This window comes from Saimiri boliviensis, chromosome 1 (assembly GCF_048565385.1).
Source record: "Saimiri boliviensis isolate mSaiBol1 chromosome 1, mSaiBol1.pri, whole genome shotgun sequence".
Classification (NCBI taxonomy): Eukaryota; Metazoa; Chordata; class Mammalia; order Primates; family Cebidae; genus Saimiri; species Saimiri boliviensis.
In genome coordinates this window covers 273740704-273801651 of record NC_133449.1, presented here as the reverse complement: position 1 = coordinate 273801651, position 60948 = coordinate 273740704, and the positions used below count along the sequence as shown (strand labels likewise).

Genomic DNA, 60948 nt, shown 5'->3' with positions numbered 1-60948 from the left:
GTTCAGGCAATTCTCCTGCCTCAGCCTCCTGCGTAGCTGGGATTGCAGGCACGCACTACCATGCCTAGCTAATTTTTTGCACTTTTAGTAGAGACGGGGTTTCACCATGTTGACCAGGATGGTCTTGATCTCTCTACCTCATGATCCACCCACCTCAGCCTCCCAAAGTGCTGGGATTACAGGCTTGAGCCACCGCACCCGGCCCTCAGATTGGGTTTCTGAGTGAGCTTCAAGTTTGTGGATGCTGATGTTACTTCTTTTTTTTTTTTTTTTTTTTTTTTTTTTTTTTTTTTTTTTTTTTTTTTTTAAGCTGTCCTTCTAACAGTCTGGCCCCTCTGCTGTAGGACTGCTGAGGTCCACTCCAGGCCCTGCTTGCCTGGGGATCACCTGCAGCAGCTGCAGAACAGTAAGGGTTACTACCAGTTTCCTCTTCCACTAACTTTGTCCCAGAAGGATGGTCGCCAACTGTCAGTCCGTTCTCTCCTTTATGAGGTGATTCTTTGGATCTATGGGTGTCAGGGAGCTGCTTGAGGAGACAGTCTGTCTTTTATTGGGGCTCAAGTCCTGAGCTGTGAGCTCTGTTGTTCATTCGGAGCTGCTGGGCTGGTACGTTTAGGTGTTCTGCAGCTGAACTCATAAACCGCTTTTTGTTCTCAGGTGCTTTGTCCCGGGGAGTTAGGGCTTTATGAGTTTCCATTGTGCTGCTGCCCTTTTTGTTTTTTCTTTCGGGGCTGCCCTGCCCAGCCAACAGTCAACCTAGTCACTGTCTGCCTGCAGAGGCTTTGCTGAGCTGCTGTGGGCTCTGCCCAGCTGCTGTGTGATCTTCCCTGCAGTCCTGTTTATATGGATGTAGTTAGAACTGCCTCGACAATGGTGGCACTGCCTCTGTTATGGCGGACTCTCTCTGTAGTGGCAGGTTGCCTTGGCAATGGTGGGCTGCCTCAGCAAGAGCAGGGTGCCTCTGTAGTGGTGGAGAGCCTCAGTAATGGTGGACACCCCTCCCCACAGAGCTGGACCATCCCGGGTTCAGCTGTGCTTGCTGTGAAACACTTAACCCAGAGCGTTTTCAACTACTGTTTTGTTGTTGTTGTTGTTGTTGTTTTTGGGGGGGCGGTGGGACCAACCGAGCCTGATCAGCTGGCTCCCTAACTCAGAGTCTTTTTTTTTTTTTTTTTAATTGAGCAACCCAGCATTCCAGCCACCTGTTGAAAAGGCACCGGGATCTCCCGCAACATGACTCACTGAGCCGGCTGAAACAGCAGTGCTGAGGTTCCTGGCAGTTTTTTTTGTCTAGGAATCTCCCGGCCTGGCTCACTATTTCAGATGAATGTGAGACTCTGCTGTCTCAAGGCTCCAATCGCCAACTAAGAGGGCTCCCAGACCAGTAGACCCTGGTCTACTGGTACAGAGAACCGCCGTGGCAGGCCGCAGTCAAAGCAGCCGTGCTGGCCAAATCAGCCGCGTGGGCAGAAACAGCCATGTGGGTCGAAACAGCAGTGCTGGCAACCCTCCACCTGGGAATCTCCTGGTCTGTGGGCAATAAAAATTCGTCTGGAAATGCAGCGTCCACTCATCCTCTGCACTTTCACTGTGAGCTGAAATCCTGAGCTGTTCTTAGTCGGCCATCTTCCCAGCAGTCCTCCTTACCTGACAATTTCATGAAACAATTGTGTATTAACTTCATCTGTATTGTCTCATATTTTACTATCTTCCCAATTAACCTGTTCATCTGATGAGAAGGCCCATTATTTATCTATTTCATTATGGCATTTTTGTATTTTTTGCATTCTACCTTACTTCTTTTTATGTCCCTGAATTTACAAAGCATCTAGTCACTTTTAAGTAACATTTTAATAAAATCAATTGCATTCAGAAAGACACTCATGAAATTTGTGGGAATTATTATGGATCAAATAGTACAAATTGTCATTATTACAACAATCAATGCCAACCCAAGCTTTACTTGGAAGTAACATCTATACCCTTTTTCTCCTTATTTTAAAACATTAACTTTCAAACAGTTAATACAATAGACCTTTTTAGTAACTACAATATTTATATTGACTTTAATCTAAGCAAAAACCTCCGTTTATGCAATTATTTTGATATAGTAGATCCCTTTTTACTATGTGCTATGGTTTCAATGTGTACCCTAAAAAGCATGTGTTGAAAACTTAACTGCCAATACAACAAGGTAGGGAAGTTGCTTAATGAAAGGTGATTAGGTCTTGAGCACAGAGTGAATGAATTAATACAGTCATTGCTGGAGTGATTTTGTTGTAAAAGGCTAAGTTCAGTCCTTTTTCTCTCTCTCACCCTTTCTTGCCTTTCCATCTTCTATCATGAGATGATACAACAAGGAAGCCTTTTCTCAGGCCAGTACATTTACCTTGGACTTTCCAGCCTCTAGAATAATGAGTCAATAAATTTCTGTTCACTGTAAATTATCCAGTCTGTGATATTCTGTAACAGCAGCACAAAATGAACAAAGACACTATTGAATCACCTGAATTTCTTCTCCTGTTTACCAGCTAAAGTAATGGTGGAGGAAGAGTATCAGTAGGCTGGCTCTAGCACCCATATCTATGCTAGATAACAGGGCCTGTGCTAGACACATCTGCAGCCACAGTGCATAAGCATTCACTAGAATGAAACTTTGTATCATTTAGGTAATCAAGGCTCTCACGGTAACATCCAGCATAATGACTGTTGTATTAAGTCCAGCACATATTATAACAAAATTTGCCATTTTTTTTCTTGAAGCTATATCTAGATTGTCTATTGCCATCAAGTCCTCCATCTTCTACATACAGAGAAGGAGACTTTAGCCATAAATTTGTAATGATTCATCAGATATTGGTACTTAACATTGTATGTAAGATTATTCCATTATTTCAAAGATTTTCATGAGTAGATAAACATGATAGGACTAAAAATACGTAGTATAAGAAACAAATCTCAGCTTAGGAATCAAAAAATCCTATTTTGGGGAATAGCTTGCAATTATAAATAAATGGATTAAAAATAACACATCATATTACCGTAGTCTTTAAATGTTTAAGAATATAAAATATTTCAATAAATATTTATAGGACACTAAAGATGTACTAAACTTTTCTCAGACATCAAGTACCACATGATCACTGTTTTTATCACATATATGTTTCACTGGCTATGTAAATGAGGAGAGCATTGTAGCTGGATAGTGAAATAGAAATATTATTTTTTGAGATAAATATGAAAACATTATTTTGCACCTTTGTTTTCAATTCAGCAGGTATTTAAACCGTGTTTAAATTGAAAATTTCAAGACACTTCTAATTTTTTGTTTAGCAAGTTTAACAGACCAGGTTAATATTCATCATATTTTATATTTTTCTGGTTGGTAAGGTATTTAAGGTTAAAGAATGCACTTATCTGAACAACAGCAAAGTAGAGTTGTTCTCAATATTAATGTCTGATATTAAGCTTTTCAGAAGTCTACTAACTCAAGTGGTATATAGTTGAATACACTCTAATGCCAGATGGAGTATCAGAAAATGTGTACGAGGCTTTAATTATCTGAAAACCCAAAATGAACTGCTACTCATGATACCTGGGGATTTTAATGAAGAGCATACATATGTTCTTCTTGCTAATTGAAAATGAGCTTCATTTTAACGAATTTAATCCCCTGAGAAATTAGACATTAAAAAAGAGAATGATTGAGAAGAATTTTAAAAACCTAAAATAAACTTTGCTAAAACTCTGCCTTTTGAATTGAAAACTACTGGAGGTTTCATATGCCAAAAGATTGGGTTGAATATGTAAAATATCTATGATACAGATGTTTACCAATGTATATGTGTTATTTTCTCACAGTTAACAATAAAGCAAAATTCAAACAAAACGTTAAAAATATATATGAATCAAGTATTAGATCTCCAAATTGAAAGCAGATTACTAGATGAATTTAAAAAATGACCTGTCAATAGAACATTAATAATCATTATTGTTTAGAGGTGGAAAATTCTTGGATGCAGAGTTTAGAATAATTGAAGTTTTGCTTTGTAAGTTGCCCACATACAAATCATAACGATTTTAATAGAAGAAAACAAAAGTGCCATTTAAAAATAAAAATAATGCCGGGCAGCCCTCTGGCACCAAGCAGCCTGAAAGTGCCCCAGGCCAGAAGCTAAAAATGAAAACAATGCGCCGGGCGTGGTGGCTCACGCCTGTAATCCCAGCACTTTGGGAGGCCAAGGCGGGTGGATCACAAGGTCAAGAGACCGAGACCATCCTGGTCAACATGGTGAAACTCCGTCTCTGCTAAAAATAGAAAAAAATAGCTGGGCATGGTGGTGTGTGCCTGTAATCCCAGCTACTCAGGAGGCTGAGGCAGGAGAATTGGCCGAACCCAGGAGGCGGAGGTTGCCGTGAGCGGAGATCGCACCATTGCACTCCAACCTGGTTAACAAGAGTGAAACTCCATCTCAAATAAAATAAAATAAAATAAAATAAAATAAAATAAAATAAAATAAAATAAAATAAAAATAAAAATAAAAACAATGCATTGAAATTGAGAGAGTGAGATCAATGTAAATGCACTTAAAATATAATAAATACTAGCCATTGCTTCCAAAAGTTGTCATATTTTGGAACGTGGGAAATATTAAAAGTTAGCTTCAAGTCACGTGATTGATTCAGTGATGCATTTATGCGCAAGTTGTCACAGGAGCAGATCAGTGGTTATTTCAAACATTGCTTTAATAAAACCAATGGAGCTAATTCCCTGGGAGTAACCAGAAGTGTGAATATGAAAAATACTGAAAAAGAAGGTAATGCAGGACAGAAAAAGCTTTTGTCACAGGAAAAATCAACTATAACAACTAAAAAGATGGGGACGGTGGTGAGTAGCCAGAAGAGAGGGTTGACACCAGACTATGCATATGAAGAAAAGTCATGGAGTGTGGGCAAGACCTGCTCCAGAACCACCTGCAGTAGACAGCACAGTGCTGTTCCACCTGGAAGAATTGTGTTCTTTATCTTGTGCTAATAACATATGCCATAACCAGTTGATGCCACTACACATGTGATTGAAGGAACTTTCAATATTCTGATTTCACATTCACCAATGCTGCCACTATGAGAAGATGACAAACCTTAGATGTATAATGCAGCATCCAATAACTGCAACATGTAACATAGACCCCCAATTATTGCTCAAGAGAAATCTATCATTCTTTAACAGTCTACTCTGAATTCTAGAATAATATTAAAATGAGTTAATCATTGTTTTCGGTCTAGAAAACCATTAATTTATTTCTAAGATGCATATAGTTCTCGAGTCATAATATATCTCAACAATGAGTGCTTATATTTATTTTTATTTATTTATTTAAACATTTTTAAGATATAAGAGATAAAATTGAGATTGAGAGTAGGGGAAACACGCTTAGAACCTGACATCTACTACTAATCAGGGAGGAGAAGACAGTTCTTTCACCTGGCAAGCGAGCCATTACCACTTACTTGGCATGATATGCAATGCATGCTAGGCCCCAAAACAGTAGAGGATTATCTTAGCAGATATGTAGAATAGGAAAGCAGGTTGTGAAAGACTGTATAGTTTGAGGGTCCAGTAAGTGGGAAAGCAAATTGTAGAAATGCCCAAAGTTTTGTTGGTCTCTGGCCTCCAAATGGAGACTAAAGTGAATCATCTCGTTCTTTGGACTGGAGTATCAAGTACAATCTATAAAAAGTAATGATGGAACTCCATTCTTACATTAAGAAGCACTACAAGTCAAGATTTAACTATTAGGATGATGTATTTCACAAGTATTTGGTTTGAAAAATAGGTTGAGGCAATCCTGACAGAGTACTACTCAGAACTTTTAAAAATACTGCTTAACTTGGGTTTGGATTAGTTAGTTAAGTTTCAGGGGGCCCAAGTAAATGATGCTGAAAAATGAGAAGACAAGACAATGAAGTCAGGTTGTTACAATATTGAAAATAAGGTTACCATAATTTTCAGCTCTTTCAGAAGGACATATTCTAGTTTAGTATCTAGTAATCTGAAGGAACAAATGGGTTTATCCTTCTAACATTATTATATGGTTAGAGAAAATAACAGAAAACTAAATACTTTAAAACTCTTCTGCTTAGATATTTTGAATTCATGTCCAATTGTTTTATAATTTTGGTTAATGCATATTTGTTCTCTGGTAATTGCTTATTTTTCCATCTTATTGGGAAAATATAATTTATATATATATAACTTGTCTATCATAAGCTCCTGCAAAATCCTTTCCTTAAACCAACTATATGACTACATGTTTACATAAAAAATAAATCATTTTAACTTCCCATAAAGAATATAGTATAGATTAGCTAAACTTTACCTAATTTCTTTAAGCATATGTATGGAATTATCTATTCCTGAAAGTATTTTTGTTTCATTGGAATTTTTCTACAACTCTGTATTTGTCATAAAATTATAATCACCACTGAATCAACATGAAGACTTTTCAAGGGCAGGTAATATGACAATGAAGGAGAAAGAGTGAAAATTGTTACCAGGATAAATATTCTCCTTTGTCATGGCAATAAAACTTCTTTCATTGACTTAAGTTTCTACTGAATCAACACAATTTTAATGTTGGAGCCTCTGCTATAAGCTTCCCTGAAAGATTCCTTTGAAGGTGAAAAAGGTTCTAGAATGACAGCTCAGCTTCCTTCTGGGAGGTCAGGAATTATATCTGATATTGTGGTTTTTCACTCCTTCCATTGTCTTAAATGAAGCAATTAAGTACAAATTATGAAAATATTTGACATAAGGACACAGTTATACTCAGGAGTTAACTCCTGTTTAAACACAAGAGAAATCCCAGAAAGTATCAATTAAAACCTTTACATATATTTTTTTTTTTATTTTGCTCTGGGATACTGGGACTGGGAGTTTGCGAACTTCATTTCCCAAATGCCTTTGCTAACTTCCTGTCAGTTAGATTCTACCAATTAGTATCTCTGATGGAAATGAAAAGTAGGAGAAGGTGGGGCTAGGCAGGGGGCCAAGTCCTTGCCAGTTCCTCACACTGAGACTGAGCCCCAGGCAGCCTCCACTTACACAATGAGCATCCCCCATTGCTCCAAGCAGCAAGCTTTAGAGAACTCCACTGCAGTGAATTCTGAAAACGTCATTTTTCTTTTGTTTCATACCAGCCTTAGGGAAACCGGTTTATATATTTATTACACTCCGGATTACATTCAAGTTTCCTTTTTTGCCATTTAGCCATTTAGTGTCAGTGTCAACTTTGTTTGAAAACCTCTCACTATTTCTATTTCTTAAAAGGCTCTCTTTCTGATAAAATACCCAACTCCTTTGTATCTCTCTTCCGTTTCTCCTCTTCCTTGGGAAAACTAGAGAGCCTCATTCAGCATACATAGCCATCTATTTACAGTAGCTAAATCTTACTGAAGAAGCATGTAATTGTGCAGTCTTGGTTAACTTTAAATTTATAATGAAAGATCTCAAATGGGATGCTGACAACTACCCTCGAAATGCGTTCTCATTTTCCTGGTATCCAGCATATAATATGATACTTTTCATACACTTCAATTTGTCACGGTATTTGCTCTCCCCTTATTCTTGTCTCGTAGGCCTTAAATTATTTTAAAAATTAAAAAAATGAATGAACAAATAAATAAGTATAAATACAAGCACTCAGACAGGGATTGTTGCCAGGAACAAATATATCCATTTACCTGTATATCAATCCATCTTCATTTTTCCGTTGTGTTTTGTTGTAACTAAGGCCAGTTTCCCTACTCGTAGTCAGAATCTCATACTTCAGTGTTGCTCAAAGTCTCTGCTGAAAGTATCTCTTTTTCCTCGATCATCAACTTCTGTGTGTCTAATCAATAATCATTAGGATAGTTATGTGGTGTTTTTTTCTTACAAAATATCCTGCTTGAAACTACAGTTCTTCACAGCCAATGCCTTTTTCTTTGTCCTTTCCACAGTAAAACTCCCTAATGGTTGTTTAGATTTGCTCTCGTGCCCTCATTTCTTTTTTCAAAACACTTACAGTCTGACTGACGCCACCTCTTTATTCAAACTGACACTAACAAAATCCCCCAAACTTTTGTAATGTTAATTTCAAAAACAAATGACCTGTCTTGGTCTTTCTCTACTTCTCAGAAGCAGGAACTCAGTGATCACTCCTTTGAGAACTCTAATAGTTTTCTTTACCTCACAGACCATGCCTCAGGTCTCCTTTCCTGGTTCCTGCTCTCCTACATTCGAAAAGTTGATATGATGACTGCTTTGCTCGGCCTCTTCTCTTTCCACGATCTTATCTAGTCCAGTGGTTTTATCTATCATTTATGCGTTGGTGATATTCTTGTTAGTATCTGGGGAACACATACTTCTCCTGTCCTCCAAACTCCTACATGCTGCTTTTCCACCATCTGGAGAAATTTTTCAGAGACAACTCATAAATCACTTCTTCTCCTCTAGTTGCTCCCTTCTTTTCTGTATTTAATGGTATATGTAACTGTGAAAATGTTTCATTTATCCATTTCTGTCTTATTTACTTAATTCTCGGCACTAGAACATAAGTTCCATAAAAGCAAGGGCATTTCTGCTTTGTTTGCTGCTGCGTTATAGTTTCTGAAAGTATGACTCTCTCATATCAGTAACTCTATAAATTTGTGTTGAAACATTAAAGGCATGAATAACCCCTGACAAATCTTTTGTTGCCTGGAAAAGTACCTACTTGTAGAACGTATGCACTTTAGAATATTTACGTAACTATTTAAGTGAAGATTTAGTATAGATCAGAATTGTTGCTTAATTGGTATAATGTCTCAGTCAGGCAAGATGCAAAAGTTCTAGAGATGTACTGTACCATACAGTGTCTCTAGGCAATAGCATTGTATTGTGCACTTACAAGTGTGCTGAGGATAGATCATCTCTTGTTAAATGTCCTCATCACATAAACAAAACAAAATAAAACCAAACAAAAACACAGAGTGATACAAAGAAATTCTGAGAGGTGATAGATACAATTATTACCTTGATTGTGATAGTGATGTTATAGATGTATGCATATATCAAAACTCATCAAATAGTATACATGAATGTTCAGCTTTTGTGTGTGTACAACTGTACCTCAATAAAACTATTTTAAAAAATATAAATGGGCATATCATTTGTCATGTTTTCCTCTTTTTAGAATGTCTTATTTCTCTATGCTTGGATAATATCAAAGAATATCAGTTATTACAATTGCTAAATTATCACAAATTATATTAAAAATATACATTTGAAAATTTTGTCACTTAGTCTTATCCTTTCTTACCTAAAAGAGTGTGCCCATAAAATTGATAATAATAGCAAATATTTATCAATGATTTATTGTTGAGAAAATAATACTAACTTAATTTAATAAATTATTTCACTGAATACAAATAAAGATATTTTGGGAGGAGCATATAATATATAAAATATATATTTAATAGTAAATTTTGAGTTTTACACACATAAACACACACACACACACACACACACACACAGGCTTAAAGAGATAAACTCCTTGAGCTACATCATCCAGCTGGTAAGCAAAGGGAATTACAGCCTAGGAAAAAATATATACAGAACCTTCCTAAAGGTTAGTAATTGTTGAAGAATTCCTTTGTTACATTGAATTATTTGTTTAATCTGCTATGGAGTCGCTCCTATATAAGAAATTTTCCAAAAGCCCATGGATTCTTCTTACTTTTCACTAAATTTATATTGTTTTTCTTTCTTTATATCAAATACCAAATGCAGCTTGCATAACTGCTTAACATTTCCATTTATTTTACTTTTCCTAAAGAAGGTTAGTGTCCTTTAGCATAAGTAATTCTGTTTCTAAGCTGGCTATTTAAATACTTCATATATTTAGGTTTCCTTCATGAATCTTTATCATATATTTTAAGGCAAAAATTACAACTCAGTTACACAGTGCATTTTATGTTTGGATATAGATGGAATTTTTATTAAAATTTGGAGTTTGTGCTAAACGTTATTTTATTGTAGCAATAAAACTTCACTGACTTCGATCAGATGACTACACAAATAACCTATTTTAAAGTCCCATAGTATGCAAAAGAAACAAACTTGTAAAGCCAAGACAATAAAACACTTTAAACACAAACAAATTCAAGGTTCACAGAGAAGAAACTCATATGTAAAACACTTTAGATAATACCAAATTTTTTTAGTATACAATCACAGAGTTGACAAATTTAAAGGAACAAAATAAATATAAGCTTAATATATAAGTAAAGGCTGGGTCAGAAAAGGACTCTGGAAGCTTATGGTATGACCTGCTCATTTTACAGCATTGGAGCTTCTGCTCCAGATTCAATATCTTCTTCTAAGGAATAGAAAATGTATATTTACAATGACCACTACACTAGAAAAAAACCTAATGCACACACAGTTCAGTTCCCTAGTTAGTTTTCATACTTTCGCAAAATTAACAAAAAATACAAATTACACGCTTATGGACCACGTGGTCCTGTGGCCACCACTTAACTCAACTCTGCCTGCTGTAACACGAGAGCAGTTGTCTTAATCAGTTTGGGCTGCAATAACAAAATATCCTAAAGTAAAGATTGAGTATAGATCCGAATTGTTGCTTAATTGGTAAAATGTCTCAGTTTTGCAAGATGCAAGATGCAATAACAAAATATCCTAAACTGGTGGCTCATAAACAAAGATTTATGTCTCATAGTTTTGGAGGCCAAGAAGTCAAAATTCAAGGTGGTGGCAGATTTGGTATCTCATGAGGGTCCTTTTGCAGGGTCATAGATAGCACCTTCTGGCAGTTTCTTCACATATTGGAAGGAGAAAACAAACTTCCCTGGGCCTCTTCCATAAGGGCCCTAATGCCTTTCATAAAGATTCTACCCTCATCGCCTAATCACTCACCAAATGTCCTACCTCTTAAAACCATCACATTGTGGATTTGTTTTTAATATATTAGGTTTTGGAGAAAACAAACATTCAGATTGTAACAAACTCCATATACTGTACATAAATGAATAGGCATTGTTATGTGACAACAGTTTTTAAACACTGAATTTTAAATTTTATATCATTTAAAATTTTTAAGAAATACTATTTTGTAAATTATTTTTCGACTGTTAGAAAATGTAAAAACAAAATTCCTAGCTTGTGGCCTAGGCAAAAGCAGGTAGTAATATGGCCCTGACCTACAGGTCATACATTGCATTTTATTTAAACAGATACAGAAAAATTACTTATGCAGATATTTTAAAATTTTTTAAAAAGCATTGCATGTTCTTGAGCTGTAAAATAAATACTTAATAATTTCAGGAGACTTTGTATTATATTCTTCATCGAGATCATTTTGTATTTAATATGTTGGTAACCATTTCATTGTAGAGGAATTAGCATGACTAATATTTCTCATTTCCTTCTAGCTTATGAACTTTCTGAAATTAGAAAACAGTTTTTATCAAATCCAGTGGCATACAGTGTTTAATATGATGTTCTACATCTTGCCACTTAAAGTGTGGTCCTCAGGGTAGCCACCTTATCACCTGGTATCTTATCAGAAACGCAGACAAGCTTAATTAGAATCTGCACTTTAATGAGGGATTCTTATACACATTATAGATTGAGAAGGTCTGTTTTAACATAGAATGAACACTTTAATGTTAATAATAAATCATTAAAAATACGTACTACTATAGTAATGTCCTTAAGTTCTGAGCAGATATTTTTACTTAAAAAAATACTGTAGCTTGATGCATTATAAAGACACTCAATTATCACATATATCAGGCAATCACACGTACCTGGAGCTGATGTTCATTCCTTGAAACCATTTTTGCGAATGAAGGAAAATGTTTAGTCTATATTTATATATGTTTAGTCTATATTTATATAGACAAAATATTTTCCTTAAATGGGAATTCAAGGAAATAATGTTACCATGGATTTTAAATAGTTTAGATCATTAAAAATTTTAGAGAAACTTCTCTGCATTACTACGCAGTTGATTTCTTGTAATGTCATCTGGATACATTTTGCAAGAAGTAATATTAAGAATCACGAGAGCTACAGTTCTCTAGACCTTGAAAGTTAAATATTTTTTTTAGAAAATATCTTTCTAATAATCAAAATTAGCAAATTTCATACAAATCAAAAGGGTTTTAATGTCTGTACTTAGACTATCTTTGAATAAATATAAGACATATTTTACTTCTATATTCATTAAGTACTCAACCAAAATTGAATGCTTTACTACTCAATAGCACGTATTTAGTGACATAGAGGGATTAATGGCCTTTTGATGGGATCCTGTTGTCCTGTAGTCCCCTCTGCACTGCTTCAATTAAATTATTTATCCTTCCTAGGCAGTCTCTCTCCAGCACCTCTGAAAAAGTTTCCACAGCTATAAATATCCTCCAGTTATTTGTAATTATTGTAAAATAATGATATTATATAATAGATAGGATGCAGTGTATTAATCTAATGAGACTATTAGGTAGATGATTAAAGAATTTTGTTTGCATTAGGCAATTTAATGTTTCCATTCAATTCAATGTTTCCGTCCAAGTATAAGATGATGCCCATAGACCTCATGTGGATATTGAGCTCATGGACTAAAATAAACGGTGCTAAATGGTGGCGACAAATATTTTCAAATATATTTTTCTTATATCTGTTTCTTGTATTTTTTTTCCAAGAGTGCCTGCTTGTGAAATTGCATGTACATTAACATTTTTAGGTCTTAGAAACAAATTCATAAAATAAACATTTCAGAAAAAATATATTATTTAGTTTAAATGAAATTTTACTTTTTCTATAGTTTATTTGCATAAACATATAATTATTGAGTATATATTTAGTATCTATTATAGTAGCACCCTGTTATTCATAAGGGGTATGTTCCAAGACCTCAAGTAGATGCCTGAAACTTCAGATAGTGTTGAACCCTATTTTACAGTACTGTACTATGTGTTTTGACCAGATAAGCTAGATGCTACTAAGTCACTAATGGTTGAATCATGTGTACAGAGTGGATACCTGAGACAAAGGGATGATTTGCATCCCCCTGTGACAGAGCAGGAGGGCTTGTCTGGAGATTTTATCACACTACTCAGAATGGTGTGCAATTTAAAACTAATAAATTATTTTCTGAATTTTTCATTTAATATTTTTGGAGCACAGTTGACCACAGGAAACTGTGGAAAGCAAAACTGCAAATAGGTGGAGACTACTGTATATGCTAATCATATTCTAGGCTTTGGGGACATAGTGAAGGAAAACGACAAAATTCCAGCTATTGTTGAGCTCATATTTTCATGTCTAAACTTATATGTCTACATGTCTATACTTCACATCTACAATATGCCAGGCTGTGTTTCTTACAACCTCACTTTCTTCTAAGATACACTTGTAACCCCCAGATTATACAGAAGATAAACAAGACAGATGGCTTTAGTAACTATTCAAGATGGAACAGTCAGGCATGGGAAAATTCAGATTCTCAACTGATCCAATCAAGGTTATAGAATTTTTGGTAACTATGCTTTTATTCCCAAATATGTTACCTATGCTGGCTTGATTAATTCCTTCTTTCTTAAACTTCAAATTTTGCTGGTATTTTTAATATATGTATGTCACAGATTTGTTATTTTTTAAAAAACCTAGAGTACTCTCTTAATTGACTCTGATTGATGATGACAGTTTTCACTAAAGATAAGCCAATATATATATAAAACACTATTTTTAGTAATTATGGTTCTGAATGTAGCCAGAGAAAAGAGAGAGTGTTATTGAATATTATCTTTAGAAGACACAACCTAGAAGAGATAGATGAACAGACAGACTCAATGGCCATAAACAACACATGATAGAATTGATGTATTATTTTCTAAAAATGTTCGCATTTAAAAAAATAACAAATTTTAATATCTTTGTATTTATAAATTATGTTCTCAAGATAAATATTAGTTAATATTCAATGACAAAAAATTAATGAAGAATCCTCAACAAAGGCAAGGGTTCAAATGTTTGAGACTTGTCTAATGCACATATATGGTTATACTTCATGTTAGTTACATATCACATGATCATTAACACCTAAGAGCAATGAGTGGATTTTTTTAAATATAATTATCCTATCTAAATATACTCAGATATTGCTTACAGAAGGCAAATTTATCATAATGCACATTATTAATCAGTAAAATTAGCTTACAAATTGCATCCATTTGCCAATTTTAGACAAAAATTACCTTAGAAAAAAGTTTACAATGCTTAATAAAATTATTCTTTATTCAGTACATCAGAGAATTCTCTATTCAGAATATTACAAATGTAATTTGAAGATCAGTCTAATAAATGACACTTTAATGGTTTATTTTCCACTCATTATAGATTTTAGATTTATGAATATGAGCTCAGCTATTACTATGTTTATTTACCAACCATTTTTCAAAGGTCTAAAATTCTTACTTTACCTATTCGATTTTTTGGATTTTTTTTTATAATCTTATTATATTTAGTTCTGTCTATTTAGAATGATACTAGGAATTCAGCACAGCTATAAAGTATTGCTGCACTCATTAATAAAAGGAAATACATTCCACCCTTTCAATAAATATGTTTTTCAGATTAGTGAAGATTTATATTTTCACATGAGGAAAATTATATTTATGCTGTATAGTAGTGAGTTTGTTCACATCACAACTTAGATTTATAAGGAAAATATAGATAATTTATTTCTTTATAGCTGACTTAATCTCATTTCATTCAAGGCCCCAATTCTGCTGACAGCAGAGAAAGTAAGGAACACTCACATGGACAGCTAAAACAATTTTTCAGTTTTATTGGGGTATAATTAATAAGTGAAAATTACATGTGCTCAAGTTATACGAAGTGATGTTTATATATACCTATAGAATGTGAAGATTTTCACAGTTAAGCTAATGTTTGTGCCCATCATGCCATGTATCAATAGCTACTTTTTCTTGGGTGCATGAGAATACTTGAAATCTAATCTTTTATCAATTTTCAAGGATGCAGTACATTATTATTCACTGTAGTTATCATTCTGTATGTTATGTCTCCAGAATTTATTCATCTTATAACTGAAAGTTTGAAGACTTTGCCCAGTATCTCCCCATCTCCCCCACATCCCAGTCCCTAGTAACTGTCCTCTACCCTCCATTTCTATGAATTCACCTTTTTAAACAACTTTCAATAATACCTCGGTCATCTCAGGTTTAAACTCCTTTAAGTTGTAAGCATCCATGACATAAGAAGTCATCAATGCAACATCACTGGAAAGTACAGTTATCTGTTTTTGTCTGGTTTCATTTTGTTCTTTCATGTCACAGGTCACTTTGGCAGAAGAGTGACTCCAGTTGATAGACTCTCAGAATAGTGCTTTTTGTATGAATACAACACCAGTAGAAAGTATTACAAAGTAAAATTATCATTCTGAAATATAGTTCTCAAAACCTTAAAAAGTGATATAGTAATACATGTGATTCTTCATCAATGAAGAGCAGAAGCTAGCAGAACCGTAATAATTACTCTAACTTTGAAGTAGTGATGATTTTAAAAAATAATTTATGGCCTGGCAAGGTGGCTCACGCCTGTAATCCCAGCACTTTGGGAGGCTGAGGCGGGTGGATCATGAAGTCAGAAGATCAAGACCATCCTGGTCAATATGGTGAAACCTCATCTCTACTAAAAATCCAAAAAATTAGCTGGGCATGGTGGCGCATGCCTGTAATCACAGCTACTCAGGAGGCTGAGGCAGGAGAATTGCCTGAACCCGGGAGGCAGAGGTTGCGGTGAGCCGAGATCGCACCATTGCATTCCAGCCTGGGTAACGAGCAAAACTCAGCTTCAAAAAAAAAAAAAAATTATATCTGCAACAATGTAATACAATATAAAAATTTCTATGGTTTCCATTGGTGGCAAAATTACAAATATAACTACACTACTGTGTTTTATTTCTTGCATTACAAATCAATAGAAATGTTAAATTTCATTTAGAGATTATTGAAAACACTTGTTTTTTCACATTCAAATTTAGAAATCTTAACATCTTCAGATGAAGGTCTCCTACATAAGGGGACCTTGTTTGCCATGTTTTAGTTCTCATTCCAACAATTGTTTTTAGTAGGCAACATTTAATACTTACTATCTTAAGAACATGGCAAGTGAAGATGTTAGGCTACTTTCACTGGCCATCTTTGATGGAGAGCAGCAGGTCTGGGGCTGGAAACTGGTGTTATTTATTGCCATGTGAGTTTGGCCCTCTCGTCATCTACTGATGAATGCAATGACAAGGGAAGTCATGATCTACACTTTTGACAATTTCAGACTCTTTGTATTGCCCTTTGTGACTTGACCCCACTTTAGCTTTCTCTAGAGTTAAGCATCTAAACCGTATTTCTTGCTGTGACTCTCCTTTAGTTCCCATCCAGGCAAACTGCTCAGAATTTTTTATCTAACAACAGAGCAAGTTACTCACTACAATAAATACATGTAGAAAACTCCCAACCATTTAGCTTGCTTTTGTTTCTCAGCCTCAGAGGCTAGGTTTCTTTCACACTGTGAGCAGTTCATGGAGAGTCAGGAGAGGTGCTGCTCAGAATTACTGTCTCATTTTGTTACATCTTTTTTATTGCATGAAGCCTCAGGACCAATCTGTGAAGCAGTCTTCTAGGAGTCTAAATGGAACATGGCAAATGAAAATGTCTGAAAAAATATCAGTATCTCCCTTCCTATAATCCTCTCAACTGGAAAAAATAATTTTATCCTTCTCCTTCTTTTTTGACATAATATGATGACAGTTACATTTAACACTAAGTTTTCTCTAGTCTATGGTCTAATAAAGTATTATTATATAGTCAACTCTTCAAGAACTGCCCTGAATATGCTAACACAACCTACAATTATTAAAATCTCTCTCCTTTGTCTTTTATAACAAATCAAATTATCAAAAGAATGGTTTTATTATGAAGTTAACATGATATTGATCATTTTATCTTCACCAGCATATATTCTTTCCATTGTAATAAATGTCATTGACTAAATATCAAGAAGACAAAAGGCAACAGGATATTGAGAAAAGGAAAATTACAACGTGAAATATAAATTCCTACATCATGGCATATTGGCTCATTCTAAAAGTTAAACTGAAACCAAGATTTAAGGAAAGCAATTAAGTTTTCAGAACTTCGATTTTTCATTGCTTAGTTTATAATAAAGGTTGAACTTTTGGAATTGAAGCAGATTGAAGCCTGTTTGACAGACTCTTCTTATTCTACCATTCCACAGTCATTTGTGCAGATTCTGATGGGTTTGCAGAGCTGTAAGAAGCAACATATATTATGATGTAAATGCCATCATTATGACATATGCTTAAACTTCTGCTGAGAAATAAATAAAATATCTTGAAATGCCTGCTGTTTATCCCAGCTGTTTATTTCTCACAGCCCATAAATGGAAAAGTCACACAGTTTAGCATTTATATGCTGGAGAGGCATTTGGAAATAATTAAAATTCTTTCAGAGACTACTTTCTTTTTGTTCTGAATTGGAATTAACTTATAATTTCAAAAACAGAGGGAAAGCACATTAAATATGAATAAATAAAATATTTTTTTCCCTAGGAAAGTGAAGAAAATATCCAGAATTTCTTTTTGTCTCCCAAATTTCTAATAGTCTAATAATAAAAAAATGGAAGACATATCAGAAGCAAGCATGGGTCACTCTAACTATATGCCTCACTGCAGTTCCAGTGGTTACATAACTACCACTGGGAAATCTGTTCCTGTGAGTGAATCGGGTTGATTGCAATAATTCTGACTTATGTTCAAACCAGCACATATAAATAAGAGAGAGCCAAGGAGTTGCAGTTTCCTTATTTAAAAAAAATAGTCCAGTATCTTATTAAAAAAATTGAATGTTCTACTATTATAAGCTAATACACATATTTATATACAAATATTTTAATAATTGTTTATTTTACCATAAATATGCTATAGCCACATGGCCATTAAATACATTTTGCATTTATCTAACATTAAATTTAAATTTCTAATTTTCTTAGGCACAGCATGGCAGTGTATTTTGAGTTTGTTACTATGACAATGGTTAAATGGAACAATAGATTTTTCTCTACCTTCTCATCTTGATTAACTATTGCTAGATTAGATACAATTTTAACACAATGATAGTACATGCTATTTTAGAGAAGTCTTGCATTTAAAAAATGATATAAGATCTTTAATTCCAATTTTTAACATTGCCAACCTAAAAGGACATGAGAACTTCTCAAACTTTTTGTAATAGATTAACATAATCCAGCAACCAAAATACATCTCATTCTTATTGTACCAAATAATTATTGAGAAAATATTTGAATTACTTTTACTGTCAAATCAATCCCACAATTTTATCCCAAAATTTTTAAATTAAAACAATTTTGTTCAATCAAATGGTTTTACACCCTCCCCCCCCACATACACATAGAAATAATTCTTTAAGACATAATACATTTAATGACTTTCGTGAATCAATTCATCATCCTCTGTTTTCTTATAAGAAGGTTAACTAATTATAATTTTATAATGTAAAAAACAAATTTTTTATCTAGAAGTAGGTCTGATGTATATATTTATGTATATGTGTTGTGGTGACTTTGCCTATGGAAAAAAGTAAAATAATGAGTTTTAAATACAAACATATATTGATTGTTTAATATGAATAATGCAGTCAATAAAAACTGACTAAACTTTTGCCTCATTCTACATGTGATTAAAATCCTGCATTATTCATTCATCCTTTTTGATAGTTACACACAGTGTGCCTGAGAAATAAGTTGAGAGAAAGTCCTGTTTAAAATTTAACAGTTATGTGGCTTAGAGATTGAAATTTTAAAAAAGATTGGAAACTATTAGTTTTTGTAAAGCTTCCCAATTTTAATAATTAAAGAAGTTTACTCTCACAACATTTTTTTCATATACTGTTCTTTTCTAGGAAGATGGTCTAAAACAAGAATTTGGTGGCAGAACTTAACGTGTAGAAACATATATTTTACATGACAATTCCATATAGATAGCACTTTATTTAGTAAACTTGATAGATTCCAAAATTTTTAGAATATATGGCATTTAAGTTCAGTGTTCCAACCACTAGGGAAAAGGGTCATTTGTACACAAAATTTACAAAGGTTAAAATTTGTGAACACTAGCATATAATCAGTGTCTTTGTTTCTAATAATTTTGTCCTTAGAAGACCTCAAAAACTAAATTTATATCCTCTCTAAAGTAAGAGAAAATTGAGACTGAATCACTTATTATCATAAATATGCTTAAAATATCACTAGAATTTATAGTGTAATCATGAATGTATTCATGTTTTTCAACACTTATGTTAGATAGGCAGTAAAATTTTCCAAAATTTTAGTTATTTAAAATTTATTCTGATCACTGGTGAAATGAATTATATCAGTCAATTTCAATAATATTTTTTAGTTTAATAATTTATATTTTTCTATTTACTCCCAAAATAAATGTTTACTTTCTAATGTATATTTTTAATCAACAAATAATTTCTATTTTTATAATATACTTTATTTGGTGTTTTTTATATATATATTTTTATATATATATATATACATAGGAAATATATACTTAGGAGTTACATAAGTTAAAAAAGAAATTTAAATCATAAGCTGTGGAAATATATTTTGGCTTTATCAATGAAAGAGAATTGTTTGTATCAGGCTACTAACTGTAGGGAATATTCTTATGATCTTAAACTTCTTCAAATTTTATTGAAATTATCGGATTAAGAGCGTTCTCTTTTAACATTGAATTTCCAGCATCTGAACTCCAGTTTGTATTCAACACATTTGTCTAAACTGCCGTCAGCTTTCACCTGATTAAATTGACAAAACTTTAAACACAACATTCACTGAAAGAAAAACACTGTTCTTAAAACAAACCTCATTCTTCACTTTTTGTTTAAAATCATTTTGTACTTTTTCATTGCTTTTAGATTTTAAAAAAATGTTTTTATCATGTCTTTCTGAGGCCTTAAGATCTGGGCCTGACATATTTCTCCAGCCTCATTCTACATCCCGTTACCCTTGCTTTTTTAGTTCTAGCTGTAGAGGTCTTATTTTAGGTTTGTGGATCCACTGACCTAACCATATATTGCTCCCTACTTAGATAGTTCTTTTATCTCTACCAAGATAAATTTGAATCATTAAATGTCAGAGTCACATTCTCAGTAAAAAACATTCTGATCACCATCACCAGGTTCAATCTCCATACTGTATGTTTTTAAAACATCAAGTACTTCCTTTCTTTTATTCCATTTGTCATTCTATATCACACGTTGTCCCGACCTGCAGGGCAACAACAGGAGCTCAAAGGGAGAGAGTGGGGATGGATGGGCAGGAGACGGGAAGAATGGAGACAAGACAGGAGTCTGATCAAGTCTCGTTTATTGTTGCTGAGCTCATAGCTTAAATAGGCCAGGCAGGGAGGCGGGGCAAAGGAAGCTTGCAGTTGGGAAGGCCTTTCTAAGTTTCAAAAACTGAAACTTACCAGCAGGAAACAGAAACTGAAACATTCAGAGGAGAAACAGAAACTGAAACATTACTGAAACTTATCAGCAAGGAAACAAAGACTGAAACTTGTCAACAGGAAACATTAAACTGAAACTTGTCAGCAGGAAACATTAAACTGAAACTTATCTTGTGCAAACCTCAACAGATCACAAAATGGCGGCTATTGCTGCCCACAGGTCCCCCTTTTTTATTTTATTTAGAAATTAGGCTGAGTGGTAGTTATGCCCGCAGGAACCGTGCCTATCTTAGGTCAGAGGAACCCACATGAGAGAACATTGACTCCTTATCCGTCATGGGGAGGGGAAAAACATTTTCCTCCCTATCTTAGGTGGAGTGTCCTTACTCATGCTCCTCAGTTGCCCGTCATTGGCTAACCGGTTCAGCTCACTGGGTGACCTGAGAGGAAAGGTATAACCTTTGCGTTTCATGAATCAAGCTCCATCTCTAGGTCTGCCATTTCCAGCCTGTGGTAATGGACCTGAATGGGCTGCATCTTTATGGCCTCAATTTGTGATCTTGAGAAGCTCATGAGTTTGTTGAGTATAACAGGACCGATAGACAGTAAGACAAGAAGGGAAAGCAGTCAGGATAAATAATACCATGTTGTTGACTCCTAAAAATGAAAAAGATAGAAGACCCTCAGGGCTCGGTGTCGTCCCTGGGTGGAGTTGGTTTTTCGGATTTTTTGGTATCTACTTGCTTTACAAGTCTCTTGGCAAGCCACCTGGCCGAATCGGCTTCCTTGGCATAAATGCACACCGATCCTCGACCCCAAATCAGGACCGGGTCCGGGCCATGCCATGCGCCTGTCATGGGATCTTTCCACATTACCGATGCATAATGGCTTTTGGATTCAAAATGCCAGTGTCGATCGGCAGCAGAGTGTCCTTCTTGATCCAGTGTTAAAAAATTTAAAATAAATAAGGAGTGTGATAAAAGGTTTTCTGGTGATCCCTTATGGGGGTACCATTCCCCCTTTTTTATTTTATTTAGAGTGGTTTTTATGGTGAGATGAGCTCTTTCTACTATGCCTTGTCCCTGGGGGTTGTACGGGATGCCTGTAACATGTTGAATGTTTAGGTGAGTACAGAATTGAGTGAAGGCTGTACTGACATAACCAGGCCCATTGTCAGTTTTGATTTTATGTGGACACCCCAGGGATGCAAAGGCAGTTAAAAGATGAGCAATAACATGTTTTGTGGCTTCTCCGGTTTGTAAAGTGGCAAAGATATATCCACTACAAGTATCAATGCAGACATGAACATATTTAAGATTTCCAAATTCTGGGATGTGGGTGACATCCATTTGCCAAAGGGCATTAGGTAGGAGGCCTCGAGGGTTAACTCCAAGATGTGGGACCGGTAAGTGAGGTGCACATTATGTGCAGGACTTTACTATTTGTCGGGCTTGTTCTCTAGTTATGTGATGGAGTAGTCTTAAGGATTGAGCATTAAGATGATGCAAGTTGTGCGAATGTTGTGCTTGAGCTAGAGGGGTGTTAGGGAGTTGAACTAACAGAACACATGGGTGGCTAGGTCTGCCTTGGCATTTCCAGAAGCTATTGGACTGGGTAAGCCTGAATGAGCACGTAAATGCCCAATGTAGAAAGGCTGTGTTCTGGAAATTAATAGCTTTTGTAGTTGAGAAAATAGTTTTGCAGCAGTTGAGGTGTGTTTTATGAATGGGGCTGTTTCTAACTTTGGGACAGAGGTAGCAATGTATGCACTGTCTGTATAAACATTAAGAGGATCATTGGGAAACATGGAAAATGCAGCTACAACTGTATGTAGCTCTGCTAATTGGGCAGACGAAGATTGGGATTGAAAGCAGATAGTTTGGTTTGGGGTAACAAAGACTGCAAGACCTGTGGATTACCCGTCAGTGAAAATGGTAATTCCATTTGGAAGGGGATGAAGTCTGGTATTTTTAGGAAAAACGAAATCATGTCTGTTGGCAAAATCTAGAGGCTTATTGGGAGGATAATGATTATCGAGGTTGCCAGTATATGAGGCAAGTGCAATGGGCCATGCTTCAGTATTTTGCATGAGCCAATGGATCTGCTGTTTGATATAAGGTGGGACAATGTTGTTAGGTTCCTGTCCGAAATATTCCTTGCCTAGGGTTCTTCCTTTGGTAATTAGACTGGCTACCATAAGGTAGTAAGGTTCAATGACTTTAGTGGGCATATTAGGAAGATGGATCCACATAAGTGGAGCAGTTTGCCAGAACACAGCTGTGGGAGATAATGAGGTATGACATATAATAAATTGGAGTGGTTTGTCAATATCGAAAAAGGTGATGGTTTGGTTATTGATAGCTTGGTTAACTAAATCGATAGCTGATTTTGCTTCAGCGGTAAGTTGTCTTAAAGAAGTAGGACTGGGATCCCCTACCAATGTATCGTATAGGGGCTTGAGATCAGCTTTGCATAATTTTAGATAAGGTAACAGCCAGCTTAAGTCTCCTAATAATTTTTGAAAATCATTGAGGGTTTTTAAACAGGCTAGCCTGAGTTGCACCTTTTGAGTCGATAGGCGAGTTCTGCTTAACTGAAATCCTAGGTAAGTGTAGAGATCAGTAAGTTGCACCTTCTCTGGGGCGATGACTAATCCACTAGCAGTAAGGGCAGTTTGTAGACTTTTGAAACAAGACAAGACCACTTCCTCTTTTGCTGCTGCTAAAAGTATGTCATCCATATAATGGATTATGTATACATCCTTCCAATCTTTTCTAACTTCAGCAATGGCGATGGTCACATATGACTGACATAAGGTGGGACTGTTGGCCATGCCCTGAGGCAAAACCTTCCATTGATATCTCTTCATAGGCTCTTTAAAGTTAATTGCGGGAAGGCTGAAAGCGAAACGCTTACAATCCTCTGGATGGAGAGGGATAGTAAAGAAACAGTCTTTTAGGTCTACAATAACTTTGTAGAATCCCAGAGGTATAGCTACAGGGGAAGGGAGGCCGGGTTGTACACAAATATACACCACCCTGTTCCAGGGTGTCCAGGGATATTAATTCCAGCCAAACTTGGTTATACTCATTTTTTTTATACCACAAACATTTATAAACGAAAATGTAGCATCACCATAAACAGCTGAAGCTAGACTATCTACAGACAAAATTAGCAACAAATCTGATGCACTGTAAATTCAAGTCCTCATGACAACAAAAGTGATTAAGCAAGACCTCAAGTAACAATGGTAATGCCATTTACAAAGGAAAAAACTGATACAAAAACATTCAAAACCTGAACGTCACTTGGCATGTAAGGGGAAAAAAAGCAAATTAGCTGAAAGGTTCATAAACACAAGGTCTTATTTACACTACACAAAGCCCAGGTGTTAGCCTTGAATGTAACTTTCAAAATACCTTCAAATATATCCAACTCAGATCACAGAATTTTGGTATCGAGCCGCTTCATCCTCAAGATCATCCCAATCAATACCCTCATCAATGCCTTCGTCCTCTGAATTATTGGCTCGACTGGCTAGCCATACAATCCTCTTTCGATATTTTGGGTTAGCTAATTTTTGTTTAAGGCCTGCGGCTACACGTTCAGCAAATTTCTCTAAGGAACACACAGGCCCACCGCTCTCCATGGGTTTCTGTTCCTCTTTACCAGAGTTGCTATTAAATGACATTAAGTCAGCTCCCCCTGACTTTTTCTCCTTGCCCTCTTTGGGTTCTGGTTTTTCCAAAACTAATGAATTTTCTTTAAAGGGTGGACTTTTATCGGACAAATTTTTACATGAGTCTCTCAGGCAAGTTTCCCCCTGGGTTATGAGATTAGCAAGAACTGGATCATCATGTTTTCGGGTAATGATCTCATTTATTAGATTCCAGTATGAGAAAGCAATTACAGGGACCTTTTGAAGCCCGAAAGCATCATAATAATCTTTTAGGGCATCCCCTACTCTTTTCCAACATCTTTGATCTATGGTTCCTCCTTGAGGGAACCAGGGACAAGCGTCCTTAATATAATCAAAATATTTAATTAACCGGTTTACTTTCACCTTTACTCCTCGCGCCTTTAATGCTATGCTGAGTTCTTCTACAAACAACTCATGCTTACTAATTTCCTGACCCATAATATCATCGTCGTCCACTTACCAGAGAGCAAGGCCGCAGCAGGTTCCCACGGTGACTCCTCCTCTGGATTTCTTCCTTCAATCCGGCCGGCTTCGATGATGTCCCTCACTGTGTCCCTCTTACTTCAAGCCCCACGTTGGGCACCAGACTGTCCCTACCTGCAGGACAACAACAGGAGCTCAAAGGGAGGGAGTGGGGATGGATGGGCAGGAGACGCGAAGAATGGAGACAAGACATGAGTCTGATCAAGTCTCGTTTATTGTTGCTGAGCTCACAGCTTAAATAGGCCACGCAGGGAGGCGGGGCAAAGAAAGCTTGCAGTTGGGAAGGCCTTCCTAAGTTTCAAAAACTGAAACTTACCAGCAGGAAACAGAAACTGAAACATTCAGCGGAGAAACAGGAACTGAAACTGAAACATTCAATGGAGAAACAGAAACTGAAACATTCAGCGGAGAAACAGAAACTGAAACATTACTGAAACTTATCAGCGAGGAAACAAAGACTGAAACTTATCAACAGGAAACATTAAACTGAAACTTATCTTGTGCAAACCTCAACAGATCACAAAATGACGGCTATTGCTGCCCACAACACCTGCATGTCAGTGTGATATTACATAGCTACTTTCTCCATGACTCAACAGTAAATTCATAAGAAAAGCATCCTAATCTGATTTTCATTAACTTTGATTATCCAATAGAAAAGTTGAATAAGAAGGACAGTAACAAAGAAAACAATCGTAAACATCATAAAATTGGACAATACAGAATAGAAAAGATTTCACAGGAAACTAAGAATTCTAATGACAGTGTCGTAGTTCAAGAGAAAAAGAAATAGACTCCAACTCTGGATTAGAGAAGTGGTAAAAAATTGGAGGCCATCTTTAATTCTTTATTTTTCTACAGAATGCTCTGTAGTTAAAAATTAACTAGGTAATTTCCATATGTCAAATATGCCCTGGACCTTCAAACTTTTATAGAACCATGGCACAAGCTCAGGCTCTCAGTGTAAAATCTAATTACCTAAACCCAGGCTTTGTGTGTGAAACTTTGGATACAGAACCTCAGGGGCAGAAATCTGTGATTAAAAAGAAGTCATGTGAAATAATCCCAGACCCAACATACAATGTGAGATAGTCTGAGTTTCCTGCAGCTGGTGTTACAAATTCCACAATCGTGGTGGCTTAAAACAACGTAAATACCTTCTTTAACAGCTGTGGAAAGTAGAAGCCTGAGTTAAGGCAAGGTTATTCTCCCTCTGAAGGTTCCAGGGGAGAATTTGTTTCTTGTATCTTCAGGCTTTTGATGGCTTTCCACATTCCCTGGCTTGGCTTGTATCTCTTCTGTCTTATTTTGCTTTTCCTTTCCCTGCATGTGTCTGTCCCTTTCATCTTAATCTGCCTTTTGTTTATAGAACATGCATGATGGTATTTACAACACACCCAGACAATATAGCATAAGTTCTTCCTTTCGAGAGTCTCAATTTCATCATGCCATTTGCTAATTTGCTGTAAATAACAAATACTACCTTTTTCTCACAAGAAGTAATATTCACAGGATTTGGGAATTAAGATGTTGACATATCTTTCTGGGAGCCACCATTAAGTGCAGTAGAGATGGAAAACAATATGCATAGTGACACTCTTTTTTAAGACAGTGAATCAGAAAGCATATAGCAGGCATTATTTCTTAGCAATTTTGAAATTGGGTCAGGTACATGTTGTCAATTCCCGTTTTTCCGAGGGAAGGTAATGTTATTAGGGCCAAGTTCTGATCTTTGGGAATCCCTCTTTTAGGTATTTTGCACCAATGACTGGGCACTTGGTTATATGTTATAGTCTATTTTTTTTTTTTTTTCATAAAAGAAAAGACTTACAATTCCACTGAGAAGTTTTCTCAGCTTATTTCCTAGGTTTGGCTGGGCCAATCTTTGTATCTCAAGGTGTCGCTGTTCCTTTGAATCCCAACTAACAGTTCTTTTGTTTATGTAATTCTCCTGAAAAATGCTATAAATTTTTTAATATATGAATCGTTGGCATTCTGTCCATTTTACAAAAGCCATAAATATTTTCAAGATAGGCCACTGTCTACTTTGGGCTGTGTGTCAGGGTACAGAATTACATGTCATTTAGATACTTGGAGTCCTTTTGAATAGGTAGGTGAAATGATAATACAATTTCTTCATTGCTGATTTTTTTAAATAAAATGTTTACTCTCTATTTGTTATTGTTATTATTTTTTGAGACAGAGTTTTGCTCCAGTTAGGCTGGAGTGCAGTGGCATAATCTTGGCTCACCACAACCTCCACCCACTGGGTTCAAGCAATTCACCTGCCTCAGCCTCCTGATTAACTGGGACTACAGTCACCTGCCATCATTCCTGTCTAACTTTGGTATTTTTGGTAGAGACAAGATTGCACTATGTTGGCAAGGCAGGTCTCGAACTCCTGACCTAGTGATCCACCTGCCTTGGCCTGCTGGGATTACAGGTGTTAGCCACCACATCCAGTCAATACAATACTTATTAAAGGGTCCTCAGTCTATACTGTTGAGTTTACCTTGATGTTTTACTGTCCATGCCTTTGATTTGACATCTTCTGACCCTCAGGCCTTCCCTTATACTGAGAATTATTTTCCTTCATCTGCTAAAGAAGCTGAGAATGAGAAATAGTTCTGTTTTCCAATCCCACAAAAATACTGATTTAGATATATCATCCACCTTCCATATTAAATAGACAGTGTTGCAAAACTTTCTTCCATATGCAATATGGCCCATCTTATTTTCAGCCCCTAACAATGATATTCTTATTGTCTTTCCAACATTCATTGACAGTTTCTTTTACAGTCAATCCAAGGTAAAATATCTTAGATTTTTATGCAGTAGCACCATAACTCTAGCATTATTAACTGTATTCAATAGGATTCATCCAAGGAAGCAGAGCCAGTATGAATGTTATGAAATTAGGAATTAATTATTATATAAAAGCTCACACAACTGCATCAGAAGCTAAGAAAGTAGAAGAATCAGCAGTTGAAGAATTAGACACAATTTTAGTAACAAGACTTGAGAAACGTGGGCATAGGTAGGTAACTCAGTAAGTAATGGGCAATCTGGGATACCAGGTATATACTGCCATTCAAATGAGGATATGAAGAAGAAGTTGTGGAATAGCCTATGAAAATATGTTGCCTCCTACGTTTCCATGGCCACAGTCAAGTGTTCAGTGGTGAGCCTGGAACTTCTTTGGTCAGCAGGGCTGGCAGTTAAGAGGAACATCTGGTTGTCAGAGAAGAGCAAGGCAACCTGAAAATTTCCTGTATGTTAAAGTATATTAAATGATAATGACCTTCAGGAAATAATGGCTGCTGCTTTAACTCTACCTTCTATGTATCACAAAAAATATATATTTTTTTCAGCCAATTGTCATCCAAAAACACCACAGGTTTCCAATCAATTTCTGATATAACATGTCAGAAATTAACACAGCTAGACATTAGCTAAAGCAGTGAGAACAGATTTAATTTGGTAACTACTGACAATAAGGAAAGAGCTGAGCTGCATCCCAAATTTTGCAGAGGAGACTGGACATTTTAAAAGAAAACTATGAATGGTAGATAGCAGAGGTTCAGTAGATTCGGAGGAGTGAAAAATTGTAAAGGATTGGTCAATGTGAATGTGATGAGGCCAGCCGTGTCTGCTAGCTGGCAGTTATCCAAGTGAGAATTCTAGCTTCCCACAGAGACTGGATGATAAGGGTCCTGTCTTACTGATGATTTTATTAAAAAAAAAAAAAATGGCTCTTGGACTATTGAAAGACATACTTCTGAGTTATAAAAAATACACATTCACAATTGCAAGACATTTTAAGTAAACGCTCCAAGAAAGGGAAACCATTTGTCAGGTATCATCTGCAACAAATAAATAGTAAGTTCCCTGGCAGTGTAGATCTTTCTTTGGTGGACATTTTAAGGGAATGCCAGGGCCATCTAAGGAACATGGCCTTATGCTGCTAGAAGCAATGCTAGGGTTTGATCAAGTCTCTTGGTGCAGGGATTTAGACGGAGTTGTGTTCTCAAACACTGTTGGTCCAGTACAAACTTGTGCTGTCAATTTAGGAAGGTCATTGCACATAGAGAAATCAATTATATGTCTATAGGCCAATCAGAGTTGGAAAGTTAAACTTTAGGAATTTGTAAAATTTAAAATAGCATCCAAGCATGTCAGATATCTTGGAGAATATCTAGAATAAAATATATCTTTAAATCTTTAAGAGAAAACAAGAAAATGTTGTTGCATGAATTTAAGACAAACTAACAATGGTAGGATGTACCACGTTCATGTAGTTAAAGACTCAATTTTTTAAGGCATCAGTCCTTCCCAATTTGATATATGGATTAGCCTTATTCTGAGTAAAAAATTCATTAAGGATTTGTTTTTGTAGTTTTCCAAATTATTCTGAAACATCTATGACTATAAGAATGCAGAGTAATAGAAAAATAAAGAAAATGTCTTTATTTAAATTATTAGAGACAGGTAAACTTTTGTAATATGCTAAATACAACTTAAACGTATTGAATTTTCTTCTGAGTACTTAAAACTCTTAACATGGGCTGGGAGTAGTGGCTCACACCTATAATCACAGCACTTTGGGAGGCTTGGAAGTGTGGATCACCTAAGGTCAGGAGTTTAGAGTTCAAGACCAGCCTGACCAATATGGTTATATCCTGTCTCTATTAAAAATACCAAAATTAGCCTGGTGTGGTGGTACATGCCTGTAATACCAGCTACTCAGGAGGCTGAGATTAGAGAATTGCTAGAATTTGGGAGGCAGAGTTTGCAGTAAGCTGAAATCATGCCATTACACACTTCAGCCTGGGTGACACAGTGAGACTCCATTTCAAAACAAACAAACAAACAAACAAAAATGTTTATCTTTATGTCACTAAATTAAAGTGACTATATGGATGTATATTTGCTTAAATAATCAGATGCCAAAAAATACATCTTTTACTATGAAAGTGTGTGGTTTCACTATAGTCTTATATTTCCGTTTTATATGAGTGAGAAATAATTCATATAGTCTTATATTTCCATTTTATATGAGTGAGAAATAATTCAATCATTGAACAATTCCATTCAATAGCTGTTTGGAAAGTGATATATTAATGTGAATTTAAAATAATTTACACATTTGTGTTTTTTTCAATATTTGTATTGAAATTTGAGCTATCAAAAGATCATGTCTAATCACAATTGAGCAGTTGCATCTTAGTACAGACTGCACAAACATTAAATAAACTGTAATACAAATGTAGAGCATATACTTACCCCTTGTTCTCTCACTGTTAAATTAAAATTGATGAGAAATAGATTTTATAGAAAACAAATGTATTTACCTATCCTGGGATAAGAACTTGAATGTAAGCCATTGCATCAAGATGTTGCTTTCTCCGTATAGTTATAAAATTCTAATATCAGAAATTCACCAAACACAGCTACTGAAGGAGGGGTGGGTGTAGGAGTAAGACACAGAAGAGATGCAGAAGACTAAAATTACTTATATGTTGAAAAATAAAACAATGTCAAAAGGGAAACTATTGTTAAGAATTGTTTTTAATATACCATTAATTAATATTAACTAGAATATTAAGTGTCCCATATATTGATATACTGCCATAGTTGTATACACTTTCATATTCTCTATTTCACATATTTAATTTTACATTATTGGTCTCCACTCAGCCCATCCATCCTTCCACCAGAGACACTGGACAACATCTAGAGACCTCCTCTCTCTGTCTTAGTTCCATCCCCTGATGTCCTCAACATGTTTCAAATTGCCCACAGTGTTATGAGAATTCATGATGCTGCATTTATGAAAAAACACATAATTCCTGGACCTAGGAAGAGTTAATTTTTCATTGTGGAGGTGGATATCTTGCAACTTGGAAAAATTCCTTGTTAGGATTTTTTAAGATTTTTTTTTTATTATTTACAAACTATATACCCAACAAAGGTCTAATATGCAGAATCTATAAGAAACTTAATTCAATAAGCAAAAAAAACAAATAACCCCATTATAAAGTTGCTGAGTCTGACCAGCAGACTCTGTGAGTGACTGATGACAGAATTATGCAGAAACCTGATGTTCTGCCTGTGCAGCCAGGGGACCATGGCTCACAGATCCCAAAGAAGGAGTCCAGCCATCAAGCTCCAATATACTAGAGATGCTCCCCACTTATTTAACACAGATTAAATGAAAAAGGTCTTGAGCAAACACCATTAGTAGGTAATTAACATTGCCGACCCCCCAAGTCGAGAGCAGTTCTACACGCAGATGATCAAAGGTGGGTCTTAGGCAACATGAGTAAACAAACTATTTAGATAAACACCATTACATTTCTTTGTACCTACTCCTTGCCTAATTGCCTCTGGGTAAGGACAGCTGCTTTTGGCTTATTTCTTCCTGAAGCTTTGCAAAACCTCTCAGCCTTTCAAGAAGGTCTGCATCTTTCTTGTAATTTTGCCCACCGCCCTGACCAATCTTTTGTATAAAGTGAACAAAAAATATGAGCAGATACTTCTCAAAGAGGTCATATAAGCAGCCTACAAATACATGAAGAATTGCACAGCATTGATAATCACCAGAAAAATGCAAATCAAAACCATGATGAGTTACCATTTCACACCAATCAGAATGGCTATTAGTAAAAAGTCAAAAAACGACAGATGTTGCTAAGGCTATGGCGAAAAGGGAGCATTTGTACGCTTTTGGTGGGAATGAAAATTAGTTCAACCACTGTGGAAATCAGTTTGAAGATTTCTCAAAGAACTAAAAACAGAACTACCATTTAACCCAGCAATGCTATTACTGGGTATACAGCCAAAAGAAATTAAATTATTCTACCAAAAAGACACATGCACTTTCATGTTCATGGTAGCACTATTCACAATAGCAATGACAGAGAATCAACCTAGGTGCCTGCAATGGTGGTTTAGACAAAGAAAACTTGGTGCATATATACCATGAAATACTACCAGCTCCAAAGAATAAAATCATATCCTTCGTAGCAATATTGATGCAGTTGGAGGCCATTATGCTATGAAAATTGATGCAGAATGGAAAGCCAAATACTGTATGTTCTCACTTATAAGTGGATCCTAAATATTGGGTACTCGCTGACATAAAGATGGAAACAGTAGACACTTGGGACTATGAGAGAGGAGTGAGAAAGGGGGTAAAGAGTTGAAAAACTAACTCTTGGGTACTATGCTTTGTACCTGGGTGATAGTATCAATTGTACCCCAAATCTCAGCATTACACAAATAGCCATTTAACAAAACTGCCCATGTTTCTCCCAAATATAAAGTAAAAATAATGAAATTAAAACAATAATAATATTTTCTTATTGTTTTCTCAGTTCCCTTTGTGATACTTCTACATCTAAGGCATTGTACATTTAAAGAATTAACCCTAGTCATTTCTTACTTTATCCTCATCAACTTTTATATTTTTAGAAACAGAAACTTTGATTATAACTCATAATTGTAACTTACTAAGTGTTCACTATGGGCCCAAGGAATATATCAGTAGAAGTGTAAAACTTCTTTATTGTGGCTATAGGGAACACAGATAATAAACAAATGTACTACAGATAAACACACATATACAAAACTATCCATTGTATAATGAACACACACACACACACATATATATATATATATATATTTTTTTTTGTCATGCTAAATATGTGATTTCTAGTAGACATCAAGGCAGAGAGATCTAATAAGCAGTTTGAAGTAAAGGGCTAGATAAAATAACATTAGAGGTATATTGATTAATGAGTCAATGTTTTAAAATAGGTAGTTAAAAGCACTGGTTGTTTAGGGGAAGACTAAGGTAAGAGGTACTGGGACAAGGACAACATAAGAAAGTGAAGGAAATAAAATAGATATAGTAAGTGAATTAAAAGAAGAATTAGGAAAGTAATATTGTAAAAATTAACATTAACTATATTTTAAGAAATCAATATTAATGAAATATTTTTTGCAGGAGTAATAAGACAAAGGAGTCAACTTCAATTTTTTTATTGTTGAAAGATTACTTATTTGTCTCTAGATATAAAATCTGTGAATGAATAAATGCATAACTAAAATACTTCCAAGAGCTTCTATAGTCAGAGGCTTGAAAATATATCATTATCTTTGTCAAAATAGTTTCAGTGGAACACTGAAAAGAAGTAAGAATGCAATTATTTGGAGAGTGAATGCAGACTTAGAGAACGGGGAAAGCAGGGAGATGTTGGTCAAGAGCTACAGAGTCTCAGTTGTGCTAGATGAATGTATTTTGGAGATCTGCTGTATGGAACAGTGGCTAATAAAAATTTTATTTAAATTGTTTACTTAAGTTTGATGAGAGTAGACCTCCTATCACATACACAGATGAAGTCACTATGTGAGGTGATAGATATGTTAGCTTAATTGTGATGATTATTTCACCATATTATGTTTATCAAAACATCAAGTTCTACATCTTAAATATATATAATTTTATGTGTCAATTATGCATCAATAAAGCTGAAGAAAAAAGTAGATGAAGAATATTATCAATATTCTCAGAATAGAAATAGCAAACAAAGAAAACATGGGAATAAGAATAAAGGCAAATGCTCCTCAGAGCTTAGCTAATCAACTAGAACTGTGTCTTAAAATTTGATATTAAAGTTGCCAAGGAATCTTGCTTAGATAGCACTTTCTTGGGGAAGTAGTCATTGACATTTCTGTTGTCCTTGACTTGGCTAGATCACCCTGATACATTTTCTCTACTTAACCCATTTCAGAGTTTGCTAAGTTGTATTTTTGTCCTTTTCTTTCTTAGAAAAGGACTTAGGCTAAGGGCTGTGATGGTGTCCATCATTAGCATTGTATCCTCAGTGCCTAGCACAGCACACAAAACAAAGCATGTGAACAATTATGCCTTTCAGACTAGAGAACAATAATAGGCTTGAATTAAGAAAGCAGGAGGTTGCTGGGAATATAGATCCAATTTTTAGGGAGTTGTACTCTGAGGCAAAGGATGAAGGAGAGAATGAAGAATGCTAACAAAAAAGCCAATTAAATTATTCATCATATACCTAGAGTAATTATGGAAAAAGCAGAATTTGCTTTGAGCTGCTCAATGACTGTAAATTTCAACCAGCTCAAAAACAAGCGAGAATACAGTGCAATTGAAAGACTTCTGACTGCAGTCAAAAGTGAGATATAAATGGCAATTCTGAAGTAAGTTCATGAGTTGGCCATGGAGAGTTCAGCTGAAGTTCACAGAAGTTTAACAAAATAGTAGTAAAGGAAATAAAAAAACTATGTTTCAAGAGCAGTAGCAGTATATTTACCACATTAAAATTTCCAATAAGACAACAAGAGTTCTAAAATTCCAATCTTCTAGGTTTCTAGAGGTAAATATGCAGGTTTCAATTGTTTGGATGACAAGATTAAAGTCACTGGAAATACTTGCTTCATTTTCTTTAACATACACTGATTTTATGCATATTATTATCTGTCCATTTTTTTCATGGATTTTTTTTTCTTTCAATGTATTTCAGCTTCTTTATTTGTCAAGAGCCAGATAAAAGAACATTTATATATTTTTTCTCCAGTACAATTGTAGTATTGCGAGAAATTAGGCCAACTGTAAAGTTAGAAGAAACACAGTCTTCAGTAACAACTGACCACCTTCTCTTCTCCCATCAATTGCAAATCCAAGAGATTTTCTACAAGGACTACAAGAACCCACTGTAGCTTATCGTATTCACGGTTACAATTTATTATAGGAAGCAGATACAGATTAAAATCCATCAAAGGATGAAGCTAATAGCTAATAGCACTTAATCCTTCGACGGATTTTAATCTGTATCTGTTAAAATCCAGGGCAGAGTCTGGGAAGAGCCAAAGGCAGAGCTTTCATTGTCTTCTCCCTGTGGAGTCAGAAGGTGTTACTGTATCAACGTGTCATACTACCCACAGAGTGCTGCTAACAGAGAAACTCACCTCAACTCCAGTAATTAATTGTTCCCAAGTCTCGAATGTTCACATGGTTGACCTAATTTAAATGATGTTGTGTGAACCAAAGCCCTGACCTTTATCATTCTGTTCATCATTTCCATCCTGATCACATATCAGCCTAATTCAGTGTGGCTATCAACTACCTCACACAAAGACACACCTGTCTGACATTACATTCCAGGGGTATCCTGTTGCAAAAGGCAAGGGAAAAGATTAAATTTTATTTTTTGTGTGAAGGTAAGTTCCTTATAACCTGAGTACATTTATCAAAGTTTATGTTTAGTTTATAATTTTAAGAATTTGCATCTGATTTCTATGATTGTAGATAGAATTGTTTGTAAAGCCATTTTTTTCTATTTTTTCTGCTGAAATATTAACTAATCCTCACTAGGAATGTGGAAAAAGATCCAGTCCCAAAGGAAAAGGTGATGTTTGGACACAATCCTCTTACAGGCCAGCTTTAAGATTTGCTTTGCCACTTCACTATCTTTGGCATATCAGAGAGTTAAATTACATGCTTTTCTTATAGAACCATTTGTACACCTCCTATAATTAGTCTTCTGCAGCCATTTTTTTGTAATACTTTAAGATTTTAATGTAGTTTTTTTTTTTATTGTATGTGTTCGGTGGTATTAGAAAAATGACACTTAATTTCTACAAATTTAATTCAAATATAGTTATCATCCATAAATCTTAGCTTTATTTAGTAAAGGCCTTGCCATCATGGGCTGTTTTTCCATTAGAAACTTTGACAAATGCCTTGTAACCATAGAAATGATTTGTGAGACAGCAGGAGTAGCCAAAATAGATTAAATTAATGTGTTAGGTTTAGTGTTCACACAGCATGCTTTGCTTTAATTGATTACTCTATGACCAAATTTAAATTACTAATATAAGTGCTGATAGAAGAAAACAAAATTTTAATAAAACACCCTTTGTATCATAGTAGCAGATTAATCTAAGTGAAAAAGCTATCATTTGTAATAAGCTTTTAAGGCTACTTTGATGTCTTAAATACATGCAAGGTAAAGAGCTTATAAATAAAAAGAGCAGAATATATTGAAATAATTTAACAAAAAGCCTCTGCAATTAACTTTGAATTATGATGCAGTTAGACTTTAAAACTAAGTAACATAATTAAAATCAAGAAGTGGAAATAAATTTTTCTAGCCTTGAATTTGCAAAAAATTCATTTATCAACCAGTTATTTAAAATAAAATGATATCAACAAATATCACAGAATGAGCAAATGAAAACATAATTAATTTATGAACTTTATAACTGAGACTTAGAGTCCATTGATTCTTGCAAGTATATAATCTTAATACAGCTAATTCACGAATAATATACATTTAGTTCTCAAATAATCATTATCATTATCATATAATAGTTTTTGAAATACGATTCAGATAAATAACATTGATAAATATTGCTACATTATAAACAACAATATACTTATACAACTAAGAAAATGCCTTGCATGACAATATTGAGAGTAAAAGCAAAGTAACATTACAGATAATAAAATATATTTTATATACTCATAAGTTGTATCTCATCTAAAGTCCACATACTTTTGTAATTATTAACTCCCTTCAATTTTTAACCTAAAGGTATGATACAGAAAGTAATCCTCTGTATGCTATAAAATAAATAAAAATGTAGTACTCTCATGGCTTATTGTGACTACAGTACTTCACTGTGTCTTTGGCTCCACTGAATTTAATCTACTACATGTTAAAACTGAAAATCAAGGCCGGGCACGGTGGCTCAGGCCTGTAATCCCAGCACTTTGGGAGGCCGAGGCGGGTGGATCACAAGGTCGAGAGATCGAGACCAACCTGGTCAACATGGTGAAACCCCGTCTCTACTAAAAATACAAAAAATTAGCTGGGCATGGTGGCACGTGCCTGTAATCCCAGCTACTCAGGAGGCTGAGGCAGGAGAATTGCCTGAACCCAGGAGGCGGAGGTTGCGGTGAGCCGAGATCGCGCCATTGCACTCCAGCCTGGGTAACAAGAGCGAAACTCCTTCTCAAAAAAAAAAAAAAAAAACTGAAAATCAATGGCTGGGAAGAAAACAAATTACTGGGCTTCCTTCTGGCCTCCATTGTTTCTTCTGAAGTGACTGAGGAAGAAGATGGCAATATTACTACTGAAAATCAAAAGGTACAATCAGAGGCAGCTTCCAAAGGCATGCATTCATTGTAGCCACACAGGGCCACACACTTAAAGGGACTCCATGCTTGGTTCATTGTTCCACTGTTGCCATCTTGAAATTTTTATAAATCTTTGCACAAGGGACCCTGCATTTTCATTTTGCACTATGTCCAGTGAATTCAATAGGCAGTCTTGTGTACATAGATACCTGTAGATAATGTTAAACTGTGTAGGTGACATTAATGTGGAAAATTATCATTTCTACATAAGGAAAACAGTGACTAGGCATCACTGCTGACCACGTAGAATAAATGAACTGTTCTCTTTTGAGATACTTGGTGAGGATATAATTGTTCTCTAAAAGTCCATAACCTCCTTTCTAATGAAGCTGGCTCTGCTGAGAATATTTGTACTGGTACTCTAGTAAAGGAGACCATTCATGACAAACAAAATATAGGAGGTGTATTAATATCAGTATTTCAGAAATATTCAAGGAAAAATTAAATTCAGTACAAAAAAGGATTGTTCTATAATGATAAATGCATGACCTACAAAGAATATAAAATAATGTGAAGAGCAAATAATTTTAGTATCATGGGAACGTGATTAATGCAGAGTTTTATAATATAATTGTAAATATTTAATTTGTATCTCAAAGTAATATAATATCAGAAATGATACAGATTTTCAAGAACATAATAAGCCTGAGTTAATAAGTTTATGTGGAAATTTATAAATTAGAACAAATAGACACTTAAAGATTTCTCACACATCCAGAAAGCATTCAAAGTTGATGTTCTCAAGGCTATATAAATAAACTATAATCAATTATTAAAATTAGGAAGATACTGTGCCTCACTCCAGTGCAGTAACTTGAGAAATTAATAAACAATACCACAATAACCTCTAGAAAATTATAATATAAATCTCATCTGTATAATCCATTTGCTTTGAGGAAAAATCAAAATCATAATAACTATTTATAAATTAAGGACTATGGAACAAAACATAAAATATGCACAATATACTTAAAGCTTTATTCAAAAAATGCAAAATTATAAATGTTTTTATTAACAAAAGAGATTAAATATATGTCATATCATTATTAAATTTAAATTTATTTATTGGAAAATACTGGACAAAAATTTAATTAAACAAGAAATAGATAACATCTAATGTTTGCATGTTATTAATATATGTCAACATTGTTGCACTAATGAGGGTTTTCCAGAAAAAGAGACTCAACCAACCAACAGGAAATGTGTATATTTATATTTATATAGGAGGAGATTTATTATGAGGAATTGACTCACATGATTATGGAGATTGAGAAGTCCCATAATCTGCCATATACAATCTGCTGGAGACACAGGAAGGCCAGCAATAAAATTTCTAGTTGCAGACCCAAGACTTGAGAACAAGAGGTGCTGATGGTGTAAGTTTCACTCCAAGGCAAGTAGACCTATTTCTCAAACTCATGCAGTGGTACTGTCAGGTAGAAGGCACTGTGACTGATTCTTCAAAAAGCCATTACACCATTCTACCTCAGGCTAGCTACAGGATGTTGTGAGACATGATAAGAGCAGTTCCATTAGCATGGGCCAATTGACATACTTTTTTTTTTTAAGCTGGGAAATGAAGCATTAAAGAATCAGAATCAATTCTTTGTAAAATTAGGATAATGGTGAAGAAGGCATTCTATAAGTCCAGAATGGTAATTATTTTGAAGTACAGCATACTTCCTCTTGGGTTACACTTTGTATCTTACCTTTAGGCATCTGCTGGGAGTTAAATCTAGTTATATGTGTAGAAGCAAAGAGGGGTGATGGAGGTGGGTTCTGAGGTGGATAAGCAGTGTCTTGCCTGACAGTTTTCCCAGGAAAAGCCACTACAGTTTTCTCAGGCAAGGAAGGATTAATCTCCTTAGATGGGGTGCAGACGTTGAGAACGGGGAAGCCTCTTCCACTGGCAGAAAAGGCTTGTTAGAATTCATGAACTCAATTTCTTCTGCTTTGCCAGGGTCCTTCCACATATCTCCATCTCAACTGACAGGATCCTATTACTTTTCAATTAATTCCCTCATAAATCCCATGAGGCTTGGAGTTCTACTTGCATTGTTATTCAGCCAGTAACATAATGAGATTCCACATTTAATTTTCAATAATCCCAGTCCTGTGGCTACAGGAGGTGAGTCTCTTTCCAAGTACACATAGAAGATTTTAGTTTATTTATGTGCCACTGGAGCTAAGAATTCAAACTACTGAGTTCATTCTTTTCTTTCACCAATTTGTCCAGTGATGTTAGGAGCAACCAGTCAGCCTCATAATATTCATTAGTTTTTCAAACATGTTTATAAATAGATTTTTAAACTGTTTATATACACATTTTCCCAGCTATTATATACACATTTTCCCAGCTCCTTGCTTCTTATAATTGGTTGATTAGGAGTACACAAAGGAGATATTTCAGATATCTCTGTTGCCAAATCATGTATCCTTGGTGCTATCTTTGCTACAAGAAATAGAATTGTGTGATAGTTACTTTTATGTGTTGACTTGACTGGATTAAGGGATACCCAGACATATGGTAAAGCATTATTTCTGGGTATATCTTTGTATTAACTCTTTTTCACACTGCTATAAAGAATACCTGAGACTGTATAATTTATAAAGAAAATAGGTTTAATTGACTGTCAGGAAACTTACAATCACGGCAGAAGCTAAAGGGAAAACAAGACATGTCTTACATGGTGAGACAAAGAGCACGGGAAGATATGTCACACTTTTTAAAATTGCATTTTAGGTTTGGGCGTACATGTGAGAAACATGCAAGATTGTTCCATAGGTACATACCTGGCAGTGTGATTTGCTGCCTTCCTCCCCATCACCTATATCTGGCATTTCTCCTCATGCCATCTCTCCCCAACTCCCCACCCCCTGATGTCCCTCCCCCGTTTCCCCTCAACAGATCCACACTTTTAAAGCATCAGATCTTGAAGAACTCATTCGCTATTATGAGAACAGCATGGAGAAAACCACTGCAATGATCTGATCACCTCCCATCAGGTCTCTCTCTGCTGGTTGGGATGACAATTCAAGATGAGATTTGGGTGGAGACACAGAGTCCAACCATATCAGTCTGTTAGGGTGTTTCTGGAGGAGACTGGCATTTGAATTAGTGGATTAAGTAAGGCAGATTCACCCTCATCCAACATGAGTGGGTAACATTCAGGGGCCAGAGGACCTGAATAGAACAAAACGGAAGAGGAAAGGTGAATATGTTTCCTCCTCTGAAGCAGGGACAATCTTCTCCTGACCTTGAACATCTTAGTTATTTGGCGTTTGGGTTTCAGAATTTGCATCAGCAGTTCTCCAGGTAGCTAAGCTTTGGTCCAGACTAAGATTTACACTACTGGTTGCCCTGGTTTTCAGGACTTTTTACTTAAAACTGAACTTCCAGATCACCTACTGTGGGACTTCTCAGCCTCCATAATCATGTGATCCAATTCCCCCTTATGTATAAATTACGTGTGTGTATCTATCTGTACGTATTTACATTTGCATGTGTGTGTGTGTGTGTGTGTGTGTGTTTTATTGCTTCTGCCTCTCTAGAGAACCCTAACTAATAGAAGTCATTAGCATTTTTAAATCTAATCATATTAGAGTGCCAAATCCAGGAAATCCAGGATAAAATTAGAAATCTCATTCTTCTAAACACTGCTTTAGCTGTGTTACAGAGATTCTGGTCAGTTGTGTCTTTGTTTTGATTGGTTTCAAAGAACTTATTTATTTCTGCCATAATTCCATTATTTACCTAGTAGTCATTCAGGAGCAAGTTGTTCAGTTTCCATGCAGTTGTATAGTTTTGAGTGAGTTTCTTAATCCTGAGTTCTAATTTGATTGCACTGTGGTCTGAGAGACTGTTACGATTTGTTATTTTGCATTTGCTGAGGAGTGTTTTACATCCAATTATGTGGTCAATTTTAGAATAAGTGCTATTTGGTGCTGAGAAGAATGTATATTCTGTTGATTTGGGGTGGAGAGTTCTGTAGTTCTCTATTAATTTCACTTGCTCCAGAGCTAAGTTCAAATCCTGAATATTCCTGTTAATTTTCTGTCTCAATGATCTGTCTAATATTGACAGTAGAGTGTAGAAGTCTCTCATTATTATTGTGTAGGAATATAAGTCTCTGTTTATGTTTCTAAGAACTTGTTTTATGAATATGGGTGCTCTTGTATTGGGTGCATATATGTTTAGGATAGTTAGCTTTTCTTGTTGCATTGATCTCTTTACCATTATGTAATGCCCTTCTTTGTCTTTTTTGATCTTTGTTGGTTTAAAGTTTGTTTTATCAGATACTAGGATTATAACCTCTGCTTTTTTTTTCTTTTCTTTTCTTTTTTTCTTTTTTCTTTTTTCTTTTCTTTTTTTTTTTTTTTTGCTTTCCATTTGCTTGATAAATATTCCTCTATCTGTTTATTTTAAGCCTTTGTGTGTCTTTGCACATGAAATGAGTCTCCTGAATATGGCTCACTGATGGGTCTTGACTCTTTATCAAATTTGCTAGTTGGTATCTTTTAATTGGGGCATTTAGCCTCTTTAAATTTAAGGCTAATGTTTTTTATGTGTGAATTTGATCCTGTCATTATGATGCTAGTTGGCTATTTTGCCCATTAATTGATGGAGTTTCTTTATAGTGTCAATGGTCTTTATAATTTGCTATGTTTTTGCAGTGGCTGGTACCGGTTTTTCCTTTCCATATTTAGTGCTAAATTGGGTTCCTCTAGAACCACTCTTGCCCTAGAGGGGAAAAGAAACAGGAACAATAAGATATACAGATATAGGTTTCTGTCCAAAGAAACAGGACCAATAAGATATACACATATAAAGACACACACACACATGCACATGCACACACACACACACACACACACACACACACATTCCTGCTTATCCATAAGTTTAACCATAAAACATGGATAAAACATACTAAGAAAAATGCATTTGTACTGAACATGTACTGACATCTTTTTCTTGTCATTATCACTTAATAATACAATGTAACAACTCTTGCAGCACATTTACGTGGTACTAGGTATTAGAAGAAATATAGAGATGATTCAAAGTATACAGAAGGAAGTACATAATTGTATACAAATACCACATTTTATAACAGGATCTTAAGTATTTGAGAATTTTAATATCCATGGAATGTCCTGAAACCAATCACCCACAGATACTGAGGGACGACTCTACCTGCATAGTAATGAGATAAATTTTTAATGAGATATTATCTCCTATGATTGTGGAGACTGAGAAGTCTCACATCCTCCCATCTGTAAGTTGGAAACCCAGGAAAATGGGTGATTTGTTTCCAGTCTGAGTCCAAAGGCCTAAGAACCAGGGTGACCAATATTGTAATTTCTAGTCCAATGCTGAAAGACTGAGTAGGCTCAGTTTGAAGATCTGAAAAGCAGGAGGAACACTAATGGTGCGAGTCCCAGTCGTAGGGCAAAAGACCAATGTCCTAGCTCAAGCAGTCAAGCAAAGAGAGTGAATTCTCATTGCTTCTGTCTTTTGTTCTATTTAAACCCTCAATGAATTAGATAATGTCTACTCATATTGGGGAGGGCAAACAATTTGCTTTACTTGGTCTAGTGATTCAAAAGTTAATCTCTCTTGAAAACAGTCTTACAGACACATCCAGAAATAATATTTAGCAATGTCTGGATATTCATGGCCCAGACAAGTAGATATATAAAATTAACCATCACAGCTCTTCTAAAAATATTACATGAATTATCTATTTCAGTGCTGAATGATACTATTGTTTATTCTCCTTTGAGCAAATTCAGGCACAGAGTGGTTAAGTACCTTGACCAAAGTCACATAGCTGTGTCAATGGAAGAGCTGATTTATGAATGTAGTCAGGGTAAGTCTGTAACCTGGGCTGTTACCCTGTAGGCTCCACCCCCCAATAAATAATAAAATATCCCACACTGACTACATGTTTACCACTCAACGACCTTATTCTAAGTGGTCTACATTAAAAAAAAAAAAAAGAGAGAGCAAGTGAAAACATAAAACTAAGGCATGTCAGGATTGTTATCCTCCATGTGGATGGGATTTCTATTGCTTTCATTACAATTTTACTCTTTTGAGACATAAATTATTCCCCAGTAATTTTTACTTTATTTTATTTTATTAAATTTTATTTTATTTTATTTATTTTTATTTTATTTTATTCATGTGTCATTTTATTTTACACATTTTAGGTAATCTTTCTCACTCTCTTTATTTTCTATTGTTGGTGGAAGGGTTCATTGGATTTAAATGTAAATGAAACCATCATGGAAACAACAGGAAACAGAAATCTTGAAATTAAAAGAAAGGCCACATCAGCAAATACTGGAAAGAAAAAATCAAGTCTAAGGAAATACAATAGATTTAATCTATTCAAGATATCACCAGTAGTACCTCCGCGAAGACAACTTTCAAAGCTGCTTCAGCTAAAGCTACCACAGCTATTACTGCCACATTCACTGTGATGGCCCAACAGAGAGGCCTCTCCCACAATCTTCAGTGGACAATGAAAGGCCACACGGAAGGGTGAATGTCCTATTGGTTAAGACTGGGTACATGTCTGGCCATAGCACCTAATGAAGTAGCTGCTACCTCTACTTCTGCAAGAGCTATTATGTGAGAAATAAATAATTGGCATGGAAATCCTCCTCTGTTAGTACATACATGTTAACAGAGGGGTGTTTGGCAAGCAGCCTTGCCAGGCAACACACATTTGCCCAAACAACAAAAGTTCACATTTAATAATATGTGGTTGCTAACTTCTCTTGCAATTCCATGAGATTTACAAGGTCAGAAAATATTTTACAGATAAAAAATATTTTAACTTTGTTACCTAAATGGTTTTTAATTTCTTAGAGAATGGATGAATGATAAAAAGTGCCTTTCTTTTCAGAAATTTATAGAATATTCCTATCAAACAAACAAGACACATCTACTAGATACATAAGGGTAACAGCATCATACACAGCATAATTCATATCTTATACAATTTGTAGTTAAAAAAGCATTTTACAGTTTGCCTTGACTATCATCAAAATTCAAGAGAAAACTGTATTTATTCTGAAAGGCAGCAAAAATGTTAATATATTGTTTATGTGTTGTTGACACAATGTACTATTTTCTTCAACATGAAGAATGACAAATTGCAAATTACATGACCTGTGAAATACACTGCCATTTACCACAAGCCTTCCTTCATGAGTTTTATACAGTAGGACAAATAGGCTGTCAAAAGAAGAAAGACGTGACTTATGAAACTGCCATCTAGTTGAGAGGCAGGTTCTTGTATGAACATTTGAAAAAAAACAAGAAAGTTGAATTTTATACATATATTTTTTTTTCAGGTTCATGGGTACTAACTCTAAGTCAATAGAGTGAAAAAGTCATGCAGTAAAGAATATCTATTTTGAAAATGTGAAGCTAGCTCATATTTTGGTTCATTTTGGATTTGGGCTTGAATTTGCAAAGGAATGAATTTAAAATGAAAAGTTTAAACATGCTTCTTCTTTTACTTGGAACCAAATGAAGAGAGAAAAATGGCCTTTGAACAATTTGGAGTGAGAGATGCATTAATAGATTCTTTCTGAATTGCTTTTAAGAAATCTTTCAATAAAATTTACATAATATTCAGAATTCCACAGTAAGTTGAAGAAAAACAATGGAATTGGTAAGTTAAAATAGCACAAGAGAAATATGAAAGTCACAATCAATTTTGAACTCATTTTATGATGCTATATAGACAAGTGTAAACAAATAAATAATATGTCTTTCAATATACTAGTATACAGTGTTAAAATGTTTGATAAAGAAAAATTCTTCCTATAATAGAGATCCATGAAATTTTATATGTAAGTTTTGCTTTAATCAGTTTACAAAGAAAACACTAAAATTGTCGGGAATAAATTTAATTAATTCATTCATTATTTCAACATTCTGAAGAAGAGATTTAACAAGCCAAACAGAACCAGAATTCAGTCTATTTTACTGACTTAGAAGAACACACATGAATTTTGAAAATTTGAAAAACATTTGACCGGTGTCCAGTGCTGTGGGCAGAGGCACTGATCTTATGTAATTGACAATCCACACCTAACTTTTGACTCTCTAAAATCTTAATCACTATTAACCTACTATTGACTGGAAACCTTACCCATGCCATAAACAGTTGACTAACATATATTTTGTATGTTATATGTGTTACATACTATATTTTTACAATGAAGTTAGAGAAAAGAATCTTAAGGAAGAAAAAATGTGTTTACTATTCATTGAGTGAAAATGGATCATCATGATCATCCTCATCATCTTCAAATCGAGTAGGCTGAAGAGGTGAACAAGCAAGGACTTGCTGTCTAAAGGTGGCAGAAGTGGAGCATGTGGAGAAGGTAGAAGGGGAAACAGGAGAGGCAGGCATACTCATTGAACCTTTACTGAAAAAATTCATGTAAGTGTGCCTGCGGAGTTTAAATTTGTATTGTTCAAGGGTCAAATGTACAAGTAAAATTGTTTCAGAAGTAGCTCCCCATCCTCTTTATTTTTATTACTTTAGAGATGTGATAAACTTATAGACACATTTTCAACCATAAATTCCACTTTTTATTAGATTTCTTAAGGTGACATTCATATTATACTCATTAATTTGAATATTACAAATATCCCACATGGAGAGGCAGGTTTCAGTCCCATCCAGGGCCCTGAATTTGGTTGATCTGTTAGATTAGAGATTGGTTGTGGTGAAGTTAAGGGCACTGCCTGACCAGAACCAATGGGATAAAATATTAGGTTTGGGAAAACTTAGAAAACTGTCAGTTGCTGTAATACCATAGACGTGGTTGCATCACCAAAGCATCAGGCACATGGTGGTCCACGACACCTGGAACTCGAGTAACATCTCCATCCTTTTATTTCAATCACATGTTGATTTATTTTTTACTTCTGTTAGTTCTATTATTATGGATTTCTGATTTCTTTTTTTTACATAGGACGAACCTATCAAATATGCCATACAATTTTCAAAACTGCCTTTATGTTTACTGTTGGAATAATTTGTGTAATTCATTAAGTAATTTTTTTTTAATTTATGGAGATTAGTCATTAGGTCCATAGTTGTGTTTTCCCTTCTTTTGTTTCTCTCCAATAAGAAAGTTTTTATCTACAGACAGTATTTTTATGTTTCCATGTGGCTTATATTTGACCCAAATATTTAACTATTATATTTTGTCAGCTGGATTTATTGAATCTGTCTCTTTCTCTTAATCATGCTGCTTTAATTATAAGATAAACTATATAGTAATTGAAATGGGGGCAGCTTATCAAAAAATTACTTAGTAACAGGTAAAGGGAGCAAATGGGAATAGGCGTTTAAAAGAAATAGAGCTATAAAGAATGCAGGAGTACCAATGTAGAAAGCAAGCAATGCTCTTAGGGCTAATGTACAGTACGAAGGGAAGAAATACATTTAGGAGAGTCCCTTTTCCCTCATACTCCACCTTCCTCCTCATACCCCTCCCACTAGCTCAGGCTTCTTGGAGCAGGTGTGGCTTTAGCCCAGCCAATAGTGGAGGAAACCACTAACATTCCACAGGGTAAGGCTGGCAAGCAGAAAACTGCCTCCTCAAGTGTAAAGGAAACAGGAAAAGCTGCATTTGGGTGAGGTGTGCAGTTGAACTTGCAGGAAAGGTGGCTAGCATATACCTAAGGATGCTATTGAACTTGCTGTCAAGTTGACTTCAGGCCCCGAGAACTTGCTCTCAAGTTGACTTCAGCGATTTGCTGAGGCTTACTCTAGCTTCAGTGTTCTGAACATCAGGTAAGTACCTCTGTGACAAAAAAAAAAAAAAAAGATGACACTGGGGGACAAGAAGCCCCTTCCCCCTGCAATTCCCCTCTAGTGTCTTTTACTGTCAAAACTTAACATCTTTCCAGCTGGTAAAGTAGAAATACTTATAAAAAATAATTATTAATAATTTAGTACTGAAAAATCATTCAAGACTTAATATTTATTATCTTCAACCTAGGCAATATCATTAAGGACATAGGAATACACAAAGATTTCATGAGCAAGATGCCAAAGCAATTCCAACAAAAGCCAACACTGACAAATGGGATCTAATTAAATTAAGAGCTTCTGCACACAAAGAAAATTATCAACAGAGGAAACAGACAGCCTACAGAATGGAAGAAAATGTTTAAAAACTATGTATCTGGCAAAGGTCTAATATCTACCATCTATAAGGAACTTAAATCTATAAGATAAAAACACATAAAAAAGTGGGCAAAGGACAGGAACAGACATTTTTCTAAAGAAGACATAAATTCGACCAACACTTATGTGAAAAAAAGCTCAACATCACTGATTATTAGAGGAATGCAAGTCAATACCACAAGGCAATATCATCTCATGCCAGTCAGAATGGCTATTATTAAAAAGTAAAAAACAACAGATGTTCGTGAGGTCAAGGAAAAAAAAAAAGAATGCTTATACATTGTTGTTTGGAATGTAAAGTAGTTCAAACGTTGTGGAAGACAGTGTGGCAATTCTTCAAAGACCTAAAAACAGAAATACTATTCGACCTAGTAAACTCATTATTGAGTATAATATCAAAAGGAATATAAACTTTTTTATTATAAAGACGCATCTATACATGTATTCATTGCAGCACTCACAGTCACAATAGCAAGGACATGGACTAAACCTAAATACCCATCAATGATAAACTGACAAAGAAAATGTGGTACATGTATACTATGGAATACTATGCAGCCATAAAAATGAGATCATGTCTTTTGGCAGGAATATGGATGGAGCTGGAGGCTATTATCCTTATCAAACTAACGCAGGAATAGAAAACTAAATACTACATGTTCTCACTTTTAAGTGGGAGCTAAATAGTGAGAATGTGTGGACACATGGGGGGAAAAATACACACTGGGGCCTATCAAAGGGTGGATGGTGGGAGGAGGAAGAGGATCAGCAAAAGTAACTAATGGGTACAAGGCTTAATACTTGGGTGAGTAAATATACAACAAATCCCCATGATACAAGTTTACCTATAACAATCCTGCACATGTACCCCTAAACTTAAAATAAAAGTTTTTTTAAAAAAGGTTTAGTATCTTATCCTAAGCAGGCTGAAAATTGTATACTATCACAAAGACAACACATAGAAACTCTATCTAAAGCAAATAGAGAAGCTGAAAAAACATATGATCAAGGTATTGGTTTCAGAAGGTTTTGAAAATATCCATAGATTAATGCCAAAGAAAGTAAAAGAAAAACACCAGTGAAGATAGAAACCAAAATCAATAGAGTGAAATCCAAATATATTGTTGAGAAAAATCAATAAACTCATTTTTATTTGATATGCTACATCTTTATATTGATATAGTTTATAAGTATCTATAGCTTCTACCCAACTGTCAAATAAGTCAGCATCTCACATAAGATTACAAAGCATTGCATTATGTGTCTATATGTTTTATTTTATTTTGAGTTGACACAATAATTGTACATATTTAGGGGGGACACAGTGATGATTTCCTGTATACAATGTGTAATGATCAAATCAGTGTAATTAAGACATCCATCACCTTAAATATTTACAATTTCTTTGCATTGGGAACATTCAAAATACTCTTTTCTAACATTTTAACATATATAATCGACTGTTATTAACCATATTCACACTATAGTGCTCTAGAATAGTAGAACATATTCCTCCAAATAGCTGTTATTTTGTATCCATTACAAAACCTCTTCCTGTCTTTCCTTCCCACTTCCCTTCACAGCCTCTAATAACCAAAATTCTACTCTCTACTTCTACGAGCTCTGAGCTCCGTTTTTTTAGCTCCCACATACGAGTGAGAACATGCAGTGTTTATCTTTATGTCCTGACTTATTTTACTTAAGATAACATCCTCCCAGTTTATATATATTGTCACAAAAGACAAGATTTCATTTATATGTGTTTGCATAGATATACATATAGAGATAGCTAGATAAATCTATGACATATATAGATACAAATATATCCATAGATATATCTATAAATATATATAGAGATATAAATATATCTATCTATATAGATATCTATAGATACATGTATGTATATATGAATATATGTATGTATACCTATATCTTTATCTATCTATATCTATATCATACTTTCATTATCTATTCATATGTTGATAGATGTTTACACTGATTTAATATCTTTGCTCTATTGTGAGTAGTGCTTCAATAAATGAGAGGGGGCAGTATCTCTTCAATATACTGATTTCCTTTATTTTAGATAAATACCTAGTAGCGGGATTGCTGGATCATATGATAGTTCTACTTTTAGTTTTATCAGAAACTTCTTCATTGTTTTTCATAATATCTGTCCTAATTTGCATTCCCACCAGCAGTATATAGGGGTTTCCTTTTCTCTGAATTTTTGACAGCATTTGTTACTTTTTTGATAGTATTTATTCTAACTGGGGTGGTATCTTACTATAATTTTGATTTACATTTCCCTGATAGTTAGTGATATTGAGCTTGTTTTATATATACTTGCTCTTTGTATGTCTTCTTTTGATAAATGTATATTTAAATTCTTTGCCCATTTTAAAATTTGGATTATTTGGGATTTTATTGTTGAATTGTTTGAGTTTGTCATATATTCTGGATATTAGTCCCTTACCAGATAAATGGTTTTCAAATATTTCCTCCCATCCTGCAGGTTATTTCTTCAATCTGCTGATTCTTTCCTTTGATGTGCAGAAGCTTTTTAGTTAGACACAGTTTCCGTGGTATCTGTTTGCCTTTTTGCCTTTTTTTTTTTTTTTGAGACGAAATTTCGCTCTTGTTACCCAGGCTGGAGTGCAATGGCGCGATCTCGGCTCACCGCAACCTCCACCTCCTGGGTTCAGGCAATTCTCCTGCCTCAGCCTCCTGAGTAGCTGGGATTACAGGCACGTGCCACCATGCTCAGCTAATTTTTTGTATTTTTAGTAGAGATGGGGTTTCACCATGTTGACCAGGATGGTCTCGATCTCTTGACCTTGTGATCCACCCGCCTTGGCCTCCCAAAGTGCTGGGATTACAGGCGTGAGCCACCGCGCCCGGCGCCTTTTTGCCTTTTTATCTTACCTGTAAAATCTTTGCCTGGATGAATGACCTGAAACATATAATTTACCTTTTTTTCTAGTGATTTAACAGCTTTGGGTCTTGCATTTAAGTTTTTAACCTCTTCCGGTTGATTTTTATGTATTGTGAGAGACAGGGGTCTGTCTTTATTTTTCTCGATATAGGTCTTCTATTTTACCAATATGATTTATTGGAGTGTGTGTCCTTTTTTCATTTGATGTTCTTGGCATGCCATTTGCACATCAGTTGGCTTTAAATATGCATATTTATTTCTTGATTCTCTATTTTGTTCCACTGGTCTGTCTGTTTTAATATCACTACTATGCTTTTTGGTTGTTCTTCCTTTGTGGTATATTTCAAAGTCAGGTAGTCTGAGGCCCCATCTTTGTTGCTTGTGTTCAGTACTCTTTTGACTATTCAGGGTTGTTTGTGGTTTCATATGAATTTTAAGTATTTTTCTTTTATTTCTGTGAAGAATGACATTGGCATTTTGTTAGTGATTGCATTGCCTCTGTAGATTGCTTTTGGTAGTATGGTCATTTTAGCAATATTAATTCTTCCAATTCATGAATATGGGATGTCTTCCCATTTGTTTCTATCTTACTCAATTTTTTTTCATCAGTGTTTTGTTGAACACTATCTTGTTTTTATTTTAGAGATGTTTTACATTCTTACATTTATGTCTAGGTATTTAACTATTTTTGTAGCTACTCTAAATGGCCATGATTTCTTAATTTCCTTTCAGAAACTTCATTATGGGTGTATAAAAAACACTACTGATTTTTATATATTGATTATATGCCCTGCAATTTTACTGAAATCATTTATCAGTTCAGTTTTCATTTATTTGCAGTTTTTTTTTTTTGAGCCTTTAATTTTTTTCTGTACATAAGATCATGTCATCTTCAAAGAGGGATAATTTGCTTTCCTCTTTTCCCATTCGGATGCCCTTTATTTCTTTCTGTTGTTTAATTTCTTTGGACTGAATTTTCAGTACTATGTTGTATAAGCATAGTGAAAGTGGGCATCATTGTCTTGTTCAAGTTCTTAGGGAAAAGGCTTCAGCTTTTTCTTGTTAAATATGGTGTTTGCTATGGGTTTCTCATATATGATCTTTCCAATTCTTAATGTAACACTGCAGGGAAAAGAGGAAATATATTTAAAATAAATATAACTTCAAATTGTATGTTTATATAAAATGTAAAACTTTTCCCCAATCTCACATTATACACACAGTTCTATTCCAGAGGAAACAAGGTATGGAAATGTAGAGCTTCCAGAAGATAATCTTGTTGACTACCTTCCTGATGCAAGATAAGGCGATGCTTTATTGAAGATATTTAAAGCATAGATGGAAAATTAAATATTGATAAATTACAATGGATTCAAATTAAGGTCATTATTATTTAAAATATATCACTAAAGAAGCTAAGAAGCAAGCTGCAGCATGGAAATAGATCTTTAGATATTTACAGTACAAATAACTTACAATGTTCTTAAATGCAGAGCATTTATATATTTGCATGCACACATCCTTTTATGCGTGAATACACGAGTGTAAGTATATATAAGATAAAAAGAATACTTGCTTAGAGATTTCACAAAAAGGGTATTCAAAATGACAACAAAAATATGCATATAGTTTAAAGATCATCTGTCTTCAAGAAATGCAAAATAAACTCATAATGAGATACTGTTAAAAACACACCTGATTGTTTTTATTAAATATTGGATAGAAAGTGGAGTAATGGACTCTCTTAGACAACATGTTGAAAAATTATTTCACTGCTGAGCATATGTTTTTCCTATGATGCAACCATTTCATTACATATATATTCATCAGATATATGTACATAAATGCCTTGAGACACAAGGTTAGGAGTGTTCTTGGCTGACAAAATATGGAATTATCCCAAATCCTCATCTAAATTAGAATTGATAAATATTACAGTATATTTGCACAGTAAAATAATTCATAGTAATAAACAGGAACAAATATCTATAGAGTTACAAAGTCAACATTGAAAAGACAATATTGAACAAAATAAAGGGAATTTAATTCATATTGTGCAATTTAATTTATATAAGATAATAACCAGTGTAAAATAGTCTAGAGTGCTAGAAGGCAAGATAGTGGTTAATTTTAGTATCAAGAGTTGGTATGTCTGGATGAAGAGAAGGAGTATGATTCTAGGGTGCTAATAATAGTCTATTTTTTATATGGTATACATTTTGTCTTTATTTTTTTGTATGTTTTTGCACATATTTAATTGTATTAGTCAGAGTTCTCTGGAGGGACAGAATTAATAGGTTAAATGCATAGATGAAAGGGAGTTTATTGGGAAGAACTGACTCATGATGACAAGGCAAAGTCCCACTTAGCTATCTGTAAGCTAAGGAAGAAAGAAGCCAGTAGTGGCTCAATCCAAGTCCAGGGCCTCAAAAGCAGGGAAGCCGACAGTGCAGCCTTCAGTCTGTGGCTGAAGGCCTGAGAGCCCCCAGCAAGTCACTGTGCAAGCCCAAGAGATGAAAGGTAGAAGAACCTGAAGTCTCTTGTCCAAAGGCAGGAGGAACCAAAGGAAGCATTCAGAATGGGAGAAAGATGAAAGCCAGAAGACTCAGCAAGCCAGCTTGTCCCATCTTCTGCCTGCTTTCTTGTAGACATGCTGGCAGCAGATTGCTTGGTAACACCTCCCCGCTCCACCACACTGAGAGTGGGTCTTCTCCCAGTCCACTGAATCAAATGTGAATCTCCTCTGGCAACACACTCACAGACACACCCAGAAACAATACTTTACCAGCTATCTAGGCATCCTTCAATCCAATCAAGTTGATACTTAAAATTAACCATCGCAATGATACTCCAACTAAAATGATCGTTTTTTTTTGTTGTTGTTGTTGTTGTTTTTTAATTTTCAGAGATCAGTAAGAAAATAAAAGTACACTAAGTGGCACCTATACTTGAATTTCTTGGACCACATATGAAAAATGTTTCATCTTTTTTGTCTGTAATTCTTGAAGCACTGCCACATCCAGAACCATTTCTTTAGATGTCAAGATAACCAATATATCTGATATTATGAACTGTATGCTTTCATCCCCCCAAAATGGAGGTGGTAAAACATTTCAACATTTGAGTGTTGAAATCTTGATTCCCAGTGGATTTGGTGTTAAGAGCTGAGGCCTCTGGGAAGTATTCAGGTCACGGCAGTGTAACTCTCATGATGGGGTTAGTGCTCTTAAAATAAGAGACTGAAGAGAGTTTACTGTTTTCTCTCTGTTTCTCTGTCTCTGCCATGTGAAGACATAACTGTCTTCTGAGAGCCATTGGTAAATCATGAAGAGTGCCTTCACCAGATACCAGATCCACCATCAGCACATTGATCTTGGATAAATGTTTGTTGTTTAAACTACTCAGTCTGTGGTATTCTGTTATAGCAGCCAAAACTAAGATATCTGTCCATGGGAAGAATAATTCTAACAAGTTGCCGAGGGAAAGGGAAAGCTGAAATAATGTAGGGAAAGGACAAACACAGAATTCAGCAATTGCAAAAAAACGTTAGTTCTAAAATTACGGACTGTCATGCTGGTAGGGACTGCAGAGTAAGCATGAACGCCACCTTGGTTCCATGTTGAGCAGTGGATTTGTTGGTATGGACTACTTAGTTATTTCTAAAAATTTTAATTTTGATCACAAATGTCATATGAGATTATTACTGAAAAAGAAAATGGAAAAGAAATAGGATAAAATCAGAAAAAACAAAGCTTTTAAAAACATTAAAAAACTAACTTTTAAAGTGCATATATAGAATACCATAGTCTAGATTCTATAGATTATAACAAAAATTGCAATTTAAAATATAATATAGTATATGTAGATTTTACATTACTGAAAACACATATAAGACTTCTTTTAAATAAATAAATTTTTCTTTTAAATAAGATTGTCTTGGCCATGTTTTGCTCTTTGAGTATTCATACACATTTTTGATTCTACTTTTTAATCTTCACACAAATATACACACAAACATAGACACATACACATAAACTGTGTTTTGAAACTTCCCGCAGTTTTTGGTCTTTTAACATGAGCTACATTAAATGCCCTTTGTTTTCACAAATTTTCTCTCTGTCTATATATATGTAATATATATGATGCATTGATACATATGTAACAAGTAGCAGAGATATATTATGCTATGTACAATATTTCATGTATTACATATATATCATATATATCAATGTAACATATAGGCTAATCTATGTTGCATATGTAATATATATAAAATCATATACATACATATGATATGTGTATAATTATTTTAAATGCATCAGAATAATATACATTGTAGTATAAGAAAAAGTATTATCCATTATTTTCAAAGTTCTGTTCCCCCCCCTCCAAGCTTTCAATATTAAAAACTGTGATGAATAATTCTATGTATAAAGTTGATCTAACTTATATTTACAATTTTTTAGTACAGTGTCTATAAAGTGAACAGTTACAGCATGTCTTACTTCATTTGTGCTGTTAAGAAAACAAAGACTGAGACAGGATAATGTATATAAAAGAGATATGTATTTTCTCACAGTTCTGGAGACTGGGAAGATCAAGGCTCCAGCCGGTTTGATTGTCAGGTGAAGGCTGCTCTGCTTTCAAACGGCACTTTATTGCTGCATCATCTGAGGGAAGGAATGTTCCTGTGCTCACAGGGCTGGCCAGTAGAAGGCAGAGGAGCAAACTAGCCAAATGCTGCCTGAGCCCTCTTTCGCCCTGGCCCCTAGACAGAATCTCACTCTGTTATCCAGGCTGGAGAGCAATGACACGATCTCGGCTCAGTACAACCTCCACCTCCTGGGTTCAAGTGATTCTCCTGACTCAGCCTCCTGAATAACTGGGATTACAATGCACCCACCACCACGTCAGGCTAATTTTTGTATTTTAGTAGAGATGGGGTTTCACCATGTTGGCCAGGCGGATCTGAAACTCCTGACCTCATGATCCGGCCACCTCAGCCTCCCAAAATGCTGAGATTACGGGTGTGAGCGATCATGCCCATCCTGAGCCCCCTTTATAAAAGCTCTTATAAAGGGTCTTAATCCCACTAACAAAGAGAGGAATACCTCTTAAAGGCCTCAACTCCTGATACTGTCACATAGGAAACACCTGGAATTAGAGGTGACACATTCAAACCACAGAGGAGGATGCATATTATTAAAGTTAGTGGTAACTTGTTTTCTTATATATAGTTTTAAAACATTCTCTATTCTAAACATAAACTTAGATGAGTATACCACAGTCTATTCCAAGGAGAGAATGTCATCCAATTTTTCTTTGTTCCAAAACATCATTTAGGTATTATCTTTCAGACTTTAAGAAAAGCTCTTGCAGTTCTGTGTGTGTGTGTGTGTGTGTGTGTGTGTGTGTGTGTGTGTGTGTTGTGTTGAGGAAAAAGCAAGAGAAAGTGAGGCAGATAGAAAGAGAGATGAGTACAGCGAAAGAGAGAGATAAACTGAGGATTCAAAAGACAGTACAACTACATCTCCTTTTTTATTTTTAGCTTTGTAAAGAATCAAAATACTAATAATGTTCTCAAAAGTCTAAATAGTATTTTAAATAATGCATGTTATAATTTCATAAATTTATTATTTTTGTTGTTTTCAGTTGGCTCAGGTAATGCACATATAATTTTAGGACTAACATACAAGATTATTTTTAGAACTGCATGGACTAGGCTCTTTTACAGCAACTACCATAATGCAATAATTTAGGAAGTTTTTCTAAAAGTACAAATTTGAGTAGATTAACAATAATTTCAAGTTTTCTTTTCCTTGGATGAAAGCTTCTTTTATAGTGCAAATATATTTTAATTGGAAATTTACATTTAAAAAATCACATTAAACTAAGCTATTTTTACTGATTTCAGCCAGAGGGTAAATAATATTAATGCTAAATATGTATTTTTCTGGAAAAGATTCAAATGAACTGTGACATTTCTTTGTTTAAGTGCAAAGTTCCAATGCTTTGCAATTGTCCTTTGAATAAAACTTGAATCAGATTTTCTTTATTCCAGCATCAAATCTGAACATTTCAAGAGGTAAACAGTGAGTCTTTGATGCTTTACTTCAAAGCATCCAAAGGAAATTAATCAAATTAACATCCTCTTTTCTATTGGCAACAAATTTTTTTTTCTTTTTTTTTTTCTGCTTTGGATTCAGGGCACTTCACAAGACCTTAATGAGTACTGAGAAAAGAAAAAAAAGTATTAAATGGTGGTATTAGGAGATTGCAAATCTAGTCAAATGCCTTTTTTAGACCAGATGATTGGGAATGCAAATGAGTGAAGTGGGCCCCAGGTGTCTTGGAAACACTGCAAAGTGCACTGCCTCCCGAAAGGTGGCAGCTGCTACTCAGCAACCGTGGATCTTTGCCACATTGGAATTCAGAACCAGGTTTGGCAGATATTCCAATGTTTCTAGAAATGACAGAAACATGTATTTTAATATGAACTCTCTCACTTTTTGAATGCTGGTATTAACAAAAAAATTACTTGTGAGCCCACCAAAATAAGTTGGAAAGCTCCTTCTTGTTAAGTGAACAGAATGTGACATTGAAAAAAAGCACTACTTGACCCCAACTGTTTTAATCAGATTCTTTAAAAGCATTTTAAAAATATTTAGGGTTAATTTTTATACCTGATTTTTGGGGAGGTAACAGCAAAAGAAAATTCTATCATCTACCAAAACCATTGTTGAAGGACCTAGGAACTTAAAGCATATAGTGAATGTAAGCTTCCTTATCTATTTCTCAATAATTAAATAATTGTTTCTCATTTGAAGTGGAGGAAGGATACTTGAGAGATTAAGAAGACACTGCAATTTAGGTACTATCTGAGACACAGAGAGATTGCCTTTCAAAATGTTATTTGCCTAAAATATGATTTCTTTGTGTATCTTTTCTAACCTCTCTAAAGGAATTTCCAGTGTTTGCAAAATCATTGCTGTAGGCATAGGTAAATCATATCAGCATTATAGCCAGGCTCTCAAATCCTGAATCCACGTTCTGATGTTTACTAAGTATTTCACTTTGTGTATATTACCAAACTCCCTTGGAGTCTCAGGTTACTCATTTTTTAAAGTAATGGTCATTATGTTACTTACCTCCTAGGCTTGTTATGAGAATTTTAAAATGAAACCTTTAAAGCCATCAGCATAACGACTGGGAAATGAAAAGTGTTCTCTGCATTTTAGTGTTTATTATGTTGTTTGAAGTCACTTTATTCTTCTGGTTAATGTAGAAATACCATTGTCAGTGTCAAAAGACACGTCTTTCTCTTAACTGAAACTTTACACATCTATAACAATTAGCTTCCTGGGGAAAAATTGTATTTTTAGTCACTGCTACACATATATAATGTATTCTATAAGATTACCCTACCCCATCTCCAATACTTTTAAAATCATTCTAAGATCATATTACATGTGTTATTGATAACTATCTGGTTAATAGACAAAATTGGATACACTGGAACTCAGAGAAATTGCATGACCTATCTACGACCATTTTTTTTTAATATGGCAAAACTTACTAGAACAAAAATGCAGGGTTTTGTTTTGTTTTTATTATATATCTCTATCTGACTGTAGTTCAGTCATTTCCACTGAAAATATAGATAAGTCAAAAGCTTAATGTCTTAATTTGTAAAGTTTTGAATTTTATGTATTAAAAATTTCTGAATTTTAAACTGAAAAGAAAAGGACAAGTTAGCAAGAGAAAGCTACTATTTTTATAGAGAAACAAATTTTGTCAGTTAAGCTATAATACAACAAATGACTGTCTACTTGTTAACCGGTTCTACATGACTGGCATAGCTCGCATTCACATCCAGAATTTTTAGCATTTCAAGATCTAGTTTCACACATTCAGTTAACATAAATGATCGATAAAATATCACGTTTCATGGGTATTACAGTTCGAATGTTTATCCTCTCCAAAACTCATATCGGAATTTAATCTCCCATGTAACAGTGTTGGAAGGCAAGACCCAATGGAAGGGAAGAACCCTTGTGACTGGATTCACGCCGCTGTAAAAAGGGCTTTTGGAAGTGTGCTCGTCCTGTTTAATTCTGCCGTGTAATGATGCAATTAGAAGGCCCATGCCAGGTGCCAGTGCCTTGGTCTTGGACTTTCCAACCTCCACAAATGTGTGCCAATCAATTTGTATTTGTTCTAACTTACTCAATCTCAGGTATTATATCAGCACACACACACACACACACACACACACACACACACAAAAGATTAAGAAAATGAAGACTATGAATACAGGTAAACAAATTTATTTTGGCTTCCTTTAAATAAATATCTTATAATGCTACATTTTCATAGTATTAGAAGTTTTAAACAAACACTTGTGAAGAGTGTCCTTGTGACATTGATGATTTGAATATATTATCTTGTTTCTTTCTAATGAAGAAAGCAGTGCAGTGACCAACTTTATTTGAATTAAGAGAAGGTCTCTTACCACTTGAGATAAATTTCATTTTGAAGGATGATATTATGCTAAAATAATATGAGATTTTTCTTTATTTCTTAAAAATGAGAAAAAGAAAATGTTACAGAAATTGTCATTTTACACTGTACTCAAAAGAATAAAAGTTATATATAGAACCTTGAATTGCTTTTCTCTCTCCTCAGCTCCTAGTGTATCTTAGTATTCTGAAGATTAGAAACTTCAACTTCACACAATACATCCAGCTAATGAGATTGCAGAAACATTGTGCTCTTCATCATTTCCTTATCAGCGACAGTCAGTCCATTAAAAGTTCTAACCCCAAGAAGTGAATTTCATTTTTAAACTTTGCATTCTGAAAACGGTCTTCCCTAGACTGTTAATAGATAAGATGGATGTCACATTTGGTGACAGTTCACAACACTTACCCTCTGCGAACTGTTTTGAAACCAACAACAGACCTATTATCTTCTTTAACAAAGGTGTTTTATAGTGCTATTTAGTAAAGTGTGAAATTCTGAAAGAAGTTCTGCTTTTATTTACCTGTTTTTGTTTCTTTACACAATGTATTATAATCTGCATAATGTTTGTTTGTGTTGTACATTTTAATTGTATCTTTTCAGAAGCTTGAATAGATTTACTAAAAGCAATCTTCCTTCGGATCATGGCACATTTTGTCCTTTTAAGGACAGAAGGGTGATGATTCATCTTCAGATGCTTAACTGTTTTACCCAGGATAAGGTAGACATACTCACAATTGAAAGCTGGAATTGTAGGATAATCAAAATTCCCTTTCTACAATTACTGTGAGCCAATTTAAGAAGATAAATTTAACAAACTACAGCCAAAGAGGTGACTTCACTTCTTACTACCAGCTTGAGATCCCATGGGAACAAACATAATTGTAGGCCAAGGCATATAGGGAAAGTTAGTCTTAATAATGAGCTAGTTTTATAAATATGAAGGTCTATGTGTGCCCTTCTACGGATGTGTTACAGGATAGGGGTCCCCATCCAGACCCCAATGAGGGTCTTCTCTTCCTGGGTCCACAAAGGGGATGGTTTCAAAGGCAGGATTTTCCTTGCTCCAGAGTCCATCTGGGAACCAGAGGGGTTTCAAATGTAAACTTCTCTGTCTGGGTTTCCCCTGTACTGGCTAGGTATGGAAAGCCAGTTGAAGCTCCTTTGTCCCAAAAAACCCACTGAAGGCTCTCAGAGGAGGGGGCTCTGTAACTCAGAGTTGTGGACCAAGCAGCCAATCTGGTATCAGAGTCAAAGATCAATCACTCCAGAGGAAGTTTGAAAGAACTCCGCTCATTGGATGACAACATGAATGGGGAGGGAATAACTCAAGGGTTAAAACTCCAGCTGCTCCTTACCTACATGGATTCCTTCCCTGGGTCCCCTCCCTCGGCAGTGTGGGAGCTGTCTTTCTTTTTCTTTTTCTCTCTGTCTAAGAAATTGCTTTTCCACAACACTGTCTGGGTCCATGATAGTTATTCCAATGGTAAACTCACTGTGCCTCTGGGGCCCCCTTCCCCATTCTTCTGGGTTAGCGAGGTCAAGAACCTGTTCAAAACTGGGAGATGAGTACACTCCCCTGGTTACACTAAGAGAGCATTCTTGGGTCTATGCAAGAATTCAGGGAGATTCTGCAGTGCAAAATGAAAGCAAGTTTATTAAGAACGTAAAGAAATAAAAGACTGTCTACTCTATAGACTGAACAGCCCTGAGGGCTGCTGGTTGCCCATTTATATGGTTATTTCTTGATTATATGCTGAACAAGGGGTAGATTATTCATGTCTCCCCTTTTTAAACCATCTAGGCTAACTTCCTGACGTTGTCACAGCATTCGTAAACAACTGTCATGACACTGGAGGGAATGTAGCAGTGAGGATAACCAGAGGTCCCTCCCATGACTATTTTGGTTTTGCTGGGTTTTGACTGGTTCCTTCATTGCAACGTGTTTTGTCAGCAAGGTCTTTATGACCTGTATCTTATGCTGACCTCCTATCTGATCCTGTGACTTAGAATGCCTTAACCATCTGAAAATACAGCCCAGTACGTTTCAGCCTCATTTTACCTGGCTCCTATTTAAGATGGAGTTGCTCTGGTTCACAGACCTCAGACAGATGGAGTCAGAACAAGTCAAAAGAAGAACTGAATTCAAATCCAACATGCATCCTTAACAGAAGACTTCAGAAAATAGTAGAAAAAAATCATCTGAAACAGTTTCACTTTTGAGAGAA

General features: G+C 35.0%; 1 long non-coding RNA gene across 1 annotated transcript; it reads right to left on the bottom strand.

The window, feature by feature from the left end:
- Nucleotides 1-254: 254 nt before the first annotated feature.
- Nucleotides 255-25261, bottom strand: LOC141581457 (uncharacterized). Its single transcript, XR_012514098.1, has 3 exons — nucleotides 24779-25261; nucleotides 7744-7892; nucleotides 255-1647 (listed from the first exon to the last, which is right to left on the bottom strand). It is a non-coding gene; the product is annotated as an uncharacterized LOC141581457 (long non-coding RNA).
- Nucleotides 25262-60948: the final 35687 nt, after the last annotated feature.